The sequence below is a fragment of the Carassius carassius genome, chromosome 12 (genome assembly GCF_963082965.1).
Source record: "Carassius carassius chromosome 12, fCarCar2.1, whole genome shotgun sequence".
Classification (NCBI taxonomy): domain Eukaryota; kingdom Metazoa; phylum Chordata; class Actinopteri; order Cypriniformes; family Cyprinidae; genus Carassius; species Carassius carassius.
This window is the reverse complement of record NC_081766.1, coordinates 3,456,090-3,518,965: the sequence shown is the minus strand read 5'-3', so window position 1 is coordinate 3,518,965 and position 62,876 is coordinate 3,456,090. Positions and strand designations below refer to the sequence as shown.

The 62,876-nt window shown below is 38.3% G+C and overlaps 4 protein-coding genes and 1 pseudogene across 5 annotated transcripts; 1 reads left to right on the top strand and 4 right to left on the bottom strand.

Moving 5' to 3' along the window:
- Positions 1 to 5,075: 5,075 nt before the first annotated feature.
- On the top strand, positions 5,076 to 21,593 carry LOC132154130 (leucine-rich repeat-containing protein 24-like). Its single transcript, XM_059562749.1, has 5 exons — positions 5,076 to 5,425; positions 14,350 to 14,522; positions 16,775 to 17,053; positions 18,722 to 18,890; positions 19,697 to 21,593. The coding sequence occupies exons 2-5, from the start codon at positions 14,361 to 14,363 to the stop codon at positions 20,860 to 20,862; spliced, it is 1,776 nt and encodes a 591-aa protein (XP_059418732.1). The 5' UTR covers positions 5,076 to 5,425; positions 14,350 to 14,360; the 3' UTR covers positions 20,863 to 21,593.
- A 2,536-nt stretch (positions 21,594 to 24,129) lies between these two features.
- Positions 24,130 to 27,683, bottom strand: LOC132154488 (CMRF35-like molecule 1). The gene is made up of 8 exons (XM_059563055.1): positions 27,578 to 27,683; positions 26,727 to 27,047; positions 26,312 to 26,632; positions 26,144 to 26,171; positions 25,804 to 25,973; positions 25,551 to 25,591; positions 24,965 to 25,045; positions 24,130 to 24,813 (listed from the first exon to the last, which is right to left on the bottom strand). Exons 1-8 carry the CDS (start codon positions 27,621 to 27,623, stop codon positions 24,757 to 24,759), a joined length of 1,065 nt encoding a protein of 354 aa, XP_059419038.1. The 5' UTR covers positions 27,624 to 27,683; the 3' UTR covers positions 24,130 to 24,756.
- A 3,400-nt stretch (positions 27,684 to 31,083) lies between these two features.
- On the bottom strand, positions 31,084 to 33,580 carry LOC132154129 (serine/threonine-protein kinase pim-2-like). The gene is made up of 8 exons (XM_059562748.1): positions 33,116 to 33,580; positions 32,725 to 32,781; positions 32,519 to 32,613; positions 32,350 to 32,400; positions 31,844 to 32,222; positions 31,562 to 31,738; positions 31,356 to 31,444; positions 31,084 to 31,223 (listed from the first exon to the last, which is right to left on the bottom strand). The coding sequence occupies exons 1-8, from the start codon at positions 33,414 to 33,416 to the stop codon at positions 31,212 to 31,214; spliced, it is 1,161 nt and encodes a 386-aa protein (XP_059418731.1). The 5' UTR covers positions 33,417 to 33,580; the 3' UTR covers positions 31,084 to 31,211.
- Positions 33,581 to 34,209: 629 nt separating this feature from the next.
- Positions 34,210 to 39,118, bottom strand: LOC132154487 (CMRF35-like molecule 1). Of its 2 annotated transcripts, XM_059563053.1 has the most exons (11): positions 38,847 to 39,118; positions 38,352 to 38,663; positions 37,206 to 37,514; positions 37,072 to 37,099; positions 36,802 to 36,839; positions 36,504 to 36,534; positions 36,330 to 36,407; positions 36,088 to 36,188; positions 35,624 to 35,670; positions 35,460 to 35,489; positions 34,210 to 35,112 (listed from the first exon to the last, which is right to left on the bottom strand). In XM_059563053.1, exons 1-11 carry the CDS (start codon positions 38,914 to 38,916, stop codon positions 35,044 to 35,046), a joined length of 1,113 nt encoding a protein of 370 aa, XP_059419036.1. In that variant the 5' UTR covers positions 38,917 to 39,118; the 3' UTR covers positions 34,210 to 35,043. The 2 variants fall into 2 exon arrangements, with proteins under 2 accessions (XP_059419036.1, XP_059419037.1); XM_059563054.1 differs by lacking the exons at positions 36,802 to 36,839; positions 37,072 to 37,099.
- A 10-nt stretch (positions 39,119 to 39,128) lies between these two features.
- LOC132154493 (CMRF35-like molecule 1) lies at positions 39,129 to 42,573 on the bottom strand (annotated as a pseudogene).
- Between the last annotated feature and the right edge of the window lie 20,303 nt (positions 42,574 to 62,876).

The window sequence follows — 62,876 nt, the reverse complement described above, 5'->3', positions numbered from 1 at the left end:
TGTTGTTTGTGTCATTACACTGACAAAGACAGTAATGTATCGTCAGTTACTGTATTATGCTGTACCACTACTTTCTGCTCTCTACATAATGTGTTTTAATGTAGTATGAGGGTTTTTATAAAGACGGATTTGCAGTAACATGAAACTGGCAAAAAAGTTAGTCCCAGTTGTTTGTTTTAATTGAACTATTACATGATACTTTATCGGTGTAAAGTGTAGGTTTCTATAAGTGAGACATTGAACCTTTAGCTCATTCTGCTTTTGTTTGGAGTTATTTCTGTTAGCAGAGCAAAAATAGAAAAAAAAGGAAAAAATACAATATTGTGTTTAAAATGTAAACTACTGATTAACTTCTTGTTTTCTTTAACTGCTATATTAATACAATTAACTCTTAAGAGCAGATTTATTCCCAGTTATTTGTTTTGATTGAATATTACCATGGTATTACCAAGTTTTTGGGCATGTGCATTTAAACAGCCTTGTAGTATGTCATACTATTCTCACTGTTAACTAGCATGCACATTACTGCTTATTAGTAAAGCATATACATACAGTGGGTACAGAAAATAATCACCCCATCTAAAAGAATCACATTTTGTTGCTTTGCAGCCTTAAATGAAGATGTACACAATTTTTGTTTTATCCAGCTGTATTTACTTAGTTCAACTTATGACATCCAAGTAAAAGATACTGTATAACACCAACATGTCAGAAAAAAAAAAAAGGTATGGGTGAGTAGGAAAAAGGGTCACCGACTTGTATCAGTATTTTGTTGAACCACCATTTTTTTTTAATGACGGACTTTAGTCTGTTGGAATTTGACTCTACTAACTTTGTAAACCTACACTTTGCAATATTTGGCTGCCCTTCTTTGCAAAACTGCTTGGCTTCAGTTCAGTTTGATGGTGAGCGTTTGTGGACTGCAGTTTCTTGAGGAGTGATTTTTTTTTTCTTGCAACCCTCCCATACAAGCCACATTTGTGGAGAGTTTTTGATATTGTTGTCTCATGCACACAATGACCACTCTTTATAAATTCCTGCTGCTGCTTCAGAGTTGCTTTCATCCAGTTTGGAGCGATGTCCTTATCCAGAGAGGGTTTGTGTTGTACCAAATACCTTCTACTTCCTATAAAAGACTTCACTGTGCTCCTAGGCATTGATAAAGCCTTTGGAATATTTTGTATCCATCTCCTGACTTGTACCTGTCCACATCTTTATCCTGGAGATCTGCCTACCCATAGCTAATCGTTTGCTGGTTTTGTCACAAGACTTTGTGTGCCATTGAGAAGGTGATTAGCAACACCTGATTGAGTTTACAAGTCATTTTTAGGGACTGATCATTTTTCCAACTCAGTGGTTCCGTTTATTCTTTTTTCTATTCCCACTGTATATATATTGCTTAGATAAATTCTTACTACACTCAAAAAATGTAGATTTTCACTCCGAAATTGCCAGTAAATTTCACAGTTAATTACAAAAAAACAGCAAGCATCATATTAATTAAAAGTGAAAATTTCAAAAATTTTCTTTATTTATAACTTATAAAAAATAATAAATCATTTTTTAGTTTGTGGATTTGCTTGAGCTAGAAAGAGCTACTGAACATAAATAAAATGTGCAAAAGGATTTTGAAAAAATACCCTTAGAAAGAGCTACTGTATTACTTCATTAGCTTGCGTCTGACCTGCAGCGATATCATTCTGGCTTGGTGGGGTGTCAGCCAGTGAGTCATCTGATTCTGACAGTGTTCTTTTAGTACTCAGAGTCTGAAGCCAGGAGAGCATATTAAGTGTTGTTTACTGTATTTGTATTTTTAACGAGCCGAGTGTGCGCGTTTCACGGCTACGTTGAGTTGTTGACACTGACAGCGGCAAAAGAGACGCATGCGCTTTTCACTTGTAAAACTCAAGGGTGTATGGGTAATGTAGTCTCTGCTCTCGGTGGGACGAATTAGGGGCCGTTCACATGTCGCGTCTAAAAACGTGTCGGGGTCACTTGCGCTCCTGAGGCATCTGCTGTTGCTAAGCAACCATGACCTGCTCTCTCCATGAAGAAGCGGAAATTTCAGCAAAGGATAAATGGATTTGCAGCTCTAAAAATCGCTTGCAGTAACTCTGCTACTAAATTTATTTCAAAATGGCAATCCATATACAGCTATGATCAGCTGTTCCTTCATCTTGGCTGAGCTTTCAGCATTGTTACGGGAAAGGATGAAGCTGATTTGTTATTTCTTGTCACATGACAAACACAGGATACACAAATGCGCACAAAATTCACAAATGCACACACAAAATTTAAAAAGCACAGAAGATTCACAAATGCATACAAAATTCAGAAATGCACACAAAATTCAGAAATACACACAATTCAGAAATGCAAACAACATTTACAAATGCGCTCAAGATTCACAAATGCACAGGACAAGTTTCAGAAATGTATTTCTGATGCACACACGCATATATCTTGATTTACAATTTGTGTGTGAATTTTGAGACTCCCCTGACTTGGCTCGACACACAAATGCCTTTTTTTAAACAGGGAATGATCTGCAACCAATCAGATATCTCCCTTGTTTTAGCCAATCACAAGAATGCACCCCACATGGGGGATTGTTTACTTATAAGCCAATCAGCGAACGACTCACTTTCCTCAGCGAACAACTCACTTTCCTCACGCAGCGAACGACTCACTTTCCTCAGCGAACGATTCACTTTCCTCACGCAGCGAACGACTCACTTTCCTCAGCGAACGACTCACTTACCTCACGCAGCCGGCGACCCACTTTGCGCAGCCAGACACCCACTTTGCGCAGCAGGAGACTCACTTTCCGCAGCCAGAGAGTCACTTTCCTCTCGCAGCGAACGACTCACTTTCCTCACGCAGCGAACGATTCACTTTCCTCACGAGTCATGCAGCGAACGACTCACTTTCCTCACGCAGATAGCAACTCACTTTCCTCAGCGAACGACTCACTTTCCTCACACAGCCGGAGACCCACTTTTCGCAGTCGGAGAGTCACTTTCCTCTCGCAGCGGACCACTGACTCTCTCTTCATGTAGGGACCGAATATTATAATTAAAGTGACTTCTATATTGCATCCAAAAGAATATTTAGATATATTTAAATATTCAAAAAGGTTTTTGAATTTTTGAAAAAAAATTTTTTACTTTCATTAAAATATTTCAATAAAATCAAATAATTGCCTATTGCAAATTTATGATTCCATGGTTAACTTTTTTTTCTGCAGTCACTGGGCTATATGTTTTGAGACATTTTTACATTTATATTTTGTAAAAAATAAACCTGAATTGTAATCTAAACATCTGTATTTTCATACAATTTCATAAATAAGTAGGCTATAATATGCCGCACCACAGGCATATCGCGCTGTGTGAACGCGTTCATGTGATTGGCTTATAAGTAAACAATCCCCCTCTGTGGAGTGCGTTCTTGTGATTGGCTAAAAGAAGGGAGATATCTGATTGGTTGCAGATCATTCCCTGTTTAAAAAAAGGCATTTGTGTGTCGAGCCAAGTCAGGGGAGTCTCAAAATTCACACACAAATGCAGTGAAGTTCACAGACTGCAAGCAGTTTGTAAATCAAGATATATGTGTGTGTGCATCAGAAATACATTTCTGAATCTTGTCCTGTGCATTTGTGAATCTTGAGTGCATTTGTAAATGTTGTTTGCATTTCTGAATTGTGTGTGTATTTCTGAATTTTGTGTGCATTTCTGAATTTTGTATGCATTTGTGAATCTTCTGTCCTTTTTAAATTTTGTGTGTGCATTTGTAAATTTTGTGCGCTTTTGTGTATCCTGTGTTTTTATTTATGAATCATGTGTGTGCATGTATGAATCCTGTGTGTGCATATGTGAATGTAGTGTGTGCATTTATCTTTATTGAGACTCTTTTGGCTCCATACACCTACACTGGAAATAACGACCTTGAGCGTGCAAAAGACGCGATATGTGGACGGCCCCTTAGGAAAATCGGCAGCGCAGGCAAAGGATTAAAACCTCTAATAAACAAATGTCCAGATGAGCGTACCGGTATGCTAAAAGCACGTTCTGGGCGCACGGAGAGGTGGCGGTACGCTCAAGAGCTATATTTGGAAGTGGCGGTACTGAGTACCAGTGCGTACCGGCCCACTTAAAGCACTGAGTGTAATAATGTGCTTTTATTTTTTCCTTTGGTGTAGAAGCCTGCGTATTTTGGTGGTTTGTCGCTGTCCTTGGTGCTGAAATCATGACCGAAAAGGTGTCAGTGAGTAACGACCTGGTGAAACTCTCTAATGGTTAGAGAGTTTGACTCCTAACCCTAGGGTTGTGGGTTCGAATCTCGGGCCGGCAATACCACGACTTAGGTGCCCTTGAGCAAGGCATCGAACCCCCAACTGCTCCCCGGGTACCGCAGCATAAATGGCTGCCCACTGCTCCGGGTGTGTGCACTTCGTATGGGTTAAATGCAGAGCACGAATTCTGAGTATGGGTCACCATACTTGGCTGAATGTCACGTCACAAAAGCCTGCGTATTTTGGTGGTTTTTTAGGTGGTATTTTGTCCTTGGTGCCGAAATCATAACCGAAAAGGTGTCAGTGAGTAACGACATAGTGAACAAAATACAAGGTTTCAAGTGCTACAGAAAAAAAGAAAACATAGAAAGAACAACAGAAACACAAATATAAACATTTTAGAAAAAAAAAATTAAAAAGCAAGTGAACTGTAGATTAATAATCTATCTATCTATCTATCTATCTATCTATCTATCTATCTATCTATCTATCTATCTATCTATCTATCTATCTATCTATCTATCTATCTATCTATCTATCTATCTATCTATTCGGCAGTTATAATCAAGAACAGTATTTTATTATTTTTTATATTTTAATTACATTTACATGTTTACGCCGTACAAGGCCTCTAACCTGACTTGAAAGGAAACACGCTGAACGAACGATTCAGTGATAATGCGAGTCTTACCTTACGAATCAGCAAACAATAGAGAGACAGAGAGAGAGAGAGAGAGAGAGAGAGAGAGAGAGAGAGAGAGAGAGAGAGAGATTCAGCTGAGCTCATATGAAGCAGGGAACTGAGAAAGCTTCTTATCCTATTTTACAGGGGTACTAAACGTGTTTTTGGTTCGTTAGACTCGTATCAGTAAGAGCTTCAGGCTCGGCTGATATTGATTTGGTATTTTTGTGCGGGATGAGATGTGACAGAGGTATATTCCAGCATCGCTGCTGTGAGGATGGCAGGACGGAGCGGTGGCCTTTCGGATCGCAGCTCAAATGCCGCTTTGTTCGCCGTCCAGACTTGGATTGATATTTCATTCATGTGCATCTGAATTCAGTCTGTATAAAGACCACGAGCGCAGTTCTTCAGCACCGCACACAGCACCGCTCCGAGTCCACGGACTGGAGGTAAGATCCTCTATTTGTATTATCCCTATAGGTACTCATGCATCCTGACACTTTTAAAACACTTTTGTCTAATTGAATTCACGACACGTGCACTTCTGTTTCTCCTCATGCTTTCACAACAGTGTGTATTTCTACCTGCAACAAACTGAAGTAAATGCACTTGTGCGTCTATTGTTTTGATTAATCACTTTTAATATGTCTCTCATATTGAACATTATACTATGTTGTGCAGTACTGTAAAATCAGCATAATTAAGGCCATTCAGTGCAGTGAACATCCATCCACGCGGAGAAGGAGACAAGGAAAGCATTTGTTTGATGTGTAATATGATTTCTTCATATCTAACGCTTGTTTATTTGATGTCATATGTAAGAATAATTTTGTACTAATTTGGAAAAGATAAAAGAAAACAAAGAGCAACATATTCCACAAACTAAGCATTAAAATCTTTCTTATTGTGTGTTTTGATGTTCCTTCCTACCCAGCATTGTTAAGGGCTTAGTGCTAACTCACTAGCATGTGTGTGTGTGTTTAAAATTACATTTAATTATATAAATTAAAAATTGGTGTATAAACTATTTGTTTTATTTACTACTTAAGTAACTACTTGTTATATATATATATATATATATATATATATATATATATATATATATATATATATATATATATGCTCTGGATCAGTATTAGTATGAGCTACTTCTGTGTACTGCAATTTAATACTGAATTTATTTTGAGCAGGTGTTTTGAAAATATGCTGTGGATTGTAGGTAATATTGTTTAAAAGGCATATTGGATTATGAGATGCAGTTTCCTTCAGGTTCTTCAGACAGCTATTAATGGCATTGAGCTCAGAGCCGGAAATTGAGCTACAGGTGATGACGCTGGGCTCTTTTCAGGCTTGTCTGACTGGACTGACTGAAAGCTGAAAGTCCAATATTGAAGCACCCAGTGTCACACGCGCATGAGCGTGCAGTGAATAACAGAGCAGCAATCGATACAATCAGCTAGTGAGGCACTGCACACGTGTGGATCCTTGGAATGTAAGTGTGGAAATATAGTGTGTGTTGATATATTTAGCAATAAATGAAGCTTATTTTAGATCTATTAAAGCATTACTACATTATTTTCTTGGCAATTAATTAGGTCTGTGCCAGTTCTTGTTACTGTAATGACAAATAAATGTAATAAAAAATGGGGAAAAAATATAATAATAATAATAATACATTATGCAATTATTTTGTTTTTAATTTAGTGCTGATTAAAAAAACTGCAGTTTGCTTTCTCTTACACAAAAAAATAGAGCAGTAATGAGAATCTAATTCATTTAATCTTTATTAATGTTCTCATTACTGTAGAACAAATAAGCCTAATTTTTTTTATAACTTTAATGCCATCATTTTTTTTTGTAACTGTAATGCAAAAAAATAAAAATAAATAAAAAATACCGTATTATAGTAATGAGAATCATTATACAGAATGAGAATAACAAAGAACAATGTCTGGGTACATTAGGGTAATGAGAATTTCAGAGGAAATGTGCTTAATTTAATAATTAATTTAATAATTACTACCAATTTAATACTCATAAAAATAATGACACAATGTCAGATAAATAGGCTTTATTTTTGCTTCTGATTTTGGAGTATTTTATCTTATTTTTTAAATAAAATTTTAGGATCATTACAGTATTACGAGATTATTTTGACATTAAGTTGTCCATTTTTTTCTCTCCCTATTCTCATTACTGTAATACAAATAAGTCTTATTTTTATGATTGCAATGCAATGCATATATATATAAAACTTTTTAAAATCAGTGGACAGTGTTGCTCTCAAACACACACACACACACACACACACACACACACACACACACACACACACACACACACACACATATATTGATCTGTGCTTAGAGACCAGAAAAATCAATCAGAGCAAACCGCATCTGAACACGCTACTGCGATTAAATAACAAGCAGATATGTCTATTCATTTGGACCATCCAAAATTCAGAGCCTCTGGGTAAATTGGTGACGTGCCAGCAAACGCTACAGAAATGCACAGGCCTTGAATTGATTCAGAGACAGTAGGTGAGGGTTTGGCGGCTCGCTGGGACTCTGTGAGTTCACTTCTGATGAGAAATGATAAAAGACTATGGGTTGGAAGTGTGTTTGCATCTCTGATTACTGCCCACGTCTGCTATGATTACCAAAACACACAATCACAGAGAAACAAGACTCAGGTGACATAGCATAGCATAACAGTTTACATCCTTTTGTGTCTCAACACACACAGACACACACACACTCTCTTGCATTTCTCTTGCATTTTCCGCATCATGTGGTCTACATAATAGGGGCCTTTCTAACCCTAAATATGAGCACTAATATTACTGATGTTTAAGGCATATTTGACTCAAGGCACATGAAAGTTGGCCCATTCCAAGCATTTAATGAATGTATTTCTTTCTTTCTTTCTCCTTGTTCACTTTTCCCCCTCTATTAATCTCGCTCGTCCTTTGTTTCTTTGTCTCTGTCTTGTTCCTGAGTGCTGAACACTGCTCTCGCTCGTAATATTGCCTGCAGGCCTTGCCTTCAGAATCCAAGCCCTGTGCTATTGTTTCCATGACAACATGGGAGGCACGGCCGGAGGGCATCACTGTCTGTTTGCTCTCTCACTCACACTTTCTCTTTTTTTTATCTGTTTCTGAAATGCTGAATCTGATTACTTCATGTGTTCTTATTTAGACTCTGAGTTTCACTCGTTTAGAGATGTGCAAGTGCAGGGTGATGCTGATGAATGCTTGAGTCAGGTGACTCAATAGGTGTGGTGTTGGCGCAGTGGATAAGACACATGCCTTTGGTGTGAGAGACCTGGGTTCGAATCCACCGTGAGACACCAACGTGTCACTGAGCAAGACACTTAACCCCTAGTTGCTCCAGAGGCGTGTGACCTCTGATATATATATAGCAATTGTAAGTTGCTTTGGATAAAGGTGTCAGCTAAATGAAGGTGTGGTTTGTATTGATGATATAGGTCAGTCCCAAGACTTGAAACTGTTAGCTTGGCCCATTAAAGAAAGCACTCCTTGGAACACCTTACGTTTGAATATGATGTTATATGAAGGTGACAAATGCAAGCGTATGGAGTTCATTTATTATTTAAATAATGACACATTCAGATCTAGAGGAGATGTCAGATTTTATTATTGAGACTGTAAATGTGACAGAAAACGTGTGTTCATGGGGATAAAATGTAGTGTGTTTAACAAATGTCTTTCTGAAGAAGTTATACATTCTGGGTACTTTGGGAACATTACATTTGTTTGAATTACGGCATTATTTTTTAATTAGAACATTATTAAGATTTTTTTTTTTACTGTGAAATAATAATATAATAATACTTAAAAAAAATTAAAATAATAATGCTAATGTTGTAAAACATCATTACAATGTAAAAGAAAATCTATTATATGTTAAAATTAATTGCTGTGATGCAAAGCTGATTTTTCAGCATCATGACTCATCAGTCTTCAGTGTCACATGATCTTTCAGAAGTCATTCTAATATGCTTATTTGCTGCAAAAAAAACATAAAAAAACATTGTTGACATTTTTTCTCCCTGTTCTCGTCACTCTAATGCAAATAAGTTTTGTATTATTTTTATAATTGCAATGCAATGCAATGCAAAGAAAGAAAGAAAGAAAGAAAGAAAGAAATGTTTAGAATTTTTTTTAATCTGTGTTACTGCAATTTGTTTTGTATGACAAAAATACTGTATTACAGTCATGAGAATTAAAATATTGAAATTATGTATTCAAAAAATTAAAATATTGTCAATGCTGAAAACGGTTGAGCTGCTTCTTTGTTTTTAATAAAAAGTTTGAAATAACAGCATTTGTTTGAAATATAAATCAAACAATATAAATAAACAATAGTGTATATAAAATAGTATTGATGCACCATGATAATATTTATGTATTTGAAAACTATACAGAAAAATACTGGATTACAATAATGAGTAATAAAATGTCAGTGAACATATTTAATATTATACATATTTAAATATAATGATAATAATAACAATTATAAATTATTAAGATTATCAATCATAATATTTTAAAATGTATTCAAATTATTTTATTTTATTTTATTTTGTTAAATTAAAACTGAATGAAAAATTGTGATATTCCTTTAAAAAAATTGTAGTAGTATTTCTTATTATTATTCATATTTATTACTACCATTATAATAATAATTATCTTTATTGATAACAACAATATAGCAATATTCATTAAAATAATATCACAATGCAAAACACGTTTTATTGGTCTTAAAATGAAATAGGATTAATTTTTTTATTCTTAATTTTATTTATCTTTTTTTCTCCTTTTCATATTGTTGTATAATGCGATTTTATTAACATTTATTTTCTTTTGATTTTGTGGTGAAATATGATTTGACCATGTTTTTGGGATTAATTCTTATATTTACTATGAAAAGGGAGGAGAGACAACTAACAGATCTACAGTTTGCATTTAATTGTCCTTCACTGAGCTCACATTTTCCTTTTCAGACATTTAAAGTACAGCTTTCCTAGCATAAAGGACAGTCGTCTGTCTAAACGCTATCCTGAATGAAGTGCCTTTTCACGAATCACTCATTACACGCTTACATACAGCACTGTAGATATTAAACCCTCCAAGGTGCTCTCAGACAAGAGCAAACAAAGCACTGCCTGCTCACAGAATCAGACATTACTCCATTCAGCATCACTACAAACTATAAACCAGAGTGTTTTAGCTTGTCAGATCTATACAGGCCTTATAGCTCATCCAGAGCATACTGAATTATAACCAGCTCATGACGGGAGAAAATATCTCTAAAGCAACCTGACATTCTTGCTGTATATCATCTAGAAAAGCCCTACAGAAGCTGTCTGGTGAAGAATGACACTCTTTTGCTTTTCTTGTTTGAAGTTGTTTGAGAAATTTTAATTTGTTGCAAAACAGTGTGAATCGCAGAAACTCTTTTTCACTCGAAATGATTTTTTAAGCGAGCCTAAAATCAGGGAAATCATCCAGCTCATCCAACAACTGTGTTTAACAGTTCGCTGGAGGGATGGATCAATGAATAATTATATAAGTTCTAGTCGGCTTCTCAAAGCATCATGAATCAAGTGGCTTTGGAAGACTTGAAATATTGCACACAAGTCATCTGGACTACTTTTAGGAAACTTTTGTGGTGCTTTTTGTCTTTTATGAACCTTGAAAGATAACATTTCTCTTTATTTTTTGCATTCCACATAAGAAATAAAGTTTGCAATGACATGAGAGCAAGAAATGACAGAAGTATTTTTAAATGAGACTTTTTTATTTTATTTTAGGTTTAATTAATTAATTCATTCATTATTATTAAATTATTATTTTGTTGTGTAAAGTTTTTCTTAATTTTTGTTTAAGCATTTATTTATTTATTATTTATTCATTCATACATTTTATTTTCTAAATCCCCCTCTAAAGGCAAGATTTATGTTACTTGCAAAATAATAATAATAATAATAATAACAAACTTTTTTTAATTGTATTTTATGTTTTTCATTTAAGTCAATAATTTATTTATTCATTCATTCATACATTTTATTATCTTGTTTTATTTGATTTCATATTGTTTTATTTTATTTTTAAATCCTTACATTGCTTACAAATAATAAAAATAATACTTATAATAATTGCCAAATTACTTACCCATTAATTAATTAATTCATCCATACATATTATTTTCTATTATGTTTATATTACTTTATTATTTTCTTCTTCTTCTTATTTTTATCTTCTACTAAATGTAAGATTATATGTTGCATGCATTTATAAAATTAGTCAAATTAACTGTATCAATGGAGAAAAGTCCTTTTTTCCCCACATGGCATATCCTAACGGCCCAACCTCAAATTATTTATTTTTCCATGCTCCAACCACCTATGGTATATAATTCCCATTTTTCTTGATTCAATTTATTTTAGATTTTAATGCAGTCTCTGGCTCCATTTTTCTCTCATTTAAAATCCTGTTTCATGTCTGTCTGTCTGTCTATCTATCCATCTGTCTGAGATATGAAATATGTTGAAACTTCAAAATCCATCTGTCATTCCTCTATTTTCCATTCTCAACACACTCTGCTGTTCTTGGAGGGAAAGACCTCCAAACACAAGGTCTCACAGTAAAACAATGTGGAGCTTCTAAATATTAAACTCTCTAGATGTTCCCTGTGCTTTTAAAGGATCTCATCTGGCAAAATCACTTCAGAACCCAGAAGCACATGTAAGAGAGTGCCGTATCTCACATAAGATCGCCTTTTCAACACTTCACAGCTGCTTCCTTTAGCTTGCAGATGTTTGTGAGGCGACACACGTAGCAAAAGAAAGACGCTGAAAGCTAAACTCATTCAGAATGAATATCCATTGTGATTTCCATTCTGTTTCTCCAGCGACAGGAGAAAAGTGTTTGATTGCAGGACAGTGGACTTGAATAGACTGTCATTTCTCTACTGATGTTTATCGTGTCTTTCTCCTTCATGCTGTGAGCAGATAAAAAGGCTTATGTGGGTCATGTTGCATTAATCGAGCTCGCTGTCCTCTCAAATACTCTCTAAATTAAGCAACAGGCATAAAATATTCACATTTGCTCATGGTTCATCACTCAGTGACACATTTAAGCAAAGAACAGCCTAAATGTATCACATCAACATTGAAGCCAAATGAAACAATTCATTGTTATCTGTCCCCACGGAGACAATCTTTCTTTCTTCGTGCAATATTATGTCTTTTTTTTAAAAATGAGATGTCGTTTCATATTTAAAGTTGGAACATTGTTTAGGCGCTCTAGATGCATTCGTTTCAGAGCTCATATCTTAAAGCTGCATTTCCAAATCACCTCATGTTGCTTTTGATCTTTGGACCTCTAAATCTTTTTCAGTCACTGCCCTGTATCAGAGGCGTCTGTGAGTCTCTAAGCACTGATACAGATGACCTAGAACCACTCCGTATTGATCCATTCTGTGAGACTTCTCAGGGTTTGAATGAGGCTCTGGCTCTCACTCTGAATTTTATATAGAACACAGCAGCTAAAGAAAGAAAGAGTTGTAGTTGTAGTTTCGGAAAAGCACAAAGGATGCTTTTGCTGGCAGGTACAGAGAGGTAAAATTTTTTCCTGACTGGCTTTTCCTTGTTCTCCTATGGCTCAGTGGTAGAGCATTGTGTTAGCGTTGCAAAAGGTTGTGGGTTCAATTCCTAGGGAACACATGTTAGGTAATAAATGTTAACCTGAATGCACTGTAAGTTGCTTTGGATAAAAGTGTCTGTTAAATGCATTAATTTAATTTTAATTTAAATAAAACTCAGGTTTGAAACACATTTCACGTTTCCAGCAACAAGTAATTTGACTGCCACACTGAAAATGTGACACAACAACAAAATCACAGTGAATCAGAGCATATTTGATATCAGATGTCACTGTAAGCAGTTTATTATGTAATATTATGTATTTGATTGATTTATTTATTTATTTAAAATGTTTTTATACAACACATATATTATATAAACGTTTAAAATTAATAAAAATAATAATAATACAAAATTATTAGTTTAGTAAAATGATAAAAAAAATCTGACAAATACCTCTGCTTATACAGTATATCTGATGTTTTTAAATTTTTACTTCAAAGTATTCATCATATAATTATTCATCAAAAAATATTCTTCAAAGAATATTCTTCAAAGAATTTCGGAAAAAGTATCAATGTTTTCAAAAAAAATATTAATCTGCACACTTATTTTCAACATTGATAATAATAAGAAGTGTTTCTTGAGTAAATCAGCATATTAAAATGATTTCTAAAGGATCATGTGACTGAAGACTGGAGGAATGATGCTGAAAATTCAGCTTTGAATCACAGGAATAAATTACATTTCAAAATAAATTCAAAAGAAAAATACTGTTTTAAATTGTAATAATATTTCACAATTTTACAGTTTTACTGTATTTTGATCAAATAAACACAGCCTTAATTAGCTTAAGAGAAATAAACGTGTGTAAAGACTATTAAATATCCAGGTTTAAATATGTAATGTAATTTTATTATGAACAAAAACTAACAGAAAATATAATATATGAACATTAGGGGGTTATATAATATACAGAATATGTATTAATATATATACCAAGGTAGATTTTCTAACATTTCTAGTAGTACATACAGTTATACAGTCCAGCCCTGAAGTACATCTTCTCCAGTATGCTGTAAATCTGGGACCAGGGGGCCAAAATACAAGTCTTTGTTCATAACTCTAATAATCCATGTCTTAATGAAAAGCTGGGGATTTGTGCTGGATGAGGCAAGTGGAGCAGGCCGAGGGTTTGATCTGCTCTCCCTGGAGAAGCGTGTAGAGCGCGCCGGCCAGTGTTTGGTGTTGTATTTCATATTCTCTCAACACAGAAGACACAGGCTGGAGGCAGCGATCATGTGCACCTCAAGCCTAATGTTTAATTAACCGAAGCTCACCACAGATTCTTCCTAAGAGACAGTTCAGTAGGGACCAGCAGGCAGGAGCTAGTGCTATCCGTCTTTCAGACATTATTTTCTCTCCTTATATGTTGATTCTACGCTTACTTCCCTCTCTGCTCGGCAGCATTCAATTTTCCGATCCACTTGAGCATGATTCTCATGCATTACAGATACGATTAGCTCACACGTGCATGTGCTCTTTAACAACTAGCTGTCTTTTTGGTCTCTCTCTCTTTCTCTTTTGGACAATTGTTCTGCTTGTTTAACTGCAATCCGTTTCTCTCTTTCTTGTCTCTTTCCTCTCTTTGCCCTAATTCTGCTGCCTCTTTTCTATAATTCCCTCTTTCCTGTTTTCGCAGTTCTTTCTGAGATGAATCCTCCTCAGCTCTCTGCGGTGCTGGTGCTCATGTTGGCCCAGATGTGCGCGTCTTCTATTGGTTGTCCTTCTGGGTGCCGCTGCTATAGTTTGACTGTCGAATGTGGATCCATTGGGCTCAAAGAGATCCCTCAGGGCATCACACATGGGACACAGGTCAGTCACACAAATTCATGTGGATGTTTGTAGGTGGGTCATTTTCAAAATACTGTATTGGGGACAAACATGTCCCTTGACATGTCACAAAATTCATAGAAAAAAAACCATATAGAATCTATAATGTTCTGTATTAGCATATTTGGTTCCATGTAGAATCTTCAACATTTATGGAATCTTTTAATTCCACAAAAGTTTTATTTTGGGGGAAAAAAGTTCTTTAGATTATTAAAATGTTCTTCATACTAACAAAAATTTGAAACTCAAATGAAAACTTTCACTGAATGTTTCTGTAGAAGTAAGAAATGGTTCTTCTATGGCATCGTTGTGAAAACCTCTTTTGAAAACTTTAATTTTAAGAGTGAAAGGCATAATTTTAAAACCTAACCATTTATTATATTTTGCAATGCACATGCATAAAACAATAAAAAAATTATATTATTTTAAAAAGCAATTAACAATATAAATAATTATATTTTTAATAAACATTAAAATAATAAGAATACATTTTTGTGTGTTTTTTCCCCTGGTATTTATAGTTGTTATAAATGTTAAAAACAATATGGAAAAACACTCCAGTATCGTAGAATGCCAAATATACTTCCAGTGTCATAAAACATTAATAGTTTAATGTAATAGTTCCAACTTTTCTATGACATTTACAGTAAATTATTATTTTTTTTATAATTTTGAAATATTTTAATTGAAATGACTAATTAATAATGTGTTTAGTTATTATGAATGTTTCTAAAAACAATATGAAAAAAATCTTCAGTGTCAGAGAATAAGAAAAATACTTCCCATTTCATAGTAACGGCTTAATAGTCCCTTTTCTTACAGTGATTTTTTTCTAATAAATTTAATTTAAAGAAGTATTTATAAACAAACTTTTTATTAAACAATAAAATCAAAAAATAACTTTGTTTGTGGTTCTTATGGGTGTTATTAATGTTCAAAACAATACATTTGGCCTACAAAGTAAAGATTTTGTTATCGTTTAGATACATTTATTTATTTATTTATTTATTGTTTTAGCATTATTTTTTTGAGTAGCATGATCAGTCATAATGTTAAAATGTTTAAAAATAATTTTGCTTTTATGTGAGAAAACTTCAAACTTCAACAGATTGATTTATCAGGTTATCATAAAGTTGCCATTCCTTTTGTTCATATTGTGCATGATGATTAAACAGTGTTTCTTTATATACAATCAGTTCTTTACAAACTTTTGAAAAAAAAAAAGGCCTAGTGGTTATAGAGTTTAAATCCTAACCCTAGGATTGTGGGTTCGAATCTCGGGCCGGCAATAACACGACTGAGGTGCCCTTGAGCAAGGCACTGAACCCCCAACTGCTCCCTGGGCGCCGCAGCATAAATGGCTGCCCACTGCTCTGGGTGTTTGTGTACAGTGTGTGTGTGTTCACTGCTGTGTGTGTGCACTTCGGATGGGTTAAATGCAGAGCATGAATTCTGAGTATGGGTCACCATACTTGGCTGAATGTCACATCACTTTCACTTTCTCCCATATATAAGAGAGGGATATATGTACTACTTTCCAACCCGTTGCAATTTTTTATCATGGTCATCCGGTCACCCTAAATGATAAAATACGGTCTCCTTTTATTTCTATCTACACCATGACCCATAATACAGCAAACCTGAGATTAAAACACTAGATCATGATTCCAGATAGTGCTGGGAATCATTCACTACATCAGTGACTCATGGCCAGCATCACCCTGTGGACCCTGTATGCATGTCTCTATCTGCTCCAGTCACATCATTAACATTACTGCAGCTCGTGAATATTCATGAGCTGGCTCACATAAATTGCTCTATTGACCTGTGTAACCTATGCTTCACAAGAAATTTGCTTCGGCTCGACCCGTGATCACAGTCAATAGCTTGATAGAAATCAATTAGAAAATTAATCAGTGTTATATGCTGCTTTATTAATATAGTTAAATGGAAGACAGGCCTTTTTTGCTCTTGTGAAAGCCCATTAATGCCTTTCTGATGCTGCTAATTGACTTGTTTGCGTGTTAAAGGCTCGAGAAAAGTCGGCCCAGAATCGTTCAACTATAGTAACTAGCTATTTTAAAGCTGAATATTGGTAAGAAATACTGGTCAAACTGATTATCTCTACTCCTCTCTGCTTCAAATTCTTTTATGGTGGTTTATAAAGTTAGCCACATCAGTCACTCTCTCTTTTGTTAGTGTACTAATGTTTTGCCCGTGCACTCTCTGTCCAGACCATCTTTCTACAGGACAATGCTATTGGACAGATCCGTCAGCAGGATCTATCTGATCTCGGCCAGCTGCACTACCTCTACCTGCAGAATAACAGCATCTCCACGCTGGAGGCCGGGGCCTTCAGAAACCTGGGCCTGCTTCTGGAGCTCGCGCTTAACGGAAACCGCATCCACCTGATCACAACTGATGTGTTTCGCGGCCTGGACCACCTGCGCATCCTCTACCTCGCAGGAAACCAGATCACCAGATTGGAGGACTACACCTTCCGGGGACTGCAGGTAGAAGGACTGTCTGCACCATTCTGACTTTCAAAATATACATTTCCACATTTTTTTACATTCCCAAATAGGTTATAGAAGCATTGATGGCAGCTTAAGATCAGACTTCCCAAAGCGATTAAGAAGCTGATCAATCGGAGCACCTCTAGGCCTAGTTATTAGGAATACTTTTAACTTTAAGTTTAGCTTAGCTTACCTGTCGAAATAAAACTCCCTAAGTTCGTTGCATCAACTGAAACCAAACATTTCATCCAAATCTGCCACCTTACACAAACTTCCACCAATATTTACCCTTGTTTCACCATTATGTCTGTTTCTGCATATTTTGGCAAGTCTTCATATTTTAGCTTGCAATACCATGGTAATGCTTGTCTTTTAATAATATCATTTATTAAAATAAATTAGTCAAAACAATGAAAACAATAACCTTTTTTCCTTAAATTGCCCCAGACTCTCACTATTGGTTGCCCGGGGTTTGCAAATACATAGGTTGACATTTTATTCGGACTGAATGCAATATATCACAAGATTTTAAGAACTTAATTTAATGGACCTTTTCAGTTATTAACATCGTAAATCATAATATATATATACATATACAGTACAGACCAAAAGTTTGGACACACCTTCTCATTCAAAGAGTTTTCTTTATTTTCATGACTATGAAAATTGTAGATTCACACTGAAGGCATCAAAACTATGAATTAACACATGTGGAATTATATTCATAACAAAAAAGTGTGAAACAACTGAAAATATGTCATATTGTAAGTTCTTCAAAGTAGCCACCTTTTGCTTTGATTACTGCTTTGCTCACTCTTGGCATTCTCTTGATGAGCTTCAAGAGGTAGTCACCTGAAATGGTCTTCCAACAGTCTTGAAGGAGTTCCCCGAGAGATGCTTAGCACTTGTTGGCCCTTTTGCCTTCTGTCTGCGGTCCAGCTCACCCCTAAACCATCTGGATTGGGTTCAGGTCCGGTGACTGTGGAGGCCAGGTCATCTGGCGCAGCACCCCATCACTCTCTTTCTTGGTCAAATAGCCCTTGATGCCTTCATTGTGACTCTACAATTTTCATAGTCATGAAAATAAAGAAAACTCTTTGAATGAGAAGGTGTGTCCAAACTTTTGGTCTGTACTATATATAAATATAAATATATATATGTTTTTTTATTAACATTTACAACACTGCATGAGTGTTTCTAACACAACAGATGAGGGATTACATTTTTCTGACCAGTGCAATCCAAAGTCATCAAGGATTTTTTATTTTGCCAGTGGGGCAAATGTGAATGCAAAAATTATATTTGTTGCAGTTTCCAAGTACCCCTAAAGAAGGACCATGTAGATGCTAACATTATGAGAACATTTTTCAAAAGACTAAAACCATAATATTGCTGTTTCAATTATTTTTAGAATGTTCTATATACTTGCAAAACCTTTACATAATGTTTCGCCAAAAAGTGCACATTTCATGAGAGTAAAAGAGAAATGGAAATGAAAGAAAAGCAATACAAAAACTTATAAAAGTGCTAAATTAATAGTTTTTTTTTCAGCAATATGCTAATTTGATGGAGACACAGAACTGAAAATAGATGAGTCTGCATTATGCTAGATTGCTTTACAAAGTGTGTTTTTATGATAGCCACATTCACACTTGTTGATTGCAGCGGTTGCAGGAGCTGCATCTGCAGGAGAATTCAGTGGAGGTGTTGGGAGATCAAGCTCTGGTGGGTCTGTCCTCTATGGCTCTTCTGGACCTGAGCAGGAACAACCTGAGGACCCTGAGCCCTGCTTCACTCAAACCCCTCGTCAGCCTGCAAGTGCTGAGGGTCACAGGTAAGAAAAAGGTTCACAATGCCAAAAAAAAAAAAAAAAAATTTTTTTACTTTTATTCAGCAAGGACACATTAAGCTGATAGAAAATATTAGAATGATTTCTGATCATGTGACACTGAAGACTGGAATAATAATGCTAAAAATGAATAAATAAATTACATTTTGAAATACATTCAAATAAAAAATGCTTATTTAAAATTGTAATAAAATTTCAGATTATTGCTGTTTTGTTTTTTTATAAATAATTCAACCAACTATAAGAGACTTCTTTCAGAAACATTTTTGCCAAACTTTAAATGCTAGTGTAGGTGTAATATCTATAAAATCTAATTTGTTTCTCCTATGTACAGCAACTAGAGACTTTTAACTTAAAGAGATTTTTCTCTCAATTTGTTCCAAACCTGTATGACTTTCTTTCTTCTGCAGAACAAAAAGATATTCTGTCAGTAAAGTCTAATATTGTACATGATTGTTTTGAGTAAATGATGACTGCATTTCCATATTTGCATGAACTGTCCCTTTAAGTTATGAAAACTGCTTAGATTTTCAAAGGTGAGATTGTCTAATGAATATTAATTAAGTAATGTTTCCATTGGTAGCTCTACCCAGTTAAGTAAATTAATTAATATTCATGATCCTATCCTTCACTCTAATTCAGTCCTGTGGTGTTGAATGAGTTGCGTGTCCTGCAAACGTACCATAGTGATATTTAGATGCCAGACCATCTAAACATTTGTTAAAATATTTTTACTCAACAATATTTTGGATAAATATTTAATAATGCTTATATTGAATTTGCTCTTTCAGATAACCCCTGGCGCTGCGATTGCGCTCTACACTGGCTGCGCGGCTGGATAAATGAAGAGGGTCAGAGGCTATTAAGCTCAGCAGAGCGCCGGATGCTGTGCACCGAACCTCCGCGTCTCTCCCATCTCAGTCTGGTCGAGGTTCCTGCAAACAGCCTTGTTTGCATCCCACCTGTAGTGCAACTGGAGCCTAGCCACCTGACAGTTCGTTTGGGGGAGAGTTTACGCGTGTCCTGCCAGGCATCCGGATACCCGCAGCCACAAGTCACCTGGAGGAAAGCGTCCCACGGAAAAGCCCAGCTGTCTCCAAGAGGTCTGGTGCAAGAGGTCGGGATGGATGGAGACACCAAGACCGGTGGGAGGTTGGTAACGGCCAGGCCTGGTGGAAAAGGAGGGCCGGCGAGTCGTGGCCCGGTCCGAGGAGGAACCGACGATGGGGGCGACCAGGAAAGCTTCGATCCTGATACAGGTAGTGGAATGCTGTTTCTCAGTAACATCACGGTGGCTCATGCTGGACGCTACGAATGCGAGGCCTGGAATCCCGGTGGAGTGGCTTGGGTGACTTTTCACCTGTCAGTAAACGTGTCTTTGTCGTCGTCCCGCTCGGAAATCTGGCCTCGGCTGCATTCCTCATCTTACTATCATCCTTCCTCGGTGGACGTGAGTCAGGAGCCGCTTTATGAACATGAAAGCATGGACTTCAATGCCCTGGGAACCGCGACCCAGACTGCCATCGCTGTGGGAATTTCTCTTTTGGCGTTGACGGCATTGTTGCTTCTCTGCATGATTTACAGTCGCCACCGCCAACGGCAGAAAGAGGAGGATGGATATGGTGCCAGCAAAGAGGAAAGCATCCTCTATGTCAATGACTACTCAGACGGTCCCACCACGTTCGCTCAACTTGAAGAGTACCGGGACGAACGTGGCCATGAGATGTATGTGTTAAACCGCGCCAGACCTGTGCTGCCTTCTCCACAGTCCTGCAACCAGCAGGGGTCGATGCTAAAAGCCAGTGAGTGCATGCTGTCCCCAGGACGGGCACCTGGGATCGGACCCAGCAGGCCTCCTGCAGAAGGAGGCGAAGGACCTCCGCTTGATCCCGAAGGGTTGTTCATGAACCAAAGCTTGCTGTTTGACACGCAGATCGCTTATGAGATCCACTGCTAAACTGGATCCCTGAATAGACTTAGAGGTTCTTGCCATTGGATGTTATCCTGCTGGATTTCCTTTTGTTCTCAGAGCACAAATGTATTTTTGGTGAAAAGCATTGAAGGAATAACAGACTTAAAAAGCTGCAGTGTGTAGTTTTGGTGCCACCAAATGGATTGGCAAAAATGTTGTCCGATTGGTACCCAAAGTCATGCCAGTGGTTGAGTCAGTATTGCTACAAAAGAAAAACTATTTTTGATTCCCCAAAAGAGCCTGTCAGTGAACAGTTTTATGAAATAAATATGTTTTTTCTTGGTGTGAAGAAGATTCTGATAATATAAAGAACCTTTATTCACCATTTTGTACGATGGAAAGATTTACTCTTTAAAAAAGGTACATTTGTTGCATATGGTTCCATTAAGACCCTTTAACAATCATTCCACATAAAGTTTCTTTATAGTGGAAAAAGTTTCTTTAGATTATTCAAATTTTCTTCACACAAAGAAAAAATAAACAAATTTAAGAACTGTTAACTGAAAGTTCTTTGGGGAACCAAAAGTGTTTCTTCAATTGCATTCCTACAAAAACACCTTTGGGAACCTTTATTTTTTAAGTGTGTATATTGTGAAGCCCAAATGAGGAGAGAAATATAAAAAATTAAATTAAATCAGTGTTTATTCTTTTTGGGAAATTATTACGAATGATTACATATAATCATCTCTGGGATTGCACACAGCAGATTTTAGGGAATAGTTTGGGAATAGCATTGTTTGCATGATTGTTTTGTTTTATAGAATCACAAATTGTACAAAAATATGATTTTTTTTTAAGCAGCACAGCTGTTTTCAACATTGATAATAGTAAGAATTATTTCTTGAACACCAAATCAGCATATTAGAATGATAAAGGATCATGTGACACTAAAGAATGGAGTAATTATACTGAAAATAGCTTTGCAATGTTTTGCATCACAGAAATAAATTACATATAAAAAATATATTCAAATAGAAAACAGTTATTTTAAATAATAATGTTTCAAAATAGTATGTTTTTACTGGATTGTTTATAAAATGACTGCAGCCATGGTGACATTCTTTAAAAAAACATGAAAACATTTTTTTTAACAACCCAGTATTCATCACTCACTATGACAGATTATGATAATTTATGTTGCAGCCTTGAACAACATCAAGGTGAATAAATGACGGGATTTTCATTTTTGCATGAACTATTCCTTCATTACAACAGTGCTGGTTTTTGCTGAAAGCAAATTCTTATGAAACAAGAGCTGTTACCTTCTTTTAAAAGAAGAGGCTACACGAAACTACCAAAAATAGATATTTTTTGTCTTGTACAGTGAAATGAAGTGATCCAGTCTGAGGTCAATCTGAGAGTTTGACCTCTTGGACAGGGACAGCAGCAAACAGCATTTGTCGGGATGTCCTTGTGTCCAGTGTTATGTGTCAGACAGTGTGAATAGCTTAATGTCCTTCTTGCAAATGCTGTCTACATATTTCAAGTATCCTTTCTTTCTGGTGCATTTCTGTGTGTATTTCTGTGTGGTCAGCAGGCAGCAGAAGAAAATGAAACCTGCTGTATAAACAAGAACCAAAAGCAGATAGAAGGTTTGTTAACTACAGACTTGATACAAATGAAGTAGTCGCATCTATTTCCAGTCTGAGGCTTGTTTGCTCTCCTACTCTTGACCTCTGTTGGAATAACACTGTGAACAAACAAACAGGACTCCTCATTCACAGCTAGCTTTTGTAAGTTAATAGATATGCCAGTTTCTTTCATATAACAATATTGTTTTTGAGAGTGTGAGTAATTTTTCCTCTTGGCTTTTTTCCTCTGAAGTGATCACATCAGGGTAAACTGTATAAAAGCATTCATTTCAGCTTGTGGGAACATCTCAAGATGTTACGCTTCAGCTCAACAATACAACAGTTTATGTATTTCTGTCAAATGTCTATCAAATTACAACCTATTTTATCCAAATAAATGATGCCTTTATTTGAGATTTGTTAGTGTTTTTCAAAGGAAAAGAGTGGAAGTGTGATTGTCAACATGATTCAAAAGCTGCTTTAGATTCACTATAAACATGCAGCGTTATTTTAGTATCACTGATATATTATTAGTTTTAACAACTGAGTTAATAATATTAATAATAATTTTTAGTTAATAATAATATTTTAGTTTTAATTTTAGTTCAAGTTTTAATCATTTTTGTTGATTTTGTCAATAAGTTTTTGATTATTTGTTTTTACTTAATATTCGTTTTTAGTTATTACTCTGTATAGTTCCCTTTCGAGGGAACATCAAACTGCATCCCCTTGCGGTCACTATGGGGGAAGCCTATGACGACAGCCTATGACGCCATTACCGGTGTGACCACAGTATTAAATGGTGCCGGGAGAACTGTTTTGTTTGAACCGTGCATTCTAGTAAGACGTTTAAGAAGTGAGAAATAAGAAGAAGATCCTTGTCCTCGTTATTTGACACCTGAAGAAACACATAATCTTTGCGTCTTTTGTTTGGACGAAGAACACACACACAATGTCCTTGAGGGGTCTGCATGCATTGTGAGTGTTTTCCACTGATAAATCTCCGCTCTTGTTTGTCTCTTTTTTTAAGGAAAGAGGGACAGCCATCAGCTCCCTGCGGTTCAGGACCCATAACTCCCATGACTTGGTAAAGCTGGCATTTAGTGCTCGCCATAGTGCTTGGCATGCACTCCCCTCAGCATGACGGCGTGAGTATACTTTTCCTAATAGCGACCCCTAGAGGACGCAGTTCGATGTTTCCTCGAAAGGGAATGTCTCAGGTTAGGTACATAACCATGGTTCCCTGAGAAGGGAACGACACACTGTGTCCGCTAGATGTCTTGCCATGCTTCGGACACAAGCTTCATGCAAAGAAGCGGGTGATGTGTTCTTCCGGTGCCGTTTTATACTGTGGTCATACCGGTAATGACGTTGTAGGCTGTCACCAGCCAATTGTATTGTCGTGTTTAGATACATGCTTCAGACACCAATCACACTGAAGATGTCCCCCATAGCGACCGCTAGAGAGCACAGGGTCTCGTTCACTTCTCAGGGAACCATGGTTAAATACGTAACCTGAGACATTTCATTCATTGTTATTTCAGTTTTAATTTGAGTTATTTTAGTACATTTAGTAAATTAATTTTGGTTAACTAATAACCCTAAAATGTCATATAATTAAATATCTGTCTATATTTACTGTATATATAGAGATAGATAAATGCCATACAATTACACTGAATGAGAGCCATATAGAATTTTTTTTTTTTATGTAATAACATTTATAATACTTTCACTGGAAAAGCCATTAAAATATTTTCTAAACTACAAATGAAAGTACTTAGACAGTTTTACAACTAAATCTTACGCAATCAACAATAATAATGCTGAGGTATTAAGTAGGTCAAAAAACAAAGCAGTTATTTATGCAAAAACAAATACTAATTAGTAATTAGATTTAAAATGAGCATATTTTTTCAGGTTTCTCTGAAGTGGTCTAACTATTCATTGACCTAAAAGCTGACCTGAACTCATTGTGTCATTCTCTCATGTGGCAAAAGATGTTTCAGTTTTGCTTCTCACATTGACCTAGAATAAAAGTAGAACAGCAGAAGAACTTTTACCACTTAAAAAAAAAATAGGTGACACTTTTACAGATGTGGCAAAAATCTTAATAGCAAAATAATAATCTGGTGAACCATGACCCTCATGCAACACTTTAAACACTAAAATGTGTTCTGGAGGTTCCTCTTTTTCTGTCTCGTGGCATCCTTTGCGGCTTTAAAAGAAACTGCATGATGTAAAACAGACGAAGATGCCATTACTTCAGATTGTAATATTCATAATTTCAATGGCCAGAGATCATGTGTTATTGGTGAAGGTTCAGAGGGCTGTAGATCACTTCAAATTGTTCAGGAGAGTGGCTCTGAAAATGATTTCATAAAACACAAGACAGAATGAGATGAATTTCATGAGATCACCGCCCGAGTATAAATAGATTGCATCATAGTCTTGCATTAACAAATATACTGTTTTTTTTGTGCATTAGTAGTATCAGCAATGTAATGCTTACTTACAATTGAAACCTGGTTTGTTTCATGTTTTTTTGCTTTCTTGAAGACCACAGTGTCATACGTGACAGCCATTTGACCTTCTGCCTGTGAAAGCGAGAAAACAACTTCAATAAAATATTATTTAGATGGAATGAGTGTTAAGTAACAGTGCACAGGCCCGTTAACACCAAGAACGATAGCTATATTAACGTTCACACTCCAATTCACAATAACGATCTGTTTATTGTAAGTGTGCTCCTGAGGTTAAGGATTGCCAGGTTTGTGGGGGAAAATCACCCCAATTTATAATCAAAACTAGCCTAATCATATTTTCTTTTTTCCTATGTTTTCCCTTCTGTTGGGGTCCCTTTCATCGAATTCATATTTGAGATGGCTTTAACAAGCACACTAAAAAACAACCAGTGCCAACAGCTTAAAATTAGCCCAATTCCACACTAAAACCACAGACTTGGCAAAACTTGGCAGTCGATGTGTTTTTATCCTTTTGGTCAAAGCTTGGTTATCTTTGTAGTTGTGGTGTGAACGTCTTTCATCCTGGTGAGAACTGGTCTTTAGTCAGACATGGAGATTTTAAGGCCTAAACACATACCACTGAACAGATTTCTGGTCCTCGTTTGGTCAAAGCCCTGTCTTAAAACAGAAAGAAATGTATTATAAAACCACAAGAAACCTAAAAAAGTTCCCCTTTTCGAAATAATATACAAATGAGGGTGGAAAAAGAAGTGATATTCATGGGGAGTTTTCACCAATGTAATGTGAAATTGGTGTGATAAATCTTGTGAAATTGTATTTTGAGGCTTTTAGCAGTGCATTTAATTAAATATATACGTGTTAGAACTGACTGTGTTTTTGTACAAGCCTCCAGATAACTAAAACCAGCATCAGTAATAGAAGTAGCGGCACAGCAGTATAGAGGAGGAGAAAAATCCAGTCCATCTGGTTAGACGGGCCGTTAGGGGAGCACTTGCTGTCCTCCGAATCTTTGCTTGCTGTTTGGTTTCTGCATATAGAGCTGTTTTTAAAAATGAAATAGATGAATGGGTTTAAAATGTGAATATTAACGTAATTAGCAAAAGTTGCTTTTTAATCAGGTAAATATTTTTTTTTACATTTAACTAAATATGAGATTATGTTTACTGATACCCCTGGTAATCTGACTTGATAAATTCAGGATTTACTTACGGAAATAGACCAGCATCATCACTTTCAGCTGAGATCAGAAGACAAATATAAATAAATAAAATGTTTAAATTAATATTCTAAATATAAAGAACACATTTCAAATATAGTGTAATGCAAGTCTAATGTAAATGAAAAGAAACAAATCTTTCAAAGTTTTACTGGATTTACACATACTTTTATATTGATTGTCGCTCTGAACAAGGAGGTGAACAGGAACCTGCAGATCTCCAACAGAGCAGTAGTACCAGCCAGAATCAGTGAGTCTCAGTCCAGTCATCAGCACAGTGAAGGATCTTCTCCCATCATCACTGATCTGGACTGATGAATTCTGGGATGTGTTAGTCCTCCCCACTGTGTAACAGCTCTTATCTTTATATCTGCACCACTGTTTGAGTAGATTCTTATATCCAGAACTGTAGAAACACTGAACACTGATATCACCACCTTCATGTCCAGATACACTGCTGTTCACCACAAACACATCAGGAGCTGAACACAGACAGCAAAAATATTCTATATTAAACAAAACAATGTGGTAGAAATTTGACAAATAATGTTAATGCACCACAAACAATGTATTTACCTTTTTTAACAGTTACATACAAATATTTTTTGTCATCTGGTTCTGCGTGATTTCCGATCTCTACAGCACACCAATAATATCCAGAGTCTGAGGATTTCAGATTGTTGAGTTTCACAGTAAAAATACTGTCAGCTGGATAATCCGTTATTGTCCATTTCCCTATAGCATTTGTACTTGCTGTAATTTTGCAAGAATTCCAAAAATAACCTTCACACCAGTATTTTGTGTTTGGTTTATACTGATTGTCATACAGACAGGGGATTGTAATGGTTCCTCCTTCTCTTACAGTTACATGATCCAATGTCTTCATGCTCAAAGTTCCTGCAACACACACACACACACACACACTCATCACCACACTCATCACCATATTTGGTTCCAAATAAAAAATAACATTTTGTAAATATATATAAAAAAAGTTATGATATACTGTAATTTGTTGTATATTAACATAAAAAGATTCTGATCTTCAGTAAGACAGACTGAAACACTAACAAATAAATACATAAATAAATAAAGGTTTATGTATCAAGTATTCTCTGAATTATTTTTTGACATTTTTCCCATATGTCAAAAAACAGTGTTGCAATTTTGTGGTTACTGAAAAATTAGTAAAAGCTGTTGAAAGGTCCTTGTGCTATGTGAAACTGAATTTTCTCTGTATTGACGTCTTACACAGCTGGATATAAACTGAACCACACTCTAAACAGTTCAATTTATGGACCCTGTTGTGTTCTTAGAATGTAAAACTAACAAAATATACAAAGTTACAACAGCGGAAAAACAGGATAGTTTATAAAAACAACTGTAAAACCCTTTTTAGAGGGTAGAATGTATTTTCTGTGTCTTACCTGCGGTGTAAAGTAAAACACCAAAGAGAATCAGAGGACGAGCCATGTGACGGTCCGAATGAGTACAAGACAGAACCTCAAATGAACATTTCACTTCCTGCCCGATAAAAAATAAGCAGTTCCTGTTACAGTATTTACTGAAGTAAAAAAACTGAAGTTGGCATAGATCTCACAGACAAATTCTGTGCACACAGTCTGCTAGATCATATCCTTATTGCAGTAATGGTCTGACACAAGAGTATTTGTGTAAATGTGCACAAGAATATACAACATGTTCAAAACAATGACATGACCCGTCATTCATAATAAAAGGGACATTAAATATATATAGGTGCATGTCAATAAATTAGAATGTTGTGGAAAAGTTCATTTCAGTAATTCAACTCAAGTTGTGAAACTCTTGTATTAAATTAATTCAATGCACACAGACTGAAGTAGTTTAAGTCTTTAGTTCTTTTAATTGTGATGATTTTGACTCACATGTAATAAAAACACAATCAATCTCAACAAATGAGAATACTCCATTAGACCGATAATAAAAAAAACAATTAATAAATTGTTGGTCTTCTGGAAAGTACAGTATGTTCATTTACTGTACATGTACTCAATACTTGGTAGGGTCTCCTTTTGCTTTAATTATGTTGCCTCAGTTCAGCGTGGCATTGGAGGTGATCAGTTTGTAGCACTTCTGAGGTGGTCTGGAAGCCCAGGTTTCTTTGACAGTGGCCTTCAGCTCATCTGCATTTTTTGGTCTCTTATTTCTCATTTTCCTCTTGACAATAGCTCATAGATTAATTCTGGGGTTCAGGTCTGGTGAGTTTGCTGGCCAGTAAACACAGCAACACCAAGGTCATTTAACCAACCTTTGGAGCTTTTGGCAGTGTGGGCATTTGCTAAATCCTGCTGGAAAATGAAATCAGCATCGTCAAAAAGCTGGACAGCAGAAGGAAGCATGAAGTGCTAAAAAATTTCTTGGTAAACAGATGCAATGACTTAAAAAAAAAAAAAAAACACATTGGACCAACACCAGCAGATGACATTGCACCCCAAATCATCACAGACTGTGGAAACTTAACACTGGACTTCAAGCAACTTGGGCAATGAAATTCTCCACCCGTCCTCCAGACTCTAGGACCTTGGTTTCTAAAGGAAATACAAAACTTGCTCTCATCTGAAAAGAGGACTTTTGACCAATGGGCAACAGTTCACTTCTTCTCCTTCGCCCCGGTAAAGACTCCCTCGACATTGTCTGTGGTTCAGCAAATTCCTTGACACGTCTTGATGCCTTGACCCCAGCCTCAGTCCATTCCTTGTGAAGTTCACTCAAATTCTTGAATTGATTTTGCTTGACAATCCTCATAAGGCTGCACTTCTCTCAGTTAGTTGTGCATCTTTTTCTTCCACACTTTTTCCTTTCACTCAACATTCTGTTAACATGTTTGGATACAGCCCACTGTGAACAGCCAGCTTCTTTGGCAATGGATTTTTGTGGTTTACCCTCCTTGTGAAGGATGTCAATGATTGTCTTCTGGACAAATGTCAGATCAGCAGTCTTCCCCATGATTGTGTAGCCTAGTGAACCAAACTGAGAGACCATTTGAAGGCTCAGGAAACCTTTGCAGGTGTTTTGAGCTGATTGGCATGTCACCATATTCTAATTTCTTGAGTGGATTGGTGGGTTTTTGTTAAATATGAGCCAAAATCATCACAATTGAAAGAACCAAAGATTTAAACTACTTCAGTCTGTGTGCATTGAATTTATTTAATACATGAGTTTAAAAAATTTAGTTGGATAAATGAAATAAGTGAACTTTTCCAAGACATTCTAATTTACTGAGATGCACCTCTATCTACTGTAGGTTTGGTGGTTGTGAATATGAACTGGACAGAACAGAACATATACAGAAGTTTAGAGATACATATTAAAATCATTCAGTGAGTCCAAATATGATGAAGTGTGTTAGTATTAACTGGCCATGTACAGTATATCTGATAATGTACATGGTTTTGCAAAAGTCTAATGACAAAAATGGTTGTTTTCTCTAGTTTTCTATGGCAGTAGTTTTTTCTCTAGCGGTATTTTCAAACACCTAGATCAGGACTACTCAGTTAATAAGGGTAATGTTTGTATTAATAGAGTGCTGGATGGCTCGGTATCAAGACCTATGTTTTTTACTTACTTTATTTGCCTTTCAGAGAAATCAGTCAGGTTTAAAAGAGAATTAATATTCAGTAATATTATCAATTAAACTGCAGTGAAACTATTGGAAACTGAATCAATATTGAATTGACTTAAACTGAATAATGACACTTGTGCATTTTAGAGCTGCTTATTGCAGAATGAATTTAAATAAAAAGAGCTGCTTACAGCTGAAATTAATTTAATATTTGACAAATTTTGCAACACAACCAAATTGTGCTGAAAGACTGTTCCTTTTAACTAGTCAGGTTCATAAAGGGTGCATGTATTTGTTCAGGCATTAAACACTCTTAAAGGGTAGCTTTTCATGCTGAAGGACACTGAAATTTGGGACCTATCAAAATAAGTCTTTCCATGCTTAAGAAAAGCCAAAAGACATATACCACAGGAGACTGGGTCTTTGAACTCTCAAAGGAGCATGGAAAGAAATAAAAATTCAAAAGAACAAAGGGAAGCATTTTCTCCCACTTTGCCTTTTCATGCTTTTATTTTTCAGAAACACACAATCCAACTCTCTTAATAAAGCTACCCTTATGCTTTCATCATCACAAGCAGACACAATCTTCTCACACCCGCCTCTGGAATCTGAGGATTTATATAGTTTCTAATTAACCTGAAACACCTGCCTCCACTAAGTAGCTCAACCCACATAATTTGCCTGTTACAGGACTGTAACATCCAAAATATCACCAAAAGAGGGAGACAGAGACTCTGCAGAACCTGAATTCTGCTGAAATCTACCAGATGTGGGGACATAGGCTCATAAGACTTTTGAGTGTGACCCATAATGACTAATCTTGCGAATACAATGTATAATTTTCAATTAACATGGTAGACATGCACAACAACAAGACATTCTGAAAACAACAACAACAACAACAAAACAAAACTGCTGCTCAGGGAGTGTTGATCTCTAGGTGAACATATTACAATTGTGTAATGTATAGTTTTTAAATATCTCAGCTCAGTTCATTAAATGAAATCATTTTGAATTGTTAAAGATGGCAGTAGATATTCAGCCTGAGCATAGGGCCATAGCAGATACAGAAGAGATAGAAATGACTTTTACAGGAGCCACAAAGGAACAGTGCAATATAAATATATTATAAATACATTTTCTAACAAAACTCTTTAAATTTTATAGAAATTCTTACAATATTTATTATAATTTATAACTTTTCTTACAATATTTAAATAACATGCAAACAAATAACTTACATTTCTATAACATTAGATTTCTTAGGAACTTTCTTACAATGTTAGTCTTAATTTCTTATAGATTTTTTTTCTTATTGAATATATACAACTATTTTTCTTACAAAATTGTCTTAATTTCTTATAGATTTTCTCAGTGAGGACATATAAAAATAATGATTTCTTATAAAATTGTCAAAAAGGCTGTGACAGGAGTTGTCTTCTGATGTTCTTGTGGTCTTACTCCAAGACCTGAAACAAATGATAAATCAGCATTATTTGTCTAAACACATTACGGTTTTTTTCATTGTTTTGTTTATGGTGACTTTATGATAAAACCAACAATGAAAAACAAAACAAAAAAGCTAATCTTAGGCTCAGTACCTTAAACCAGTCATGGAGACCCATCTTCTCGAGAGTGAGTCTCTGCTGTGGCTCGGGCTCCAGACAAGCGCAAATCATCTGGCAGCATTCTGTGCAAAAAGATGAGAGAGACGTTGGATTATTTGCTTATACTTTCTAAAATCTTTTTTTTTTTTTGTGATTTAGAACACAAATTGTCCTCCTTTGTTCTTTGATGAAAATCTCACCTCTTGACAGCTCAGGTCTGGTCCAGTCTTTCTCACTGATCAAGTGCAGGTCGAGGTCTGTGGGATAATATCCGCACACCATTTTAAACAGTAGGACCCCCAATGACCACACCATCATCGGTTTTGCATGGTACCTGCCCTTCACACTGACCTCTGGTGGACAGTATGCTCTTGTGCCTGGAGGAAAGAGATGTTGTCTGTTATTTAATGCACTTTCACAACATGTTGACTATATACAGGATGCATTGCAGAGTTGATTACACAAGAAGTTCAAACACACACCACAAAAGAATTCGTAGGCAAATTTCTTCATAAGCGCAGCACACTTGAAGTCAATCAATTTAACTTCCATGGTGTCCCGGTTCAGCAGCAGGTTCTCCAGTTTGATGTCCCGATGGAAGACACCGCGCTTGCTGCAAACGATAGCAGCATCAATCACCTGCTGCATGACCTGTCGTGCCATTGCTTCGTCGAGGCTTCCTCCGTGGAGCTTGATGAAGCTAGACAGGTCCATGCAAGGTGAAGGCCGCTCCATGACCATGATGTAATGGTCTGTGTCGTCCTGCCAGTCCAGCAGTTTAATGACTTGAGGAACGTTGGGGCCAGTATTGACCATGAGCATCAGGCCAATTTCCATCGGGAGGCTTTCAGGATGACCAGGCTAAAAGAAAGAAAATGACACTGAGATGGCTTCCCAAATAATGACTTACAGTCCAAAAATCAAAACAGTTTGCCTGATCAAAACATTTGTAATCAGTGATTACCATGAATTTATTGTAATTACCCACCACTCTGATATATGGCATATTCGGTCCCTTCACTGAAAACTTCACAGCCACCTGATCAACAAAACAAAATGTAACAATTAGCATGTGCCCAGAGGCCATATCACTCCAGCCATTAATCCTGAACAGAAAAGCAAAGTTTTACAAGTAAAAAAAATAAAAATAAGAAGACCTCAAGTCCATCCTTGCAGCGACTCCCCTGGCACACAAAGCCAAATCGTCCTTGACCCAGCTTGTCACCGATTTTATAACGCCTACGAATGTCACCTATTAAAATAAACAATTTTATGTAATATAAAATACTATTTTATTTTATTATTATATTATTTTATAATTTACAACAACATTTTGCAATTCTCATAGGTTTATTATTCTTACCCGTATCCAGCACATCCTGCTCCAGCTGTTCCTCAGCAGCAGGCCAGACTTCAGAAGCTGGAGCAATTATATGAATCAAATCAAATAAATGAGCATACAAAATTTGGGTGGTCCTTCATTTAGGTTTAAGATTTAAGTATGTTATATGTTAAATGAAATTTCTTTAATAATCAATGTAAGCGGATTTGTTAAAATTCTAACATATTGACAGGTTTGACCTTATAAAGTTATTCTCACAATGCTCTGATCAAACATATTTTAAATTAACTTCATATATTATATTTAAACTGTTACTCTAATGACAGCATTGTTGTAACTGTTTTTGACGACTTTTTATATATATATAATTAATTGAACAATACTTCATCCGAACATCTTTATCTGATTATACCATCGGTAAATCTCCCACATGATCCCGGTTCCCGGTAGTTCTTCTCAACCTGGGCCAGGTCGTATTTTGCATTTCCTCGGCGAAACAAGCGGAGAGCGGGCCACTTCCAGAAACTCTTCTTCCTCTTTTTCTCCTCTCTCCCTCCATCAATCTCAGCGGCCGCAGCCCCAACAGGAATCTCATCGAGCCGATGAGTCTGATGGTTCTCCGCCGTGTTGGAGGTGTATTTGAGTAACACACAGGGCTCGTGCCCAGACTCCATATCAATCGCTGTTTGCGGTCGTAAACTTAAATTTCCCATGATAAAAGCGTTTGAGACTCGATAATAATGTGATAGGCCTACTCCTAAAATTCAATCTACAAAATGAGTGAGTTTCACGCCTTTAAATAGTCAACACGTTCTAAATAGAATTGTGACGTAACAAAGGCGCACAAAGAATAAAAAAATAAAAAATAAAAAAAAAGCCAGAATTCTGTCTATGGTTGATATATTGTGTACTTTAGTATATAGACAGGGCTGCTTAAAGTTTTTGACACATTAAAGCGATAAAGAAACATGTTGCAGGGCGATCCCCGGTTAAACATCCCATAAATGAACATTAAAAATGAATGAATTCAGAGTTAAATGAGAACGAATATAACAGGCCTCTAAAGTTGTTTTTTCCAAAAATGTCTGCAATTCTTAATGTAATCAATCGACTAAAGAAGTGTGATGATATCTATTATTATTTATTTATTTATTTTTTACCTGCATTCACTTGGGGTGTCTCACCTCAAAGCGTCATATGATGACCTCCTCTCATAGGTTCACGAAAGGGTCATCCATAATATGCGTTGCTTTTCTTTTGTAAGTAGCCTAATCTTAAAGATTCCTAAATGCATCTACTTTCAGAAGGCCAAATAAAGTACTTTTGCTTTCACCTAGATACACACAGCATCTCCCTGACATGACTGCTTCAACACTAATTGCGGTTACTGAAACCACGCCTTCTTTCTTTGCAAGAACATTTGGGCGGCATTAGGCGCATATTTCCACATAGTGAGGTAGACATGTTAGGGCGTGTTTGAACTAATTTAAGGGGGCGTGGAAGAGTCTTAACTTTGATAAAGAATATCTCTTTGGATTTGAGACTTTAGTCTTTGCTACTTTACAGATCTTCTTCATGCACCAAGAGCTTGTAACACTCCAAAGAGAAAGGAAAAATTGAAATCGCATCATACAACGCCTTTAAAAAGTGACATTGACAATACCACAATTCTTGGACATGTTAAGAGATCCTAAAAGCTGGACTAATTGTGTGTTTTGAAAATTGTTTATTTTTAAATTTATTGAAAAAATGTATTGAAACGCACAAAAATGATGTCACTCTTGCAGTGGGGGTTAAAATTCACCAGCAGACGGTGCCACAAACAAAATGTGGATAACATTAAGAAAACAATACAAACTATATAAACAATTTCATGCATTGGCTTTTTACAATGCACAATTAAAATGAATAAATTTTTTAATTACAAAAATAAAATAATTAAAATGACAACCAACAAAACCAGATTTACTGTATGTAAGCCTAAACGTTAGGCTATGTAGCCCTAATTTGGATTCAAAAAAGGAATACAAGTGTTGATTGGTCATTAATTAATTTTTTGGAATATACCTGTAATATGCAGATGTGCTTAAGAAATGTACTTCATAACTACATACTGTAAGGCTTGAATTATTTTGTTTTCACAGTATTGGCAACTAGCTTATATTTTAAAAAAGAACACTGTCACAGTTACATGTATAGGTACATATGTTAAGCACCGAAACTTCACACTGTTTAAAACTGAAACTGTAAAGTAGATTTACTATTAATTAACCATGATTGACTTTCACTTTTTCATAACTTAATTTAGAGGGAGCAGAAGTAACACCTCTTGTTAAGAACTCACAGCCTTGGGTATATTTTCACAGAGCTGTAGATCACTTCAACCTCTGAGTTCACTGATGAAGAAGGCTGTGAATGAACAAGATCAGCACTGAGAATCTCATTTCTGCATCACAGCAACCGTTGGTGTTACATTTTAGTGTTACATGGAACACAGAAATGCCAAAATTGTGGTCATTCACAGCCACACCCCAGCCAACACTGCTGAGATCACACATCACTTTTACAAAAACTCTCAAAGGAGAACATTCAGAGGAGAAACTGCTTTACAAAAGGTAATTCCAGAACTGTAAACACTGAACTAACATCTACTGAGAAAGAAGACTGTGAATAAACACAACGGACGATCGTTCATTTGCAATCAACACCACAGTAAATGTCTACATAGTTGCACACCATATGGACTGATGACTTACATTAGCATTTGCTGGACTGTTGGATGTCATCTGGTTTTCACAGGGCATCTGCACAAAAACACAAACATAGATTTGGATGGTACCATTAGCTAAAGAGTTCTGGATGAATGTGTTCTTTTCCAAACACTTCTGAATTGTCAATATGTTAATTCTAAAATACTTACTGTATTTCTGGTGCTGTTAAAATGTTCTTCTCCAGTTTGACTTCTCTCTGTCAGAGTGAGAAATGAAGATTACATCTCATAATATTTTACAAGTACAGTCTTTAGAACCTTCAAAATTCCACAAAAGGCAATTCTTTATAGTGAAAAAAAATGGCATTGCTGCGAAAAGCCCACTTTTAGAACCATACAAATAAACATGACAGGGGTTTATTAATGGCCAAAAGTATTTGTATCACAAAGCTAAACTTTATTTTTGACCGATTTTGTTGCTGAAAACCTGATTTCCTACTGTACATAACTGTGATAGTCTGATGTCTCTCTAGTCACTTTATAGTTTCTTTCTTCTCACATACTGTAATTAAACAAAACATTTTATATGTATATTTATTGATTTATTTGTTAAGTAGCCATGCATGAAGCACTATTATGCATTTTCAGTCATCTAGGCATATGAGAAAACTCACCTGGTTTCTTTCTCAGTCTACAGGTTACTATGGCAACAAGAGTTACAAACAGTAAGAGCACAAGCATCGCTGGAAGAAACATGACCAGAATCACATCATGCCTGTAAGTGACGGAGAGACATTTCTGTTTATCACAAAAAAACTTTTCTCACTGTTAATGCAAAGTAAATTAATCTTGTAAAGCTTTGTTTTAATTTAGAGATACAGTTTCAAGCAAATGCGGATTGAAATGCTTTAAATACTTGTTTTTCTCATCCGTGCTGTGTATTTCACTGTTAAGAGTCTTTGTGGCTGCTGTTCGAGCTGGATGGGTTTCAGCTCTGCAATTAAAAATAACATTACCATGGTGACATGAAACAGTTTGGTTATACAGTTATAAGAAATGACTTAAAAACGTTCACACTGTTCACACTCACACATCTGTCACAGGTCTTGAAGCTGTCATAGCTGCCAGACAAAAACAGAAATGGAGAAACAAGTTTCTTAGTTAGAACCTAATTTTATTTTTAATGTAAGAAGCTTTTTGTTACTCAAGCACATTTACGAGCAAATAAAAAAAAAAAAACTTTTGTGATCCAGTTTCGTATGTAAAAGTTCTAACTCAAAATTTTACCTCATAATGTACATTTTTTTATGTCATAGTTTTGAATCTTACAGAAATATTTCAAATAATTCCATTTAGCTGTTCCATACTGTTTATTATCTTATTCATACTTGTAGGATTCATGTTGGTTGTTGGGTGAGTTGTGTGCCTGTAAAACAATGTAAAAATAAATAAATAATAATAATAGATAAAATACTACTACTACTACTAATATAATATAATATAATATAATATAATATAATATGTGTATAAATGTTTGGAACTACATAATGGAGCTAAATTATTTTAGCTAAAATAAATAAATAAAATATATAGACATTAATATAGAACAAATATTTGGATGTGATTGATTTTTTATGGTCAAGAATGTTTACACGTACATGTCAGTTTTAGAGTGAGATGGTGTAGCTACAGGAACAGTTGTAAATGTTTTAAAGAAGAGAAAGACATGAAGTTAGTTTTAGTGCATTGAGAGAGACATAATTTTTGTGGCTGAATTGGTTTGGGATCTTACCTCTTTTGACTTCAGTGACTGTGAGTTGAACAGGAGCCTGCAGATCTCCAGCAGAGCAGTAGTACCAGCCAGAATCAGTGAGTCTCAGTCCAGTCATCAGCACAGTGAAGGAACTTCTCTCATCATCACTGATCTGGACTGATGAATTCTGGGATGTGTAAGTCCTCCCCACTGTGTAACAGCTCTGATCTTTATATCTGCACCACTGTTTGAGTTTATTCTTATATCCAGAACTGTAGAAACACTGAACACTGATATCACCACCTTCATGTCCAGATACACTGCTGTTCACCACAGACACATCAGGGTCTGAAAACCATCAAAAGACAATAAGATTTTTTTGTAAATTTGCTTATTATTGTTTACGAAATGCAAATATGTAAGTCTTCTTGTTATAATAAAGTGTTAACTATTCAAAAACAGTTCTGTTTTAAAATAATTCTCGAATCGAACAATATGACTAAAAATTTACTTTCTTATGCCGTCTACTAAATGATTCTAGCAGCTAAAGTCTAAATAGCATGATACTCTTTCTATTTCCTTTTGCCAGTATGCAATCCTGACATCAAGCAGCATCTCCTACACTGCTACTGCAAAAGTACTACTTTATTCTACAATCAGTGATCAGATTTATCCAAACCATAACAAACTGAGGCAGTGCATTACAGTTTTTCTCAGTCGCTTCAGTACATCTCTTCTTGAATCATCCTTAACATTTGCAAACCACTGAGCGCATTTCTCATACTATTCTTACAAACATCACCACACAATGGATTACCAAAAAAAAAAAGTTGCTCAAAACCTTCAGTTCATCTCTCAGCAGTAAGAGATGAACTAGAGAAACCAATAATCTCTCACAAACAATATTTATTGGTGTAGTGGTATAAACTCATAATTTTATTTATTTATTTATTATTATTATTAGTTGGCATTTATTACTGTGCTTACATTAACATAAACTAAACTTGTACTGTATAATTTTTAATTAGTCACTGCTGTGTCATGTCAGTGACATTTCAGTTTTCTTTATTTATGTGTAAATCACTATCACACATAACACCACAACACCCTTTTAACATTACTTATAATATTACTTATATCTACATTATTATATTTCAGTAAAATGCATAAATGTGATGTTCTTACTTGCTTGTACTGTCAGATACAAATAATAACCTTTGTCTATTTTGCCACCAATCTCCACAGCACACCAGTAATATCCAGAGTCTGAGGTCTTCAGATTCTTCCATTGCACTGTAAAAATACTCTGGGCTGGATAATCAGTCAGGGAATATTTTCCTGTCTTATTTGCATATGCCAATATACTGCAAGAGATCCAGTGTGACCCCTCACACCAGTATTTTCGGTTTTCTTTATGTGTATCATCATAGAGACATGGAATAATGCCAGGTGCTGCAGATATCACTCCTATATTCATGCTCTGAGTTCCAGCTCCATCTGTAGACAAGATTCAATGTATGAAAAAATTTAAACATCCATAAACTGCACATTATGGAAAAGTTGCAATAGTAAACAATTACTAGCTTAAGGATTTCAAGTTAAACCATTTTAAAAATAGAAGTTAAAAAATATCATACAATAGTTTAATAATTCTAATACGAGAGTATTATAATTGTTTACCTGTGATGTGAAGTAAAATCACAGAGAGAATCAGAGGGTACATCATGTCTACAGCAGAGTGCATGTTCATGAGAGGAGCTGGTCACAGTGTCTATGCTTCTTCCTGTTTCAGAGGAAGAGCAGAAATATCGCCTTAAACCACATAAACATTAGCAAGTGAGAAAAGTAGCCACTTTGCAGTTAGATACCTCAAACTTAATCGTTTTAGCCCCTTTCTTACTGAACTGACAAACACTGAACAAAATGTTACATTGTAGAAGCGTGAAAATTATCAATACTGGTTGCTTAACTTTCAGTTTTTATCATGTGTTCAATCATTCTCCATTTGAGGTAAGGGGTTCATGGGGGTTGGTACAAAATAAGTTTAAACATGCAAGTACGACTAACTGATGATCATACAAAATATAAACTGTCCATGTTTTTAAATCTGTCACATCTCAAAAGATTTTGAATCACAATTCATAGCAGAGAAATATGGAAACATTATATCATAGTCTTGAGTTTAAAAATGGAGGGAAAGGAGGAGTCAAATTATTTACTTTTTTCACACACAACTGCAATACTTTTTATTGTGCTTGTTTGTAATAATGCAAATAGCAGAGAAAATAACATTGTACAAGTAAACAAAAATTTTTTTTTAATGTGAAGTAATTAAACAGACTTGGTAATACAAAATACAAAACTATGTAGTGCTAAAAGACAATGACAGTTCTCTGCTGTTGATTTGGTTTCTTTTGGTCAGAAGGTCCGTTCCTGAGTTCTTCTCACTGTTGAAGTCAGTGTGGAGCCACAGTGCTGTATATTATGCTGTATATTGCGCCACCTGCTGGAGGCTTCGCCGCTTCACTCCCAGGAACAAAATCAATAGTACTGTAGTAGATTATGTCCTTGTTGGGATCCTGTGGAGGAAGGGATCGTAATTAAACATGAGAAATTCTTCTACTTAAGGTGTCAAATTTTTTAATCATTATTTTAGCTTGAACATACGTCTTCTTTTTGTTTGAACCTGTCCTGGCCAGGATTTTTCTAAATTGCCTAAAATATCAGGGTTTTGTCTTTGTTTTCCTATTATTTGCATACTTGCTGAAGGTAATGACTCATAAGTAGTTTGACCAATAGTGCGCAGGCATTGTACATAATCAACCAATCGTGGGGCATGCGAGAAGCCAGGATCTATAGAGAGCCATCAAAGCAAAGCAAATAAGAAAAAAAGCCAAAACCTGGACTTTTTAAGCAATTTAGAAAACCTGACCAGGACATGCCTGAGAAAAAGAGGATTTATGGTCACCGTAAAATAGTTATATTAAGACCAGGTGTATACTTACATTTGGGTTTTCATCATTTATAGTGCTGTACATCACAGGATCTTCTGCTTTAGAGTCTATCTGCATTTCATACAAGCACACACAAAACAATTAAACAACAGTTACATCAAGAAACCAAAATCCTCTAAGAGAGTAGGCTACATGTTCTGGAAATATGTGAGTGGAGTAAAGTATGCTAATAGTTATGCATTTAAGAAATATGATATGAAATATGTTCATTAAATTCAATTAGCAAGGTTGTTGGTCATAACTTTGGATTTATATTTTTGATATGCTGCACAAATCAAATGGAAATTTCCTATGTGGTGGGTCAGTGTAAAAACGAACATCCAATTAGGAAAAATGCCTCTTAGCTTGTTCTTTTAATAAATCATTCTTATGATTTCATCGGTTCCCATTCTGAATCAATCTGATGAATGAAGTGGATATAATAAACATATGACTCACTTACTGAATGACCTGTTCCTTGGATAAACCAGTGTAAAGATATAAAGCTATTTAGAAGGAAGGCTACACAAAAACAACAAAAGCATTTTCTTTTCTCATATTTGACGCAGATGTCTAGATTGATTAGCATGAAAAAGCTAAGGAACAAAAAAAGCTTTGTTACAAAGAAGAGGGAGATAAAGATTCTTAATTTACTAAAATTAACTGAGAGGGTACATTATCTCAAAATACAGTCAATAGTTTTATCGATTCTAATTTGCTAAATAAATATACAACATAAAAAACCCTCAAAGTATTAGATCAAATTATTGCATAATCATGTTTTTCTGTCTTCGATCACAATAAGTGCTGAGGTGAATTGTTGTGTAAAGGAGAATGGTCATTTCAATAATATAATATAATAAATGTGCATTTCACTCCATGCTCCATGACCCTATATTATCATAATGAACATTTTCATAACTTGCTTCTTATAAAGGATTTACCACGTCAGTGGTTCTGCTGCTGGTTCTCCCTCTGATTTGGTGTTTATCTTGCTCTTCATTTAAAAAAAAGGGGAAACAATAATATCAGCCATTAACTGAATATAGATATATAGAATCTGTGCTGTCAAAATAAATGTCAGAATATCAGGGATTGAAATAGAAATGCAGTGCAGCTGAAACTGACTGTTTCTCAGTCTCCATCTCCAGATGAAAACACTGATCAGAATCAATATCAGCAGAAGTAGAGCTAAAGCTGGAAGCCACACACTCAGGAGATCATTGCTGTGGGAAATAATGAAACATTTTTAAATATTTATATTCAAAGAGCTCCAAAAGAAACTTAACATAAAATTATTTATTCATATAAACTCTAGAGCTTTTCACATTGCTTTAAACCCTGTTTTATGGTTGTTATAGGCTAAACCCCGCTTTTACCCACAGGAGAAGTAAGTCTATGTTTCACATTTAGAAGCGTGCAGCATGACAGAAAACGAGTGAGTTGGAGTTGAGATTTAATCGTACCTTTATCCATACAAGAAAAACTTTATAATTGTTTATGTAGCCTAACCTACAGTGTAAAATGTCAGTTTATGAATATCCACAGTTAATTGTTAATCGCAAGTAAATTATGAACAGTGTGAAATGTGAAACAAGATAACCCAGGATTGAGTTCACTCAGCGTTTAGAATCACTCAGAATTAAATATTTTCAAGTGTGAAAAGACTGTCTGTTAAAGTAGTATTTCAGCTTAAAGGTTTTGGAATTAGATTAAGCCCTAATAATTTTATTTTAAACAATAAACATGTAGTACTTTTGAGTTGCTACTGTGTCTTCTGTTCCATTGTTATTTTTCTTGAGAATTCCGGTTTCAATTCTGCAAAGACAAAAAAATAAGAAAAAGAGGACAAAAGGAAGATTTTCACCAGAGCAAAGAGGAAGTGACTGTTAGTCATGAAATATATAAAACAGAAACAAACAATTCCAAAAATATGATTATGAAAGGAAAGCCAATTACAGAGAACAGATTCAATACTTACACTGTTTCACTGACAGTGCCTGTGGACAAAAGTAAAAAATTACAAAGTAAGTTTAGTAGTGTTGTATTTCATATGTGGCAGCAAAACATTTATGAATTATTGAAAAATTTGTACCTGGTTCTGCCTCAGTTATAGTGAGTTGAACAGGATTCAGTGCCTCTCCAGCAGAGCAGTAGTACCAGCCAGAATCAGTGAGTCTCAGTCCAGTCATCAGCACAGTGAAGGAACTTCTCATCATCATCACTGATCTGGACTGATGAATTCTGGGATGTGTTAGTCCTCCCCACTGTGTAACAGCTCTTATCTTTATATCTGCACCACTGTTTGAGTTTATTCTTATATCCAGAACTGTAGAAACACTGAACACTGATATCACCACCTTCATGTCCAGATACACTGCTGTTCACCACAGACATCAGGAGCTGAACACACACACACACACACGTCATATGAGATCATATAATAAAGGAGGAATGAGAGAGTGTTTCAAATGAAAAGAATTTGAAATTATATGTGATAAATCAAATGCAAAATGTCTTACCAGATTGAATCTTGAGATAAGGCTCATTATTATTATATTTATCGGTGGTTGTTCTCCAGTCTCCACAACACAGTAATAATGTCCAGTGTGTTTGTTCTGCAGGTTTCTTATAGTCACAGTAAAGAGACTCTGATCAGGATAATCAATTACTGACAGATTCTGCTCTGTTGTGTTTGTGTATGTATTATATTTATCAATTCCTGAGAACCAGTATTTCTTCTGCTGTGTGTATTTCTCATCATAATAACGGGATGGTGACAGATCCTCCAGTCTTAACAGTTAATCTATGGTTTGACCAACCAGTATAGCATTCAACACCTAAACAAAACACAGTCCAATACGTCCAACAATAAGTCACTTCTTAATTTGTTCTAATCTTACATAAAAGACATTAAAAACAACATGAACAGATTAGCATAAAATCTGTCTTTGCAGAATCTGTTCGAAATGAACACAGTAATACATGCACTACTCACCCCTAAAGAAAAAACACACAAACCATTATGTCCAGGATTAGCCTAACAATTAATCATTTCTTTATTTTTTCAGCCTTCACATAAAACACAGTAGTTGCGTTTACATGGATCTTTGTAATCAGTTTAAAAGTCCAATCTGAATGAAAATGCTCCATATAAACACCTCAATCGAAATAAAAATGCCCAAACTGAATGAAAGTGTATTCGGTTTGAGAGGGGTGGCATAAACCTTTCTATAAACCGAACCGAAAATTTTTAAGAAATTATGCCATACTTTGCATTTACGTCATCACGTCAAGAGGTCGGGGTCATCAGAAATGGGAACGTGATATCGGCAACGCAGTAAATTCTGTGATTTGAGGACCCTGATACTACAGTATAGAGAATAGTGGAGGTAGAAGTTAAACATTTTAATAACATGATTAAATGCATAAGAATGGAGAATGTTTGCCGTTTTGTGAACTGCCATATCTCATGACCGGAGTGGAAAATGGATCCCAAATGAAGCAGAATTTTTTGCTTTTCATCTTAGAAACAGCATGATGATAGTGGACCCTAACGAAAAAGAAATTTATTCAAATGTGCTATTAGTATACTTCTTTTAAACTAAAAATAGATAAGTATGCTTTTAGGTTTTACATTTTATGTACTTCCCAGAAATGGGCTTTATGTACTTCTCAGAAATATACTTAAAATGACATTTAAAGGTACAGGTTGTAGGACCTGCCACTAGAGGGCCCACTATCAAAACAATAACAATCGCGTGATTTGATGACGCTAAGAAGGAGAGTGGAATGATGGGATTTGTTGTCTTCTACCCAACCGCTGACGGCCATCAATCAGATGGAAAGATAAATCATGGATTTAACGCAAGTTCAACGATTTGCGCGAGTAGATTACATACAAAGTCAATGCAAAGACGCGATCAGACTATGGATCAGACGTAATGCCCCGCATTTGGCATGTAAGCCCCATAATACTAATCTTGTTGATCGTTATAATAGCATACGTTTTCTGTAAAGATACGAATCAAAACAACTCACATGTCGAGTAAAACACAAGCGAGATCAGCATCTCTTTCTAGTTGAAGTTTGTTGCGAAGCTACTTCCGCATTTGTCCATGACACTGTTGTCATGTGGTTTCTACATCAGTAAAGGTGGTAACAAAGGGGAACAAATGTTATTGACAGGTGACTGCACTGCCCCGTGTCACTGTTTAGTATGGGAATTTTCTCATGATTTACAAGAAGTTTAAAACATTAGAGATATTGTTAGTAATCAGCTGGACAAAATATATAACACTAGCCTAGTGGTTTTTGGATATTTTACTGCAAATATCTTACAAATTGTACCTTTAAGTATACTTGACTTTTACTTATTAAAAGGCTTAATATATTTGAGCTATACTTGTGCTCCTAGAATCCGTGTTTTCATTGTTTTACGGTAGAGGGCGCTAGTACACATCTTCTGCACAGAATTTCCAAAAAAAAAAAAAAAACTAAGAATAAGAATAAGAAAAAGAAGAAAACATCTCGGTAACGTATGTAACCTTGGTTCCCTGAATAGGGAACGAGATGCTGCGGTGACGTCACCACGTATGGGAACACCTTCGGTGTGACGAATGTCTGAAGCCCTATACCATCCCGCCAATCTTATTGGCCAAATAGCGCGTGGCACCGCCCAGCATGCGTAAGCATATATATACCTGGTGCCGCGCGCCATTTACCTCAGATTTCATGACGAAGAAGAAGAAGAAAGCTATCAAGGTATGGCACGGCCAGAACCGCAGCATCTCGTTCCCTATTCAGGGACCAAGGTTACATACGTAACCGAGATGTTCCCTTTCATAGGTCACTTCGATGCTGCGGTGACGTCACCACGTATGGGAACGCTATACCATCACGCCTGACGTACCTGATAGCTTGGATCCAAGGAAGCATCTGCTCAAGCGGAGAGAACCCGGGAGCCAGGAGCCATCCTCACATCCAGACTGTAAGACCTGATAAAAGTGCTCGGTGAGGACCAGCCTGCCGCAGCACAGATATCATCCATAGAAGATCCACTGAGAAAGGCTTGAGAAGAAGCCACTGCTCTCGTGGAATGACCTTTTACTCCTAAGGGCGAAGCGAGCCCGCGCGCCTCATAGGCCAAGGAAATAGCCTCCACCAGCCAATGGGACATGCGCTGTTTCGTAACTGCATGGCCTTATTCTTATGTCCAAAACAGACAAACAGCTGGTCAGACTCACGCCATGGGGCAGTACGATCCACATAAGTCTTTAACGCTCTCACAGGGCAAAGACTTAGATCCCCAGACTCCGCCGCAGCAGGAGAAAAAGCCTCCAGGACCACCTGCTGAAAGCGAAAGGGATAGATGCGACCTAGGGACATAATTAGGCCTTGGTCGCAACAACACTTCCACAGAATCTGTGCTATAAAAGTCAGGATTTATCCGGAACAAATTCCAAGGGCTCAACAGATGCCCTGATAAACCATGCAACACAATGGAAAAACCATGAAGGAACCCGCACGGGGCGGAAAGGCCTCAGCCGTCGCGCACCCTGTATGAACGAGAAACAGTGGATGACGGCCCACTGAGGCACCATTTATATATTCGTGGTAAGCTGAATAGCTGCCACGTAAACCTTAGGGTAGCTGGTGTCACTCCATCCGAAAAACGTTCCTGAAGGAACTCCAGTACTGACGCCACTGGGCAGTAAACTGGATCCATATTCCATATTCCATGTTCCACCCTGTCCACCCGTATTCTGCATAATACCGCCGAAATCAGACAGATTGGGGAAAAACGCATACAAACTGGTCCTGGGCCAGTTGTGGGCTAATGCATCCAAGCCCAGGGGTGCTGGAGGGCATAGGGAGAACCAAGCGGGTAATGCGTAGTCGTGTTTGACGCAAACAATTCCACTTCACTTCCCCGAAAATCTGCCATAGGAGACTCACCGTTTGGGGGTGCAATCCCCACTCCGCTTGCTCCAGAGTCTGCCTGGATAGCAAATTCGCTCCAAAGTCCAACGTCCGGGGACATGAACAGCTCGGATCGATAGAATTTAGTTCTGAAATCAAAGAACATGTTTCGCCAGCCTGCACAGGGGGCGAGAGCATAATCCTCTCTGATGATTCAGGTATGACACAACCGCTGTGTTGTCTGATCTGAGCAGCACATGACGGCCGATCAGCAGATTCGAGAAATACTGGAGAGCCAGAAAAACAGCCAGTAATTCCAACCTGTTTATGTGCCAACTCCCTTGACAAACAGCTCCCCAGTCGGTCAAAGACGCATCTGTCGTGACAGTCTCTCGGGAAGCGCAAATCCCCAGCCGGACTCCGGTCAGGAGAATTCGGTTGACATACATAGTCTTAGCGACATCACACATCGCCGTGTCACCGGAATCGTCCGATGCGGAGACAACGGGGTGAAACATTCCATGCGTAAGCCCAGGCTGTTAAATGATTCAGCACAAGATCCCCATGAGAGTGTGCTTGAGTCTGCGATTGCGCTAAACACCAGCCAATCGCCTAAAATAGTTCAAACACGAACGCCCTGGGGCCACAACGGGGCCAGAGATCCATCCATGCACTTTGAGAAGTACTGATACGCTTTGCTCTCTAAAGCGAATCTGAGGAACTTCCTGAGTCTCCTGATGATCATTAAAATCTTGAATTTCCTCAGCCTGAGTGCAAGATTCAGATGGTGTAAATCCAGAATGGGTCGTAATCTGCAGTGTTTTTTTTTTTTTTTTTTTACCACAAAATGACGGCTGTGAAAAACCCCCGCCTCCATCTGAGAGGGGTGTACTTCCTCTATAGCCCCTTTGCTCAGCAGAGTTGACATCTCCTGTCGCAGCACCGCTATTTCCATCGGCTTCGCCACCGTGGAAAGAATTCTGCGGGAAGGAGGCGGGCCTTATTGAAACTGAATGGTGTATCCGTGACAAATCGTGCGTAACACCCATAGAGAAATGTCGGGCAAGCGTTCACACACGGCCCGAGACCATACTAGCGGTCTCAAAATTTCCGCTTCCTGCAACGCTGTCATACATGTTAAAATGTCCGGGCACAAAAAGCTCGTGGCGTTCGTGCACAGGGGAAGTGTATGTATAAGAGCCGTTGCGTCTCGTTGTGTATAATCCTGAAACGTGTCCACGGCAGGAATTAGGCCAACAGATTGAACATCGGGCTTTGCCGCTAGCGACAAACGGCGTTCATACACTGGCCATCTTTGCCAGCCTCCGCGCCGTCCCTCAAACTCTGAAGGCTGAATTGTGCAGAGTGTCTGAGGGGGGCGCGCGAATGAGGGCTCAGTTCAATGACGCTCGAGGTGCCTTTGTTGCGAGACAGTCAATGTTAGAGAACATGAAGGAAAACGCATGCATCAAACTCGCTGCGTTTCGTTGTGTATAATCCTGAAGCGTATCCACGGCAGGATATAATCCAACAAGATAAACATCGGGCCATGCCGCTAGCGAGAACGCGGCGGATGTGTGAACCGTCATACGCTGGCCATCTTTGCCAGCCTCCACGCCGTCCCTCAAACTCTGAAGGCTGGATTATGCAGAGTGTCTGAGGGGGCGCGTGAATGAGAGCTTAGTTCAATGACGCTCGAGGTGCCTTTGCTGCGAGACAGTCAATGTTAGAGAACATGAAGGAAAACGCATGCATCAAACTCGCTGCGTTTCGTTGTGTATAATCCTGAAGCGTATCCACGGCAGGATATAATCCAACAAGATAAACATCGGGCCACGCCGCTAGCGAGAACGCGGCGGCCGTGTGAACCGTCATACGCTGGCCATCTTTGCCAGCCTCCGCGCCGTCCCTCAAACTCTGAAGGCTGGATTGTGTGGAGCGTCTGAGGGGGTGCTCAAATGATAGCTCAGTTAAATGACGCTTGAGGTGCCCTTGCTGGGAGACAGTCAAATGTTAGAGTGTGGAAACTGCAGTGAGAGGCTTAGATGTGCATTAGCAGTCCAACAGCGCTCTCTGGAGGCGGGCACAGTCCTAGGCAAACATGAGGGAAAAACGCATGCGTCACATTCGCTGCGTTTCGTTGTGTATAATCCTGAAGCGTATCCACAGCAGGATTTAATCCAACAAGATAAACATTGGGCCACGCCGCTAGCGAGAACGCAGCAGCTGTGTGAACCGTCATACGCTGGCCATCTTTGCCAGCCTCCACGCCGTCCCTGAAACTCTGAAGACTGGATTGTGCAGAGTGTCTGAGGGGGCGCGCGAATGATAGCTCAGTTCAATGACGCTCGAGGTGCCCTTGCTGCGAGACAGTCAAAGTTAGAGTATGGGGACTGCAGTGAGAGGGTAGATGTGCATTAGCAGTCTAACAGCACTCTCAGTGAAGGGCATAGTCCCTGGCATATTAACATGAAGAAAAGCGTGTGCGTCAAACTCGCTGCGTTTCGTTGTATATAATCCTGAAGCATATCGACGGCAGGATTCAATCCAACAAGATAACATCGGGCCAAGCCGCTAGCGAAAACGCGGCGGCTGTGTGAGCCGTAATCCACCATTTGAAGAGCAAAACTGTTGATTAACTCGCTCGAGTGGGGGAGAGCGAGCACATGGAACTCCAGTGCATCACTGTATTCATAGTCAAGCCGCACATATCGCCCCTAACCAACACCTCGTGCGGGGCCTCGGCGACCGCAGAAGCGAAACGGTGGGGGTTAGACGCGAGGCGACTTAAGAAATACACTCCAGAGCGCGGATACTTCCTATTGGCATTAGTGCACAGGGGAAGTGTATGCATATTTTACTGTAGCTGTAACGGAGGCGTGCTACAACTTTATAATATGCTGATTGAGGCGGCCAAATATGGACGGGATTCCGGTTAGAGAATCAAGGGTCGGAGAACAGATCTTCACAAAGATGGATTTATTGAACAGTCTTTGCGTTGTCATCTAGATCAGTTATTCTTTGGCAATGATGTCTGTATTAATGGTCTAAAAGAACGATAGAGAAATATAATTACAATCATATTCTGAGAATCATTTACACACTGGCATGATAGTCGAACAAATGCAATAAACAATGATTAAACACTCAAGTCTGCATTCTTAACATTAATAACAGCCCTATCAATGCAAATAGTCATGATAAATTGTGCAATGATACATTATTAGTGTAAACAACATTGGTGATGCAGTTTAGAATACTGCCGAGGCTAATACTGATTAGCGTGTTTCTCTCGCGGCAAATTACGGCTGCTACGGTGCTCAAAACTCGCCGATGGTAATCGCAGAACGATCGCGGGACATCAATAACATACACGCAATAAACATACATATGCAAATGTACTTACATCAAGGCATAAACGCATTATACAGAGCAAAGACAAGTGTGCAGAGATGAACATTCACCAAACCGTCTTCCTGCGCGTCACACTATAATCAGTCCGTGCGGCCAACAATTTTAGTCCCTAGGACAGGCTTTCGTACACAGCCGCCCCCAATTATCTGACAGGATAATTGTAAACACCAAGAAAGTCTGTCTACAGTGTCTAAGGCTCTTCCTCGAAGTGAGGAAGTGGAATCAACCTAATAACTGGACGAGTGTAGGATTTCTCATTAACTCTGACACGAGCAGTGCGAACTTTCCCGTCAGGTCCAGCCAACGTCTCAGTCACTGTGCCCACAGGCCAGAGGGCACGAGGAAGTTGGTGATCAACAATGAGAACCACTTGGCCCACAGTTAGCTCTTTGCCATCCTTTCTCCACTTATGCCGATCCTGTAAACTTGGGATATAATCTCGGATAAAGGCAGTCCAGAAATGATCTGCCAACACCTGGCTGTGTCTCCATCTGCGTCTTCCAAGCAGGTTGGTAGAGTCGAAAAAAACTTGAGGTAAGGAGGCATCACGACGGCCCATAAGGAGTAGGTTCGGAGTCACTGGGTCGACGTCTGCAACATCAGAAGATACGTAGCCGAGGGGCTTGGCATTTAGAATACCCTCAACCTCCGTTAACAACGTCTGCAGCACTGGCTCTGGCACCGTTTGCTCTCGCAAAATGACCCGTAGTGCAGTCTTTACAGACTTGACTTCACGCTCCCAGGTTCCTCCGAAATGAGGAGCATTAGGTGGAATGTAGCGGAATCTGATCTTCTGTGGAGCAAGCAGCTCTTGAAGCTTGGGTGCCATGACATCAAAAATGTCACGTAGTTCTCGGTCTCCTCCTACAAAGTTGGTACCGTTGTCACAGAGCAATTCCATGGGCTTACCTCTTGCTATAAAGCGACGCAGAGAGAGCAGGAATGCATCAGTGTCAAGGTGCTCCAACAGATCAAGATGCACACATCGGGTTGTCATGCACTTATAAAGGATGCCCCATCTTTTTTCGTGGCGACGACCAACTTTGACTGAAAGGGGCCCAAAACAATCTACCCCAGTAGAATAGAACGGCGGTTGGTGAAGTTGCAGCCTGCAGGATGGAAGATCGGCCATTTGGGGAACTTCAGGCTTGGCTTGCCAGAACTGACAATCTTTGCATTTGCGTGGATGCTTACGGACGGCTTCCCTGCCCCGGAGTATCCAATACTGGCGACGTAATTCCGCTAGCACCCTTTCAGAACCAGGATGCAGAAGTCGGCGGTCCATCTCTTTAATTATCAGCTTCGTTGTAGAATGACCAGGATCTAACAGTATCGGGTGGATGGCATCAGGGTCGAGGTCACTGGCTCTGCGTAACCGTCCCCCTACTCTGATGAGACCTGTGTCCTTATCATACTCTGGTGCAAGGGATGCCAAACGGCTGGTAGCTGGAATCGGCTGTCCAGTCTTCAAAGCTTGGACTTCAAGTGGGAATGAGTCCTGCTGAACTTGGGCCAGGATAAGTTTCTCTGCTTCAACATAGTCATCAGCTTGCAGTGAAGAGTCGCTGTCTGCAACAGCCGCCCCGTGTAGGGACCTGGCAGTGGTCTCAACAAGCTCTAGCCATGTGTGGAATTGATTGGGGTCCACAAGTAAATTATTGGAGACTTTGACAGTGCCGATGAATGCAGTTTTCCTCAACTCACTGATCTCCGATTCTACCTTAGTGACAGGTGTGGATGGCCACTGGTCAGAAGGTTGAAGGAGGAAGTCTGGTCCTGAACTTCCACTGATGGGGTCTTGCTATCTGGGTCAGTGTCAGGCCTCTTGTGATGTGATCGACAGGGTTGTGAGCCGAATCAACGTACCGCCATTCAGCCGTGTCTGTGAGGGTCTGGATTTCGGCTATGCGTGTCCCTACAAATACCTTGTAGCGACAGGACTCAGAGGTGAGCCAGTTCAGCACGGTTGTTGAGTCAGACCAGAGGGTGACTGTATGGAGATTAAGAGACAACTCAGTCTGGATCACTTTGGCTAACTGGGCGCCAGTCAGGGCTGCACTCAGTTCCAAACGAGGCATGGAGAGGCATTTTCTGGGGGCCACTCTGGATCTGGCCAGAACAAAGGCGACATGGATGTGTCCTTGATCATCTGTAGTACGCAAATAGGCCACTGAGCCGTATGCTCTTTCTGAGGCGTCGCAAAATACGTGGAGTTCTCGGATGGCACTAGGGTAATCAGCACAGGCTGGGGCATAAGGTCGAGGAAATTGCAGCTGAAGCAGATTAGGAATCTCTTGTATCCATGTTAGCCACTTCTCTCTTAGCTGTAAAGGTGTTATTGGATCGTCCCAGCCCAAATTCTGCTTCCAGAGATCTTGGATGAGAACCTTGGCCCTGGTGGTAAACGGGATGATATAACCCAGCGTGTCATACTGGCTGGCCAAGGTCTTGTACACGTTTCTCATGGTAGGTTCTAGAGGCTCGGTTGATCGCAAATTATAACCAAGGGTGTCACGGAGACAGTCCCACCGTAGGCCCAGAGTGGGTTCTTGTAGGTCTGTACTGGCTTTGGTCAACCACAGTTCACTGTTAGCAGACCGGGCTTCTGCGGGAAGATGTTCGATGACAGAGGGTATGTTGCAGGCCCACTGTCTCAAGTCGAAGCCTCCCTCAGACAGTAGTTGACGAAGTCCATCAACTACCTCCTTAGCTTCATCAGAGTTCGAAGTGCTGTGCAGGCAATTATCAACATAGAAGGAATTCTCAACTATGTTAACCAGACTGACCTGGTCGTTCTGGTGGTTCTGGGCACTGCGTTGGAGGGCGTAGATGGCGCAACACGGGCTGCAGGTAGTTCCGAACGGAAGCACCTGCCATTCATATATCTCAGGCTCCTGGTCTCTGCACATGTTCCTCCAAAGAAACCGCAACACTGGCTTGTCCCTGGGCAATAAGCGTACCTGATGGAACATAGCTTTTATGTCCCCACTCACAGCCACCGTGTGTTGTCGGAACCTCAGGAGCACACCCAACAAGGAGGGTCCCAGCATCGGACCAGGAAGCAGCTGACTGTTCAAGGACTGACCCTGATGTTGAAATGAACAGTTAAAGACGATCCTGTTCTTGCCGTTGTGTTGCACGATATGGTGCGGAATAAACCAGGATTCAGAGGTATTGTGTGCTTCTTCTGTGGTTATCTTGGCTACATATCCAGCAGATTCCAACTTGCGGATTTCAGTGCAGTAGGCTTTTGCTAGTTCAGGATCTCTTGCCAATCTGCGCTCGGTACTTCGAAGACTAGGAATAACAGCCTCCTTATCGGTATGGAACATGGTCATGGGCATGCGTCGGAGCAATGGTGTGGCATAACGTTGAACGCCGTCTACGTTCACAGTGGTGGTGGCTTTCTGAAGCATAGCGAGAGCGTCTTTGTCTTGCTTGGACCTGATGACCATCTTCTCATTGTATGGGAAGGTGTCAACCTGCCAGAGACGTTCGACGTGTACATGGTGATATGAAGGCACTGCTGATAACACCGTGAGGGCTGCTTGGGGCTCATGGGACCCAGAAGAGACCATCCCAGCTGTGTTCTGATGACTATTGGACCTCCGTCTGGTCCTCTGCAGACAGGCTGTATCGGCATTAAGAGGTGTGGCATGTCAGAACCAATGAGGAGTAGTGGTTTGACTCTGTCAACAGGGGGAAGAGGAAGATCTCTCAGATGACGATAAGCTCGTTGGAGCGCAGCCACTGGGTAGTTATGTTCTGCAAGACTCAAACCGGTTGCAGTAAAGGCATTGGGGATAGTGAACCTCTGCATGGGTTTGGTGACTGCTGAGACCTCGAAAGAAACGGACGAACCTTCGAGTTCTGTGTGAGATTGCTGAACAGTCTGTAAATGAAGTAACTCTGGGGTACAGGTAAGCTTGAGCTGCTCCACAACTGGGGAACGCACGAGTGTTCTCTCTGACCCATCATCAAGAACGGCATGTGCCTCCATTGTGTGGTGTCCATTGTGAAGGAGGACCTTGACGACCTTTAGCATGACTCTGGGTGTACGGTTCGGTCTGTCCAAGTAAACCCGGGTCGATGGGAGGCTGACGGCGAGGACAGCACTGGTGGTATCTTTAATGGAATCGTGAAGAACTGTAAGATGTAGCTCTTTACAAATTCTACATGGACGTTTGAGGTTGCAAGACTCTACAGCATGGGACCGTCCACATCTCCAGCATCGTTTACCATCTTTAACCCAAGATACAATCTGGGAGGTAGTCAACTTCTTGAATGCCTCACAAGAGTTGAGGTAGTGATCCCTGTTGTCACAATGGGGACAGTATGGCTTGGGCTTGGAGCTGGACTTAGGGGCTGTCGACTCAGGAGTCTTAGCTACACTCTCACGTGTCAGGAGAACTGGCCTTGGCTGCCCTCTTGGATGAGGTGCTCCTCTAGCTCTACCAGGGGGCTTCAGAGTTTCACTCTGGAACATAGCCGCAGCTCTGCTAGAGATACGTTTCGCTTGAGACTTGATCTGAAGCCAGTCTGCGAAATCAGGTAGTGTGTAGGTCTTGTCGGTGCCGGTCTGGAGAATACCCCGACTTAGGCAGTATTCAACAAAACTGTCGCGATAGGCTGGTGGCAGTTTACTCAAGAGACGGTCCACATGTGAGCCACACAAAAGCTCGTAACCATTCTGGCCTTCAAGAGTTCTCAGCATACCCACTAAAGACTGTACTGACAATGCAAATGAGTCGAAGGCATTAGCGTCACCCAACTTAAGAGGTGGAGTGCTTAGGATGGCACCCAACTCAGACTGAACAAGCTGTCTCGGTTGTCCATACTTGTCTTGAAGTGCCTGCAGAGCAGCAGTGTAAGGCTGGGGATGATACATGAAGGATTTAGCGAGCTGATGGGCACTAGGAAGTTCCAAATGACTTAAGAGAACATGATATTTATACTGTTCACTGATATGATGGTGATTACTCAACAGATTGTCCAATGCTAACTTAAAGCAAAATCACTCTCAGCACCACTCTCGAAAACTGGTAACGTGGGTTGTGGAATGCCATAAGCTGATGCGAGCAGGAGCTCTGGACTCAGTTGAGGTGAGTAGGCAGTTGGGGGGAGAGGCACAGATGCTTTAACGTAACCAGGAGCTTGAAGTGTCGTCACCGGTGCTTGGTGGCTGTAGACAGGGAGCTGTGATGGACCCGGAAGTGTTGTCACTGGCGTTGTTGCTGTCTGTTGTAGCCTGTAGCGAAGGGAAGGTAATGTGGTAGTAAGAGGTTGCGGTGTCACACGCTGCATGCTGCTGATGGGGTACGCAGTGGCGGTCGGGATGGTGAACACTGCTGAAGGCTGAGAGGCCAAATTCGACGGTAATGACACACAGTGTACTGGAATGGCAGTAGGAGCCGATGGTGCAATGTCAGGGACTGGCGGTGAGAATGCTTGTGGCCCTGGGTCAAATGCAACGGGCATGGGTGCATCTGCAGAGTGAGGAGCAGGTGAGGCCCAATGTGGCAGTCTAGGAGACGCTACAGAAACCTCAGGATCAGGCAGTGCTGTAAGACAGGGCAGCAGCGTTGACGTCACAGCGGGCGACTGGAAGAGGGGCTGCTGAGTTTCTGAAGACATGAGCTGCGGGGAGCAAGCCTGGCTGCACTGTGATGCAAGCTGTTGAGCGTTCAGAGAACCAGAGTCTGTAGGGACTGGAGTGGTCGCTCTAGAGTCTACAGAAAGCATGGAGGATACAAGCTTAGCTACTTCGAGTTCAGTCTCTGCTTCTTGAAGCTTGCGCTGTCGTTCTAGTTGTTTCAACAGGGCCTCCTTTGCGACTAGCGCTTCCTCTTGCATGCGCTGGGCTTCTTTAGCTTGTGTCTGCAGTCTTTGGTATTCCAGATCAATCAACGAGTCCTCTTCTACTTGTCGCTTTAGACTGTCATACTGTCTCTGTTTAATCTTTTCCTCCAACATAGCAGTCTGGTCGCTAGAGAGCTCTGGTGGGACGTAAACGCCAGCGGACGTAATGGAACGCCTACTTTTCCTGGATTGAGAGCTGACACCACTGTGAGACGTTTTCCTCGAGCTGCTTCGGGGCTGACTAGGACAGTGAGAGGAAGCCTTTGGAGGAAGGTCACCAGCAGGATGGTAGCCAACATCGTAATCATCCAGATGTGTAGGCAGATTAATCTTGCGTCGAGGTCTGGACGTTGTCTCAGATAGGTCACTTTCTGCTTTGTCCATATTGGTTCGATCTTGCTCTCAATCCGGCTCGAAGGACCACCTGTGTAACGGAGGCGTGCTACAACTTTATAATATGCTGATTGAGGCGGCCAAATATGGACGGGATTCCGGTTAGAGAATCAAGGGTCGGAGAACAGATCTTCACAAAGATGGATTTATTGAACAGTCTTTGCGTTGTCATCTAGATCAGTTATTCTTTGGCAATGATGTCTGTATTAATGGTCTAAAAGAACGATAGAGAAATATAATTACAATCATATTCTGAGAATCATTTACACACTGGCATGATAGTCGAACAAATGCAATAAACAATGATTAAACACTCAAGTCTGCATTCTTAACATTAATAATAGCCCTATCAATGCAAATAGTCATGATAAATTGTGCAATGATACATTATTAATGTAAACAACATTGGTGATGCAGTTTAGAATACTGCCGAGGCTAATACTGATTAGCGTGTTTCTCTCGCGGCAAATTACGGCCGCTACGGTGCTCAAAACTCGCCGATGGTAACCGCAGAACGATCGCGGGACATCAATAACATACACGCAATAAACATACATATGCAAATGTACTTACATCAAGGCATAAACGCATTATACAGAGCAAAGACAAGTGTGCAGAGATGAACATTCACCAAACCGTCTTCCTGCGCGTCACACTATAATCAGTCCGTGCGGCCAACAATTTTAGTCCCTAGGACAGGCTTTCGTACAGTAGCCATAGGCTATCAAGGAGAGAACCTGTAGAGAGGCTGCAACGAACCTCTCATAAGTGCCTCCTCGTGATAACCCATCATACGGCTCCTACCTTTCGTTGACTCATCGCGTCCGCGGAGAGGAGTATACTGCTCGTAGATGATCGCTGAGAACGCAAGATAATAGGACACAGAAGATTCGCTACGTACTGAAGGAATGAAATCTGAGGTAAATGGGGCGCGGCACCAGGTATATATATGCTTACGCATGCTGGGCGGTGCCACGCGCTATTTGGCCAATAAGATTGGTTTACAAGCAGATACCTTCTTTCTTTGGATGTTTTATATGTTCAAATATTCATATAACAAAATATAATTAAAACCTACATTAAGTATGATGTAAAGTTCAATTTAAAAAAACTTATGAGTATACTTGCAGTAGAAAACTTCTAAACTAGTTGTTTACTGAGACTACTGCAAAGTGTACAAAGTATTTAATTAGTAAACTATCAGTATACCTAAGTTCACTTTTAGTATAATTGCACTACAAACCACAAACATAGATGTAAATTAGTTGTGTAGTCAAAGTTTGCTACTGTTATACTTAAAGGATTCTTAAAAGTTTACTTTTATATACTAGAAAGTGGGTCAATTTAGTCCCAGGGAGTATTGAAACAGTACACATGAACATACTACTAGAACACTTATAAATGTATACTTGCTACATACTTAAAAATATACTTGAACTTTACTTAAATGTACTTAATAAAATAAACTTGAAGTGTACTACTTTTTGGTAAGGGGAAGTATAGCTTAATGAAAATAAAAAACTTAACCAAAATTTGCATGTTTCATTTGTATTTACAGATTCATAATTTCCGATCTTCTTGAATTTATGAAGCAGATAGTTCGTAATAATGGTGGAAATTGATTCTTTCAAGAGATTTGTTAATTTTCAGTTCGTCCAAAAAAAGGATTCGTTCAGATTTGTTCACAGAACAAAAAATGTCTTATGTGTTAGTGTGATCTGATGATATGTTTTGATCAGCTGACAGTGAGATCAAGCTAGATTGTGTTTATTTTATCTGGTAGATCTGTGCAACTAACTTATTAGAATCAAGAAATTAATTTGTTTTTTGTTATAGAATGGTATAGTATGGTTATGAGCGTGTGATCGTGTTCTGGTCAGTGGCCCAATGACATGACAGAGCGCTCAAATGAACACGAGGGATTCAAATATTAGTCATTTTATTCTAAGCAAGTGCAAGCAGCTATTAAAAAAATATTAACGCAAATACAGGTGTTTTTTTCCTCTGGTGATTTGTTTTTGTTAGCTGTTTGTGTTGCTTTCACTAGCCACGTTTACATGTAAAAAAAATATATATAAAAATATATATAGGACTGTAGAAACACTGATCACTGATATCACCACCTTCATGTCCAGATACACTGCTGCTCACCACAGACACATCAGGAGCTGAACACACACACACACACACACACACACACACACACACACACACACACACACACACACACACACAGCAGTAATTTGATTTGATTAAACACATTTGACATTAGAATTTAATAAAACTACAAAATCTCATACCACATTGAACCTGGAGATAAAAATCATATAAGAGAGTCGGTTTTCCTTCAATCTTCAGAGCACAATAATAGCCTCCATCATGTTTTGTGCTCTGCAGGTTTCTTATAGTCACAGTAAAGAGACTCTGATCAGGATGATCAATTACTGACAGATTCTCCTCTGTTGTGTTTGTGTATGTACTGGACTTATTATTTTCTGAATGCCAGAATTTCTTCTGATGTGTGTATTTCCTGTCATAATAACATGGGATGGTGACAGATCCTCCAGTCTTAACAGTTAATCTATTATTTGACCCACTGCTGCAGCGTTCAACACCTAAACACACAACACACACACCGCTGTCATGTTCAGAGTTAACAATAAATAGTCTTCACAAAAACTCATTAAAAGTGACAGGAACAACCAAGCATAAAAAGTATTATTACAAAATAAACAGTATCAAATTTAAAACACATCTAAAATAAGCCAAAACCCCATTGAAATGTAGAATATTTCTTTCTTTTCGTATGTGACCATTGTGTAAGTTTCTCTTCCCGTATCTGAGCTGTTTTAACTGTGTTTGTAGTAACTCCCACACTACCCTTTTTTTCCTCTCGAATAGCACTAAAAAAAAGTATTGTGCCACCTGGCTAAAAGCTGAAGATGGACTGTAGATCAGGGATTCACAGATCACACATGAACAAGCTAAACAAGGTTTTCAGGATTACTAGAAAGTTACAGGCAGGTGAGATTGGAGCTACAGTAAACTCTGCAGGAAAGTGGACCTCAAGGACCAGAGCTGAGAAACCTTGCTCTAGATTAAGTAAAGTTAGTGACTGATGCACTTCCACAATACTTTAATTTACATCTCTATTTAGAAACAGGATCTGGGGGCTATTTTGGATATTTAGGATATTTTGACCTTATTTACTTCTATATTTGACATATTCAACTTTTTTATCTGCTTACTTTTGGTATGGAGGAGGGTGGAGAAATTGGCTGGTTGTTTTTCTATCTGGGACCCACACTTTCCAATATTTAACAATGAGAGATTGCTGATTGGCGGTTGTCATATTCGATTTCCTGATTGGGAAAAAAAAAACATTTGTACACTTGGGGATATTTATGGGGAGGCGGGGTTACTTACTTTTCAAAATATTTGCATCAAGCATGGTATACCACGTACCTCCTTTTTCTTTTATTTGCAGTTGAGATCGACTCTAAAAAGCAACGGTGCCCCCTTACAAGCTCCGCTCACATCACATCCAATTCGAAAATTGTTTTACTCTGTCGGGAGCACTAGGGGTTTTGTATCAAGACTCTATTGGCTCTTGCTGCGATATGCTTATAGACCTCTGGCGTTGGACACAGTGTGGAGGAGAGATGTTCCAGATTTGTCACCCGCATTTGATTGGGATAAAGTGTGGATCAATATAGGTTTATCATCCAGAAACCCTGATCACCAGCAAATTCATTATAATTTTGTACATAGGGTTTATTTCACCCCTAGGAAGCTTCATTTAATGAAGGTTATTGACGATCCTACTTGTACTTTCTGTTCTGCTAAAGTGACTGGCAGTTACTTTCACATGTTCTGGGAATGTTCCCCAGTGGCTGAATTTTGGAAGATGATTGCCTTTAACCTCTCTAAGTTGTTTAAGATTAGACTGCCTTGTACGCCTGCTACACTTATTTTGAATGATTTGTCAAAGTTGGGATTGACACTGGACAAGAAAAGAGCATTGTTGGCTGGACTTACAGCTGCTAAAAAACTACTTGCCACACGCTGGAAACCTCCACACTCACTCTGCTTTCGAGCTTGGCTTTTAATGTATTTGGATATTGTTTACTTGGAGTTGTCAATAGCTAGAGTCCACGGTGCCAAAGAGTCAGCAATAGAGGCTTGGCACTCTTTGCTGACCACTCTCCGTGGGCTTTAGATTTAATCTGCGAGTGAGATATGGGGATCGGGATCCAAGGGGCGGGTGGGTTCCACATGGGATTTTACTTATTTTTATTTTATTTTGTTTCTTTTTATTATTATTATCATTATTATTTTTTTTTTCTTTTTTTTTTTTTTTTTTCTTTTTTTTTTTTTTTTTTTTATTATGTTAATTATGCTTCATTATATATGCTTATGTATAGACATGTATGTAAATGGATGTATTTATACATTTATATTCTATTTCTGTGAAGCATGTCTGTATGTTTTTCCCTAAAGGAAAAAATAAATAAAAATTTGATAAAAAAAAAAAACTTTTTTATCTGCTGTCAGACATTTAGATGCCCCTAAGCACCAACGCAAAAATGCCCTTTCATTCCTAGTTGCCCTAGATCTCCAAATTAGGAACATAAATAGACAAATTCTAAGTTTAAGTAAGTCTATTTTTCAAAGCTTTGAATCAATTGAACCAACTACTTCACAAAAAGATTCACAGTTTCAAAGTGCTCAGAATGCCACATGCTGGTGATACCTGCTGTTAAAAACTAAATGCAACAAAAACAAAAAGGCCAAACATGTATAAAAAGACATTGGCTAAACAGGCTAACAAGAGACTATTAACTAAGTAATATTTTTTTTTAACAAGTGTCATTACATTGGCCATGAAAGTATAAAACTGATCTGAGTAAAGTATGGTAAACACCATAGACACTGGTTTATGAGATCAGTGGGCTGGTTAAATTACACACATTTGTGGTCCTGGCCACTTGAGGCTGTGTGCACAAAACAGGAAGTGCCCAAGATTAACCCAGGCCAAGCCATAGTGATGAACATTGCTTGTGCTTTCATTTGGGTGCAGTGGATCGAGCAGGAAAATAAAAAACACTTTTCAAAAAAACTGGAGCAAAGGCACTGTTTTACTTTCTGTATCAGTCTGGTATTCTGTCACGATTCGCCATGGTGAGGGAACACGGAGCAAGGAGACCAGGAGTACAAAACAATGGGAATTTATTCGTATCGCGGGGAATCACACATAGCACAAGGAGTAGACATCAACAATACCAGACAAAGAAACAGGGAACTGAACTCTTTAAATACACAGACAATAGAGCCATTCACATTCTTTAGTTCCAAAACTAAATGTACAGTACTAAAGTACTGGGACAATTTTGCACAAACTATTTCCCAGTACCATTTCAAGGGTTGAATTCGCACCGACATTGTGTACTAGGAAATGATGTATGCTGGTCGACAGTGATGTCATTTGTGCGCAGAATTCAACAACGTTAACAAAGAAGAAATTTGTTGAATAATTTTGTCCCGTTGCTTTTATGGACTCTCAATGAGCTTCTCCCTTGACTTCATGCCTTCACGTCCCCCCGATTGTCTCATAGACAGTAAAAGATTGCCTGCGAGCTTCTCCTCCTGTCCATACAGTAATTTCTCTACTGTGCGACAGAGAGTCGCAGGTTATGACGCAAAAAAAAACCACATCATGAGATTCATTTCACTTAGATTTCTAATTATGCACCTAGACCATTGGTTTTTGGACCCTGATGATAGCTGCTTGTGGCTATATTTTGTTTTGAATTGTAGTATAGAGGTTATATAGATATACTATGAATTAAGTATATGTGATTGAATGCTTGTTTGCTTTGGTGTTGCCACCCCTCACAATCCTCACACCACCCAAGTTTTCCTTTCTCTTTGGAACATTACATATTACAAATGCCTCGTTTGTAATGGGTTTTATTGTTTTCTATTATTGCACCGGTGTTCTGACCAAGACAAGCATCACAGTAAGGGAAGGTGTGTAACATTTCCGTCACATGCTCGAGGCTTTCAGCCAATCACAATACTTGTGCTTATGTTTCCTGTTTTTCACAGCAATAGTGTGGTACAACTACCCAACTTCTGTTTTTTGTTTTGTTCTCAGTGCTCTTAGTCATCTTGCACGTTCTGCCTAAGTGGTGTAGACACTTATTACATTATTTGAGTGTTCAGTCATCAAAGGAATTAAAGTCTCTATTTGTTAGCATTGGTTAGTGCTTCAGGTGTCATGAACTAAGGATGAACACTACTGTTATCTACATATATAGGTTAATGTTCATTTCCACATATATTAATACACAGCATGTATAAATTAACATTAATTTATTACAAACAAACATTAACAATGAACAGTATATTAACAGTCTCAGAAAAGTTCCAAGCTGTCACTGGGGTGGTAACTTTAGGGAAAAAATATCTAAAAGTTTTAAAAAACTTTATTTAAATCTAAATGGTACATATTAACAGTTTTTTAAAGGTGTGGTTCGACTGCCTCAGTGACAGTTCTGTACCTTGTTTTCTGAGAATGTACACATTAAGATAAAAAACAACAACAATAGACAATATATATATATATATATATATATATATACACATAATCTTTTATATATACACACTTATTCATTTAGCAGACACTTTTATCCAAAGCAACTTACAGATGAGGACAGTGGAAGCAATCAAAAACAACAAAAAGAGCAATGATTTATAAGTGCTATAACAAGTCTAAGTAGCTTAACATAGTACACATAGCATGGGCTTTTAAATAATATAATAAATAAACAGTAAACAGATAGAATAGAAAAAGAATAGAGCAAGCTAGTGTTAGAGGATACACACACACACACACACACACAATTGCATAATAAGTGAAAAAATAGAATACAACAAAGATTAGAAAGGTAGTTAGATTTTTTAAAAATAATATAATTAGAATAGTGCTAAAGTTGGATGTTCAAATAAAGATGGAAGAGATGTGTTTTAAGCCGGTTCTTAAAGATGGCTAAGGACTCAGCTGCTCGGATTGAGTTGGGCAGGTCATTCCACCAGGAGGGAACATTTAATTTAAAAGTCTGTTAAA

Excerpts from the sequence above, each read along its gene's own strand:
- LOC132154130 (XM_059562749.1), top strand. The coding sequence starts at position 14,361 with ATGAATCCTCCTCAGCTCTCTGCGGTGCTGGTGCTCATGTTGGCCCAG. Across the intron at positions 14,523-16,774 it reads GCATCACACATGGGACACAG|ACCATCTTTCTACAGGACAA; the intron begins GTCAGTCACACA and ends CTCTCTGTCCAG. Across the intron at positions 17,054-18,721 it reads ACACCTTCCGGGGACTGCAG|CGGTTGCAGGAGCTGCATCT; the intron begins GTAGAAGGACTG and ends TGTTGATTGCAG.
- LOC132154487 (XM_059563053.1), bottom strand. The coding sequence starts at position 38,916 with ATGAACATGCACTCTGCTGTAGACATGATGTACCCTCTGATTCTCTCT. Across the intron at positions 37,100-37,205 it reads AGTCACTGAAGTCAAAAGAG|CTACACCATCTCACTCTAAA; the intron begins GTAAGATCCCAA and ends CTGTTCCTGTAG. Across the intron at positions 35,671-36,087 it reads TAGACTGAGAAAGAAACCAG|AGAGAAGTCAAACTGGAGAA; the intron begins GTGAGTTTTCTC and ends TCACTCTGACAG.
- LOC132154129 (XM_059562748.1), bottom strand. The coding sequence starts at position 33,416 with ATGGGAAATTTAAGTTTACGACCGCAAACAGCGATTGATATGGAGTCT. Across the intron at positions 32,401-32,518 it reads GCTGCAAGGATGGACTTGAG|GTGGCTGTGAAGTTTTCAGT; the intron begins GTCTTCTTATTT and ends TTTGTTGATCAG. Across the intron at positions 32,223-32,349 it reads ATATGCCATATATCAGAGTG|CCTGGTCATCCTGAAAGCCT; the intron begins GTGGGTAATTAC and ends TCTTTCTTTTAG.
- LOC132154488 (XM_059563055.1), bottom strand. The coding sequence starts at position 27,623 with ATGGCTCGTCCTCTGATTCTCTTTGGTGTTTTACTTTACACCGCAG. Across the intron at positions 27,048-27,577 it reads TGTTTTACTTTACACCGCAG|GAACTTTGAGCATGAAGACA; the intron begins GTAAGACACAGA and ends TGTGTGTTGCAG. Across the intron at positions 25,592-25,803 it reads GAGGCTTGTACAAAAACACA|ACAGGGCTTTGACCAAACGA; the intron begins GTCAGTTCTAAC and ends TTCTGTTTTAAG.